This window comes from Gossypium hirsutum, chromosome A09 (genome assembly GCF_007990345.1).
Source record: "Gossypium hirsutum isolate 1008001.06 chromosome A09, Gossypium_hirsutum_v2.1, whole genome shotgun sequence".
Classification (NCBI taxonomy): Eukaryota; Viridiplantae; Streptophyta; class Magnoliopsida; order Malvales; family Malvaceae; genus Gossypium; species Gossypium hirsutum.
Window position 1 is genome coordinate 73279933 of NC_053432.1, and position 65917 is coordinate 73345849.

The following is a 65917-nucleotide window of genomic DNA, read 5'->3' on the forward strand; positions in this document are numbered from 1 at the left end:
GTATGAAAAGTAAGCGTATGTTTTAAACAATATAGGTGTTCACATAAATAGTATTTGATACATTCAAATTTATAGTTTCCCCTATATATGTACTTGAATACGAAGAAGAAGAACAAATATAAACATGTTTTCTTTTTATTGTTGTCTTGGGAAAAGACATGGAATTTTTAGTTGGGGGGTGGCTTGATGGGGGGTGTAAATGCAGGGTAATCTTCAAGTTAAGTTAAAGCATATCTGCAGAATAAGACACATCTTGACTGGAAAGACAAACCAGAAAAGCCTGAGGTCGGCCTCTGTCGGCTCCATCAAAATCCTAAAATATATATATCCACTCATTTTAATATTCAAACCGTCCCTGGTTTAAGAATGTAATTACGCTTAAAATAGAAAAAGTTAAGACAAGATTAAATTAAACCGAAATTTACCTCTGTCAGTCAGACTAATAATATCTCAGCAGCTATTGCTGTTTGTGTTTTGATGTGATTGTGTGTGTGTTGAAATGAGTTCCACCGCACTATCTTAAATGGATGGAGTCTTCCTTCTCCACTGGTCTCTCAAAGAGGAGCTTAAAGAAAAAGTGGTATTTCCAATGCAATGTGCAGACGCGGAAAAGACTGAAGGTTAATAAGCTTCTCTCCTTTCTCTCTCAATAGGATTTATTATTATAGATATTTTAATAAATTTTTTGAGGGTTTCTTTACTTTTTCGGGTTCTCAACTGTCTTGTCTGACAGTCTTTTATTTTTTCTTCTCAAGTGTCCCAGGGGTTCTCCACTGGGTCATTAGCAAACTTTGCAGGTTTCATGTCAGAACATAGTTTCTCTTTTTTTTTTTTCCCTATTCTATATCACTCTCTTTCCTAAGGATGCTATGCTATCTGCCAAAGTTTTATATATAAAAGAAGGAACCTACACTGCCTGCAAAAGCTTAACCCAAACTTTCTCTTCACAGATACCCCAACACCAGATAAACAAAGTTGTCTATTAAGAACCCTAAACCCAAACCCAAACCAAAAAAGCAACTAAACTGCAACTCTTTTATCTTTATCTCTCAGTCACTCTCTCTCCATGGACTTGCATCTGAAGCAATGGAGAAACCAGCATGAGTCAGAGCAACAACCTTCTGCAAAGATACCAAAACTTCTACTTGACCTTGACGCCCATCACCACCACCACCACCACCACCACCCACAACAGCAACAGCAACACGCATCCTCTGAACCATCTGCTCTCCCCTTGTTTGTATCTGAATCCAACAGCAAAATCAGCGGCAGCCTGTCAGCACCACTTCCTGATTCCAACAGCAGTAAGATTTTTATTCCTTGGCACCCTTTTGTTGGCAGAAAATTTCAACCTCCCCGGTTTGGAAACTTTATAACTTAGTGGCTTGGTTTCATCCAGCTCCTTGATGTTGTGAGTTTCCTTTTTAGTAGGAATGGGAAGCTATTTCAGCTTGGCTCAGTGGCAAGAACTGGAGTTACAAGCATTGATCTACAGATACATGTTGGCAGGCGCTGCTGTTCCTCCCGAACTCCTCCACCCAATCAAGAAAAGCCTTCTTTACTCTTCCTCCTATTTCCTCCACCATTACCAGCCAGCTTGTATGTCACTCTTTCATCTTTCTTGCTTCTGTTACATCATTAATTATTTCCATTTCTCTAAATGCACATTAACTCCATGGGTTCTCCTTATTAATGTTTTGATTTTCTCTGCCTTCCAAATATTTGATTGTCAAGTTTGAACTCCCCCTTAGGGTTTGTTCACCTTTACGTTTTAAAATATTGCATTTTCGTTAAGATCTCATCTCATTCGTGATCTATCCTTGCTTTGAATATTGATTAAATCTGTACTTGCCCACTTTTTCATTAATTTATTATAATTGCTATGACATAGAATAACGGGTAAAAAAATTGGTCCACAAAATAATTTTGTATTATGTCTATGCAAGTGTTCTGATGAATAGTATGTACACGTGCGATCAGTGTTGCAATCAGGGTACTGGGGAAGAGCAGCAATGGATCCGGAGCCTGGCCGTTGCCGGAGAACTGACGGCAAGAAATGGAGGTGCTCCAGGGACGTGGTGCCCGGACAGAAGTATTGCGAGCGGCACGTGCACCGTGGCCGCAACCGTTCAAGAAAGCCTGTGGAAATGCCCACATCTAGCAGCACCGCCGCTGAAGCTAATAATAGCCATGTCAGTGTAACTGCTCGTTTCGGCGGTGGTGGTAGTGGATGTGGCGCCGTAAAAGCCAGTTCCCCAATGACCGCTTCAACCTTGGCAGCGGTGGCTAACGGTCCCAACAATTTTGGCCTTTCTAGGCCTTCCCCTCCCGTTGATCTTCTTCAGCTTAATCATGGGTAAATCTTGCTGCCTTGTCTTCTGAATTTGAATGGCTTTTAGGTGGTATTATTGTCAAGGGAAACTATATTCATTTGTGTTTTAGTGGATCGTGATGAGGGATGTACAAATTTATCCATAATTGATACTTTTTTTAAACTGGATTTGAAAAAAAAAAGGACTTATTTTTGAAAATGGTGAATAAAGAAAAATTGTGTTGTGGTAGGGTGGGATATTTCTATGTTCCTTTTGACTGTTGAAGTTACGCGCATGTTGGACGTATGGGTTTACCGTTAAACTTTTCAAGCACTTTCCAAATAAGCTATATCTGAATTTGAATTGATATGGATTCTTTTACATATTTAATGAAACTGGTGGAACTTTGGATTCCAAAGTATCTTTGGTAGGGGCCGTGTTGATATTTTTTTGGTAGTGATATGTCCAAGGTAGGACCCTGATCAAAATCTGACCAATTTTGTTTAAGTTCTGCACAAGCTGACCCCAACTACCTTTTTTTACTTTATATTGCTTTGTTCTTTTTGCTTGATTTTTGCACTAAAACGTTCTTTGATGTCTGGCAGTTCCTCAGAGTCCAAAACTGAACCTAAGGGTCTTTTTGAAGCCCAAAATGAGGTCGATGACAGATCTGATGGTCACATTTTGAGACATTTTTTTGATGATTGGCCCAGAACACTACAAGACCCTGACAATAATGGAACTAATGCAAGCCCCATGAATTCTGCCACATGCCTCACGATTTCTATGCCTGGGAATTCATCCTCGGATGTGTCGTTGAAGCTGTCTACAGGCAATGGCGACAGCAGAAGGGAGCATCATCAGCAGCCACCGTTGAACTGGGCCATGGGAGGATGGGCAGCATCGAACCAGGTGGCTTCCATGGGAGGACCTCTTGCCGAGGCTTTACGATCATCATCCACATCTAATTCATCACCCACTAGTGTTCTGCATCAGTTGCCCAAGGGTTCTACTTCTGAAATTAGCTATATTAGCACTTGAATTTAGTCACTGTTAATGTTATTTTTTTCTCTTCCCCTTTCAACTCTTTTAACTAATTTAGACACTGAAAACACGTTCCTATTTAAGTTGCTTGCACTTTCTGTATGTTGGCTTTATCTCTTAGTGTTCTTTGACTGTCATATTAACAAACATATATATGTTACGGTGTTGCTTCGAAGGTTTTTCCTTAAAAATAAGTTTTGAAGCAATGGTGGAATGGGGGATAATTAAGAAAAGCTACTTTTCACTTCGATGAAATGGAGATGCTTCCATTTCTGATTCTGAAGCAGTTCTTTTAGCCTTTCATTTCTGTCTTACAGCAGCAAAATCTTGTCGCTGCATTTATGTAAAAAGAATATAGAACTATCGTTTCCACCGACCAACTACAAGTTGTTTTCAATGGAGTTAGTCAATGTAATGGTTTGGTGAATTTGAAATTCTAAGCTTATCTATCTCCTTTGGTAGTTGAGGAACCTGATACCATAGGCAAATACGAAGAAGAAAAGGAGACACCATCCAACATGAGCCACGGCAACTGCTGGAAGAAAGCTGTATTCGAAACCCAAATCTTCTTTAAGGAAGCCCTCTACGGTCATATTTTGCCGTCCAGGGACCTCAAGAGGACCGTCCTTGTCACCCACTTGAGACGTCACAAGGCCATATAGTGTCCAAGCCACTGGAGATGCCCAATAATACCACCTCCACCATATAGGGATTTGCTGCAATGCGATGAATAATAAGCAATTTTTAGCACATCTTTCCCCCTCAAGCGGAGAAGGGTAGTTAGTTAATGGCTTTTAAATGACTTACAGTCCTAGGAATGAGAAAACCAGAGAACAAGTTCCAAAAACTTAGGAAGAATGACATGACAATGGCGGCAATTTGATGACCAGGAGTTAGAGCGACGACCATCATTCCATACAAGGTGAAGTAGATAAAGCATGTTAATATGTAGTAGTAGAACCATAAGAATTTCACTGGCGTCCACTCAAATCCTATCATCGAGTAAATAAGTAATGTATAAATGAGAGTTTGAATTGCAGTATAGATTATCTCTATTGCCACCTGCAGGAAATAAAGGATAGTTCTTAAGTCCACCATTCAATGGTAATGTCCTGAAAACCAATCAATTTCGTTTGTACAAAACTGAACAATGTTTACCTGAGCGAATGCATAAGGCAATTCAGAATACATTCCAGCTGCTCTTTCCCGGTAGAAGACTGTTCTCTCTATTGCAACAACAGATTGAACAGCAGCAGCATTGGTTGCTCCGAGGAAAAGCACGGCTGAATACATTGCTCCGAGAAGATTCATCAGATCTTGTTGTCTTGATCTAGTTATCATAATAGTTTTGGTTAATCCCTAAATTTTCCATCACCCTTTGCAGAAATACATTGTTTCCATGATAAAAAATAATGCTTACATCCGTTGTCCTTTGTTCCAGAAGATAATACCAAATAAGATGCCGATAACTGTTGTCATAAAAAACCTGATGGCATTGTATTGAGGGTTCCTCCAGTAAGACCAGTGTTGTTTCCAAAAGCAAGCCTTGCATTGGGTGAGGAATGGCTGAGAATATTGTGTTGGGAAGAAGAGATCCTTGGTGCCAGGTGCTGGTGCACTGAGCTCTTTGATAAGTTCTTGGTTCATCCTGAATGTTTGTAAAATGAAGAAATTGAGCTCAATGATCGGCCAGTCTAAGGGGAGAAAAATTGCCTGGTCTTTGGCATTGCATTTGAACATACCGATAAAGTGATGAATTGGCGTAAATATCAGCAAAATCCACATCCAATTGAGCCTCGACAGATGGAGCACTGACTTCAAGCATCCATGTCGCCGGATTGTATCCATCTCTGATCTTCGGAACCCCTTGGACAGCCTGCACTCGAAGATGCAATTTTAGAACTAGCTTATGTTGCTCAACTTTGTCATTGAGTTACCTAATAATAAGTTTCACCTCAAAATATTCTATAAGCTTGTGAGAATGGTGACCAAGAGGTCCAGAATAAATGACTTGCCCTCCTCTTTTCATTAACAACAACTGCAACAAGCATAATACTAAGTTCAATGAAAAGCAGGCAATAGAAATAAAAAAAACAACAGAAAAGTGGCGAAGTTCCCGAAAAAGAAATGAGTGCATCAAGTTCTTCACCTCATCACATGCTTCAAATATGTCAATACTAGGCTGATGAATTGTGCAGACAACAGTCCTCCCTGTGTCCACAGTGTTTCTCACTGTTCGCATAACGATGGCTGCAGCCCGGGCATCAAGCCCTGAAGTTGGCTCATCCATGAAGATGATAGAAGGATTAGCAACCAACTCTACGGCTATTGTCAACCTTTTCCTTTGTTCAGTTGAAAGGCCTTCAATTCCAGGAAGACCAACTAAAGCATTCCTTAGTGGTTTGAGCTCGACCAACTCCATAACTTCCTCAACAAACATCTATTCAACGATAAATTCCAAACATAGTTTTACAATAGGAACTCTGTATATGATTCCAGAACAAGTGATCTTTGCAGATGTTTTTACAAACCTTTCTAGTGCTGGTATCTGTGTCGGAAGCAAGACGGAGCCAAGCTGAGTACAAGAGTGATTCGTAAACTGTGACATGTGGGGAGTGAATGTCATTTTGTTCACAGTAACCGCTGACACGAGCAAAGGTTGCTTGGTTCTTGGTGTAACCTGAGATACTGATATGTCCCTTAATGTATCCGCCTGTTTTCCTCCCTGCTAAAACATCCATCAGGGTTGTCTTTCCAGCACCACTCACACCCACTAACGCTGTCAATATTCCTGGTCTGAAAGCACCACTAACATCTCGAAGCAGCTGAAGGCGATCTACTTCTATGCCTTGAGTCTTCATTTCCTGGTAAAGAAACCATGATTAAACCAAAAATATCATGAACAAAATGTCAGCTTATAAAGTTTTCAATGTCTCTCTCAGATAACATGTAAGTAACTCACAGCAGGCATATCAACATAGTAGTTAACATGGTTGAACGCAAGCGAAAGGGGTTGGAAAGGCAAAACCATGCCTTTTCTAGGATTGTTCGAAGAGTTTCTTGCTTTCATATGAATACCTGTAAATCATTCTGAAAAGTTATACACTTCTAAACAGATGGGGAAAAAAGAACTCAAAGCTCAAAAGCATTTCAATCACCTTCCGGTATTCTTCCACCCGAGTATGGGTTTTTAGTCTTCTTTTCATCTTCATTGACAACTACTGCTTTGGAACCACCCAGAGCTGAAAACCCACATTGAAAATTTATTCAAACCCACTCAAATGTAAGTTGTAAATGTAGTCAAAATGAAATTAAGAATGTCACTTACGATTCAGGAAAGTCAAAGCTCCAATAAATAAAATGTTGAAGACAAGGGAGAATGCGAAGAGTGCTCCAACACAAATCCAAAACCAATATTCTTCGGTGAAGAAGCCTCTGGTCTTAAGAAGAACTTTACCCACTGTTGGTGCATCAATTCTGGGGTCTGTATTGTTCTGGCATTGCATCCATTATGTGTAAGACAATGATTTATGAATGGCTAACCCAGGTTTATATAACTAAATGCATAAGATTTTGAAGATCTTACCGCACTCCATCTTTCATCAAGGAATTCATTCATGACGATGGCATTTTGTCCATACATCATAGGAGAAACATAGTAGCCCCAGATCATCCATGGCTCAATGTCATCTGCAAGTAATAACTCTTAGGATGTTTGAACTGAAGCTAAATGTTAATAGCGACAAAGAGAGGTCAACGACCACTTACTTTTGGCAATGATAAAACCTCCAAGTACAAAAACCAATAACAAGGTGAAGGTACCCAAGGTGTTTGCCACCACTTCTGTTCTTCCTATTGCAGCAATGAACCTAAAGAGCGACAAAGCCATCTGATGGATGCCAAAGAATGCCAAGAACTGTCGGAAAAACCTGGAGATTATACCCAAAAATGGTGTTTAGTCAAAGGCTGAATAACAAGATGATGATCAATAGAAACAAAAGAATTGCTTTCAATGTAACTTACCTGCTAGCAGCTGGAGCAAAGCCAATTGTATAGTATGTTAGAGCAATCCAAATCCCTGATTCCATTAGTGACAGTGGGATTCTAAGCACCCAAATTGGCAAACCAAAAGCCCACGCGGGATAAAACAAGAAGTCCCTTTGTTTATAGAACACTGGTAGCCTGAAAACCGTCATTGCAAGTTCCGCCGTTCCATTGAACATCACATTGATTAGACTGAAAAACAAGGCCCCAAAGAATTTTTGACCATTTTCGAAGGATCCAACTGGCATTTCAGTTCTTAGAAACACAGTCAAGGCAATCAATGACATGATTGTTATTTGGACAGTCTTAAAAATGTACACGAACGAGTTTCGCTTCATTAGCAGCCATTCCCTTGCAAAGCACGCCTTGAACAGTTCCCAATTGGAAATTCCATATTTTTTAGTAACTAAAGCAGCAGGGTGGGTACTAGTTTTGTCATAAGGAACCTTAAGATCCATTGAAAGTTGCTGACCAATGCGGAAGCAACTGAAGCCATTAACAAAGTCAGAAACTGAAACATATCCGTAAGGTAGGCTCTTTTGGAACCAGTATTGTTGTTGGTCTTTCTTGGATGTTACTTCTTGCAGAAAGTCTGCAATTCCTTTTCTTTCAGGACATTTGAAGCCCATGAATTCGAAGAAATCCAGGACACTCTCACGTGGACCCTGGTAGACAATTTGACCCTCTGAGAGTACGATAACGTCATCGAATAGATCGAATGTCTCCGGCGCTGGTTGTAGAAGAGAAATGATCATGGTTACATCCATGATATGAACCATTTGTCTCATGAACTTGCAAATCTGGAAAGTAGTTGAACTATCCAATCCTGTTGATATTTCATCCATAAATAAAGCCTTTGCTGGTCCGACCAACATTTCTCCTATAGTAGAAGTTGAATTGAAAACAACCATTAGACTAAAAATGCCACGGTGATAGACAAAAAGGCTGTTGGAGAAAATATACCTGTGGTGACACGCTTCTTTTGCCCACCGGAAATACCCCGACGCATATCATCTCCGACCATGATATCCGCACAAATATCCAATCCAAGTATCTGTTACAAATTCTTGCAAGAGTCAAATACTACTTTTTAATTTGTCTGTCTAAGCGATAAACTAAGAGGAATAATAACCTTTAGAATATAATCGGTGACCAAGCTTGTTTCTTGGCCCGCAACTGCTGTGGCTTTCATGAAAGCATCAATCTCAGGATCAGGCTTAATTCCAACTTCCTTCTCTCTCCTGCACAACTCCGAAAGCATTTCATATCGGGTACCCACACCCAAACAACGTCCCGAAAAATCCAATGTCTCCCTCACTGTCATTTCGCCATAGTGAAGATCGTGTTGACTAATATAAGCGCATGTTCTTTGAGGAACAAATTCATTCAATTCGTGACCGCAATAAGTGACTTTCCCAGATGACTGTTTAAGCCAAGTTGAAATTTTTAGGAGATCATATGATATTTCAGATGAAACCATTTATAAAAAGTAGGATTACGAAAGTCACCCTTAGATCACGATCAAGCTTTCCAGCGAGTGCCATCAACAACGTTGTTTTTCCAGCTCCTGGAGGACCTAGAAGCAGAGTCATCCTGTAAATTTTCATTCAAATATTAATTGATAATTCATACAAAGTTATATAAACTACGACAGCATGATAAATTTTCATGGGAAAAAATAACCTCGAAGGTTTGATTATGCCGCTAACGTCTCTAAGTATCTGATTTTTTCTCTTCTTAGATGGTGCAAGCCGAAGCAATCCGAGAATGCTCTGTTTTTTAAACAAAAGTTAAAAACACAGAAATCGAAATAAACCAAATAAAAATATCAAATTCTAGTGCAATAGATTCAAATTCGATTAAGGTATGAGCTGATAATTTTTTTTTTTTTGAAAAAACAGATACCTCTATGGTGTTCAAGGTAACATTGAGAAGAGTAGGCAGAGCTCTGCTTCCAACATATGTATCTCCTTCAACTTCCAAATGCTGAAACCGAACTTCAATGGTTGGAATCTCGATCCCCACTCTAAACCAAACAAAACCCAATCAATCAAATCAAATAAGATCAATATCCCAAAACGACATATGTATATTGGTTAACTTACCTATCGGTTCTGTCCCTTAATCTTCTCAAGAAGTTTTCATTATCTTCTTCAACAGCTTTCAACATACTAGCCATTAACTGCTTCTTAGCTTGCATTCCAAGCTTAGCTACATCAACTTCATGGTGAGCCACTTTGTCGTTATCAAGAATCTGTGTCAACATCCCTTTTCTCAACCGATCATACGTGGGTAACCTCTCTATAGCCGCCCAACGTAGTTCCTCCTCCTCCTCATCTTGACGTCCACTCCTGCCAAACGCTTCCGGCGGAGCTTGCCAAACCTCCCTGAAGCTGGCTGAGGTCCAGCTCGGATAGCTCCTTCCGCTGCTCATCGACCTTGCTAGTAGATCATCTCCAGCAAGAGCTGAAGCCATTGTTTTGTTCCACTTACTTCTTGATTCGGGCTACTAAGACAATAAAAATCTTAATAAAGATCAACAACATGAATGAATTCTCCTTGGTTTCTGGCAGAAAAAAGAAATGAAAACTGAGAGACAAAGAATTGAAGATGAAAATAATGGAGTCAAATCTGTTTGAAGTATGAATTACATAGACGCCATGTACAAGTAGGAAAGTCAAGTAATCACTTTTTTGAAGCTTTGTTTTTGCTTACGATTGACTATAGAGTGCATGGTTGAAGAAAAACTGTTTTTTTCTATTACAATAGAAATACAAAATCTGATTTTGTGATTATTTTCTCTGCTTTTAAATTAAAATTAAGTCAGGAAGTGTAAATAAGCCAGACGCACGTTGAACTAAAAAAACGAACACTTTGCGGCTAGTGGAAAAGATTGCGCTCATAACAGATTTTTTTGTTTAAATTCAATTCACGTGGACACCGTAGTATAATTCTGTACATAATCATGCGACCTGTAAGTGATGCCATTAACGTGGCAATCTGACGCATAAACCATGCCATGCGGCACTGATTTCAACTTAAATTTATAAATAAATAAAATAGTAAAAAAACCTAAAAATAAATTGTATTTTTGAAAAAAAAAAATATTCAGGTTCCAACTTCAACAACTCCTAAAATATACATTGGTCATATTTCATAGTATACACAACCTAACTTATCATATATGGCTGAACCATGGAAATATGCCGAAAATTAAAAATATTTAGCTAAATAGATTTTAAAATTTTTTTTTAAAGAAATAGGTTCCTTTAAGTTGTATTTTTTTTCCTTTTTAATATAATTATTTTTTTTGGTCAGATAGTTAAATGTGAGTGATTTTGTCTTTTTCCACTTATATTTGTATTTTTTTTCATGTTGTTTTAAGCTCTTTTTTATTTTTAATTAATATTTTTAACATATTAGCTTCTTTGGATAAATTCTTAAGTTCATTTCTTTTCTAAACACATTTGTAATTTTATTTCATGTTATTTCAAGCTTTTTTTTAATTAATAAATATATTGTTCTAAAATTTTTTATTTTTAATTCATTTTTAATTAGTAAATTTTTTATTTATAAAATCAAATAATTATTAAAAATATCATTATTTTTAGTAAATATAATTTTTATATGTGCAATAATTATTTTTCAATCCATATCATGAGTGTAGTAAATTTTAGTATTATATATTTGTGTATGTGTATTTGAAATATTTCAAATATAAACAATAATGATAATTGAAATATTTTACATATAAATACAATAATTGTATCTTAAATAATTATTTTATTTTATAATATTAGAAAGCATCATACTCACAATATATGTGGAGAAAATAAATGCTTGACATATAAATATTTAAAACAATATGAAATAAAAAATACAAATGTGAGTGGATGAGGAATCAAACTTGATACTTAATAAGAAAACCACTAATATTTAATCATTAATTTGACCAAAGAAACTAATTATATTTAAAAAGTCAGAAAATACAACTTGAAGGAAAAATACAACACGCTTTCACACACTCTCTCCAAAATCAACATATTTTCTTAGGTTTTTTAAAAATGAATTATTTTACCAAATAATTTTTTTCAGCATATATACCTAATTGCATACACCACATTTACTACAAATGGCACATTTACAATTTTTATTTAATATTTTTTATTTTGAAATTTAAAAATTCAAAAATGTATAAAAATTATTTTTAAAAACTAAAAATAAATATAAAAAATATTTTTTTAAAATTGTAAGAAAATTAATTAATTGTTGATGTGTCATCCACATGACAATCCTCATATATGCCATGTTAGAAAAACAACATAACTTGAACTCTGAATGTTAACTTGATACATTTCAAAGCACGGTAGAAAGTTAAGAGATAGTCATTTGAGCTTATGCCAATCAAACAACACGGATATGCCAAAATCTCATTCAAAAAATCATCCAAAGTTGACTATGAATATGCCTTTAATAATAACAATGCTTAAATCACAAAATCATACCTAAACTATATCCATTCTCTCAAGTTTGTATCTTTTTTTTTTAGTCAGAAGTGGCACCTAAATCATACTCTGTTGCTCAAAGTGGTAAGCTATATTCTGTTATCCAAATTACCCAGTTGTTCAAAAAATATCTTAGCCAATCATTTTGTGATGCTTGGCAATTTTTAACTAAACCCCCACCAAAAAAATATATTTCCTTAAGCATTTTAAAAAGCAAACAAACTTATAAACATATGCATTTCTTTTGTTCTTCACCAAAGAATTTCGGTAATGAAAAATTCAAGAACTTGTAGAAAAACTTATTTGAACCCAGTTTTCGATGACAAAATCTAGATCCAAAAGAAATTTTACTTCCTTTTTAAAATTTTTAAATATAACCTACAGGAAATATGTAAACCTTCAACTCGCTTGTGGAATCTAAAAAACGTTATAAGTGGTGTACAAAATAATTTTTCTTTAATTAAATTAAAACTTTTCAACTTTTTTTAAATTCTCCACCTCTCCATGATTCTTTCTTCTCTTTTAAAGATTTTTTTTAGGGTGAGTGTTTGGTACACTAATAGTGTACTTTTTATTCCACAAACAATTTTAAAAAATTGACATGTGTCTTTTTTATATATTTTTTAAATATTTTACTATACTCTTATAATACACTTGTCAAACTTCTTACTTTACTTGTGGAGCCTAAAATATCTACTGACAATGTATCAAATAATTTTCCTTTTTCTTAACTGTTAGGGAATTTTTTTCAATCCTCTTACATTTCTTACGTGGTTTCTACTTTGTATTTAGATTTTATGATTTATTTGGGGTTTTTCATTATAGAAGCTCATTAAACATTAACTATTTTATCCAAAGTATATAAAAAATGGAAAAAAGTTGTTTTTAAGAAAAATAATAAATATTGTTTTTAAGAAAAATAATAAATAGATTTTGAATTGAGTGGGAAAAGAATCGAAATTCAGGTTTAAAAAGGAAAAGAAAGCTCGCTGGAATTTGGGCTTCGTCCAAGGAAAATTGAGTTTGGATGAGTTTTCGAGTTCTTAAATTTTTCGTCACTCAAGTTCTTGGGTGAAGAATAAAATAGATAAATATGTTTATAAGTGTTTTTTAAAGCTTAAGGAAAAATATTTAATTTTTTTAATTTCTTTTAGTTATAATTTTTTTTCTATTGGCTAAGAAATTTTTTTAATAACCGAAATAATTTAGATAATGATGTATAATTTAAGTACCCTTGTTAAAAAAAAATAAACTAATTTAAAAAATTAGTATAATATATGTATGTATCAATTTAGACACAAATTAATGGAATAATGTGATAGAAGGCTCATGCATCCATGCATATCAGAAGCAAAAAGGCCAGGATGCATGCATGCATATTATATGAGAAAAAACATAAAACTTAAAAAAAGCTGGTGTTTCCCATTTCTTTTTCCTCTTATAGAAGCCTAGAACTAGATGGTGAAGGGGAGACCAAAAGGTGATGGGATTATGTCATTTTAAATTTCCTTTTTATTAATAAAATAAACAAACATATTATTATATCATAAAATATGGGTTAAAAGGGTGACTTTGACTTAACATCCAAGCTTTGATAATATTTTAATTTTTTAGAGGTGCAAGTGGGAAATATTAGGTACTTGAAATTTAGCTGTCAGATATGATTGCCACATGTGTAAATGGGTATTATTTTGTATGAGGATGTGTGCAACCACAAATTCAATTTTACCACCCTTTTGACTTAACATCCTAAAAATTTTATCATTCGCTTGAAATTAATTAATAAATAATATATGAAATATTTATAATATTAAAATAAAAAATATTAGATTAAATTATTTATTAAAGTGTTATGAATCGGTGTCAATTTAACTTATAACATTAATTTAATCAAATACATTATTAATATATGTAATTGATAGAAGTAATAAAGTGTGTATAATAAAATTGAAATGTATAAAAATATTGAAATAAGACTTTAGTTTAGTGGTAAATTAAAAGTCTTATAAATACAATTGACTTTGGTTCAAATCTCCTTATTTTAATTACGAAATGACATTTCTATAATATTTCTAACCGAGTTGATATCCGATTGACTCGTTAAACTAATTTAGTTAAAAGCTTATATAACAGTATAAATAAACTATGTTCAAATAAATTAATTTTTTAATTTAGTTATTAAATTTTGTGTTAATAGTAATTAATCATGATAATAATTGTTGATTGTTTGTTGTAACTTAAAAGAAAAGGGTTATGCAGTCCTTAAGAAAAAATAAAAATTCAATTATGTTCTTTAACTTAATTTGCACCCAAGTAAACCCTTGCTATTAATTTTTTTATTTTTGACTATGTTTGACCATTAAAATCAACTAACAAACCAATCAAATGATGTTATGTGATAGTCACTTTTCTTTTTTTTTAATAAAAATTATAAAATATTAAAAAATATATACGAACTAATAAAATTTATAAAACATTATAAAGATTCATGAAAAAAATATAAAGTTTATATATTTGATAAAAAATCACAAAAACTTATAAAAATAAAAAAAATCTAATAAATTATTAAAAGTCATAAAAAATATTCATCAAAATATTTTATGCTTACATATACTAATATTTGCAATAGTTGAACAAGGAAATTTCAGCTTTAAAGTATCTAAGTATACGAAAAATACTTTATAGCATGTAATACTTATCAAATAATTTTCAAAATTTCAAGGTCCAAATTACTATATTGTATGTAAAAAAAAATAAAAAAATAAAAAAATAAAAAGGAGAAGGTCATGTATTTATTGTTTTATCTTTGGAAGGTCGAGAATATTTGATTCAACATGTAATAACCTCAACCAATCTTATAACTATTCTCATTATTCAATAGTTGGTTCAATGTAACATATTTATTCTAAATTTAGAGGTTTAATTTCTAAAATGATAATGCAATAAATGCTTTTTTATATAATTTTTATTAGTTTTAAACAAATTTTAAGTTTTTTTTAAATAATTTTGTTAATGTTTTTAAAAAAAATTTCACAATTTTTTAAGATTATTTTAGATTTTTATAATTTTTTTATCATTAAAAATTAAAATATTAAATCAAGGGTTGTCACATGTCATAATCTAATTAGTCAATTAATTGATTTTAATAATAAACATAGTCGAAAATGAAAATCGTTAAAGAAGGATGTTAATTAAATTTTTTATTAACGACAAAAATTGAATTAGATGTGCAACTTAATTGATTTTTTTAAAAGGGTTTTTATACTTGCATTAAAAAGAATCAACTGATTAATTGTGGAGAATTGTCCAAAATCCAAAAACAGAAAAGAAAGATCTTCCTTTGAAAACTTAGATTAATTGCGTTTGTATTTATTTTATTTTCATAAAAAGAAAAGAAAATTTAATTATTCAATAATTTGTAAATATAATAATTTAATGTGATTGTAAGTTTTATATGATTAGAAATATCAATATTATAATTAGTTAGTTTTATAAAATAATAATAATAATATATCCCTTTTAACTTTGCCGCTAACATTTCAAGAACAGTTTTTGTTTACTAGATTTTAGAAATTATACCAATGGCCTTTGAAATGCCAATTTCCTTTTAAATATAATTCCATTTAATTAATTATAATTTTATATTTGATACACTAACAGTAAATTAAAATATATATTAAGTTGCTAACTAATCACTCATTTCCATGGTTAATAAAGGTAGTCGACAGTAGGAATAAAAATGGGTCAATAAAGCTAGTAATTATGCACAAGCTAGATTGTAATATTAATTGGTTAGAAATGTTGGCCGATTATTAAAACCCTCAGAATATAGTTAACTAATGTCAAACTAGAGAAAAATTGGCAATCTATCTCCCCAAATAAGATGCGGTTGGTGATTTATAATGAGAAAAAAAAAAGTGAATTATAATTATTTTTTGATGTTTAAATTAATAAAAAAAATAAAATTAACTTGCATATAAAATGATTGTTGACAGTTCCAATTCTCTAAATATAATTTGTATAATTAATTTCTAACAATATTGACATTTTTCATAAATTTATAAATCGTATCTATATTAATTAAGACACTTTACCAATTAAAAAAATTGAACTAAATTAAGTGGATTAGGGTATAACCTATTATTTTCGTACATTAATTATCGTCATTTGAATATGTGCAATCTATCTTTTAAATATGAAATTTAATGGATAAATTAATATTATAGAAAATGAAGAAAGGGTAGGCAAAGTGTAAACCCGAATTAATAGACCTAGATTTTAGTTTAGAAAAAAAAAGAGATGAGAATATAATTGATGATTAAAATAGATTGAAGAGAGGCTCCAAATTGTGGGTTAATTAGAATAAAAGCGGTGGAAAAGCATGAATGGGGGGCAGGTGAGAAAGCACTAGGGACGCCGATATTGAGGAATATCCCGTGAATACGTGCATTGGTTTGTCATTTGTGAATCAGAAATAGGAAATGATGCCAACCCATCCCAACCCCCTTCTTACAAGTCAAAGCTAATGTAAGTTACATATCAACTCATCTACATCCAACAACGTAGAGGGCAGTGGCTAAACATCTTATTAGCCATCCTAAATGTCAGAGATGAAATTATATAAAATAGATTAAGGAGTGGTTTGATGCTTTCATCATGATGAGCTGAGGAGGATGGCTGAAAACTTGAACTCCCCGGAGGATGGGTGCATAATTACGCTCTCTACATGTATGCACAGTGCACTACTTCCGCCACCCAATCTTGTTTAATCAAATCATGTTCCAAACAGACCTAAGCACTGCATTTGGAGTCAGCTACTACACTATTCGGTACCAATACAACTCACTGGGCACCAATAAAGCAAGCTTCGTCTACACCATCAAAAGCCTCCCAAATAGAGGTGTAATAACACTTACATTTCCCGACTTAAAAGTCTATTAAAAAATAAAAATATTTGAGTAAAAATATAGGTCAAAAAAATAAAGACCTATTTTTTAAATGGGCCGAGTCTTGAGTAAGCTTTTTCGGCCTGACCCAAATTTATAAAAAAAAATTGTTGTTTTTTTTACCATTTTGTCACAATTTTTCAATTATTTTACTATTATTTTGTTACAATTTTGTTATTATTGTTTGAATATTATATTATTCTTGTTTTATTATTAATTTTGCTATTATTTTAGAGATATTTACTTACTAAGTTGCCCTTATCTTAATGCTATTTAAGTATTTTTCTCCATTTGTTGAGAAATATTTATTTTAATGTTTTTAGTGTATTTGATGTATTATGTTTTTTTAAATTTATTTTTATATAAAAATACATAAAAAAAATTAATACAAGTAGACTGGGTCAAACTCAGGTTTTAGCATTTTTATTCGGGTCGAGTTTGAACAAAATTTTAGGCCCATTTTTCGAGTCGGATCGGACCCAAGCCTAGAAAAATGGGCCTAAGTTTTTACTTCATCCAGCCTAACCCGACCCATGGACAACTCTAGATGTAATCAAGTCGAGCTCAAATTCGGAGCTCAATACTCCATTCGAGTTCGATTGAACATATATTTTTATACTTAAACTCAACTCAAGATATAATCAATCTGAACTCAATCAAGGTGAATTATGAGTTTTCTTACTCATACTTGGTTAAACTTGTTCATTTTCAAACTCAATTATAAATGTAATAATGATTTTTATAAGATAACAATATGACTTTTCAATAACTAACTCAACATACTTCTAAATATAAAAGCAAAAGTCTAATTGATACAACAGTAGACATTACTCCAATAGAAAAATTCAATCAAATACAACATCAGCCCATTAAATTACTTAAAACTAAAACACAAAAACATAACAATATTACTCCAATACTTCAAAAGTGTTGGTATGCTCATTTCAATTGGCTTTTTCAATAATTTCAAGTAGAAAATATTTGTACTTTTGAAAACGTTGAAGATCATTTGTAACGATCCAATTTTTAGTGGTATCAAAATTATAATTTCGGGATCTTATTTCCGTAAATCGAGTCCAAAAATATTAAATAAGGATATTTATGAAGTCATTATAGAGATGAATTAAAATTTAGATGATCAATTTAGTCAAAATTGTGGTTAATTAGGACCCAGGGACTAAATTATAAATTTTAATCGTTGTAGATTTATTTATTAGAAAATGACTTGAGGACTTAAATTGCAATTAAACAAAGATCTAAAGTAGGAATTAGACCATATTTAATTAAGACTTAATGGACGGTATGATTTTATTAAACTAAATAAGTGAAATTAAGGTTAATTATAAATAAAACATAATCAACCAAAACTAATCAAACATTAAGCCATGTATAAAAGGATGATTTCGGTGGAAAGAAAGAGAAAACATAACACCTTTATTCATCATTTAAACTGACCACCATTGTTAAACTAAGAAACCTCCCAGGCTTGAAACATTTGGCCATTCTTGAAATTTTTGTAGATTTGAAGTCATGAGAGCTTATTTAGCTAGCCCATGTACTAATTTGTGAAACTATTAAAGTTTCATAAAGTTACTATTGTTAAGAGTTAGATGAAATTGGTGTGAAATTGCTAGAAATTAAGCTTAGATTAAGAAAAAAAGACTAAATTGTAAAGCTTAATTGTTAGTTTCGTACATTAGGGGCCAAATTGAATAAAATGCAAAATTATCATGAAATTTCAATAGGAATAGGAAATAGAAAGTCCCTAATAAGTATTTGTGAAATCAGATTTCAATCTGAAGCTTTAGATTGAAATTTATGTTTGTCCCAAATTTAGGGACTAATTTGAATAAATTGTAAAGTATGTTCAAATTTGTGATTGGTTCTAATTTGAATATAATTTGATAATATTATATGTTTTATGATTTTATTTAGCTAATGTTGACATGGAACTGTCGAGAAGGAACGAAAAATTGAAAGTCGTCGACGAATAGCTCAAAAATTCGGTTTGTATTTTTACGATTTGGGAACCACTCTTTTTTTGCATGTACATGTCATTTAGCATTATATGGTGTACATATGAGTTATTATTGGATTATTGAATTGAACTACTACGGTTTAGATTGAATATCGAGACAGAGACTAAATTGATAGAACATAAAGTTGTATGAATTGATTAATATGTGATAATTGATATGAAATTGAGTTGAAATATGTTGTTTATATGATGATTTGATGGATTATTTAGATATGATTAAATATGATTTGAAATTTATATAATGAATCGAAAATTTGGTTACCCTATTAGCTGTTCGGACTGAGTTGGATATAGTTGGCATGTTATAGGGTCAGATTATTAATTGAAAACCATCGTTGTCGGGCAACTTGAGGTGGTAGATTGTTCACATTAAGTCATCATTTTTGGGGAAATCGGGGTGACAGATTAACCAAATTGAGAAAACCATCATTGTCGGATAATTCGGAATGGTAATATGTACATGTATAGCGTCACCGTTGTCGAGCAACCCAGGGTGACAGATCCACGTGTCCATTTTGAATTTGTGTCTGGTTAATAGGGTTATAAACACATGAAGTGATTAAATGATATATGAAATGTTAAATGAAATTGAGATACAATATGTGATAATATGTGAAATGAATCGAAAACAAGCCCTAGGGGCCAAATGCTAACAAGAGATACAATAGGCTTGGAAATAGTTAAAGAGCTTGTATGAATTTGAATATATATAAATGTTGATGTTATACTATTAATTGGTAGAAATGGTATCCTAATTGATGAATAGCATATTTGGTATATTTTGGATGCTTATGTGATGTTATGAAGCATGAATGAATTTAGGTATGTTATGAGATAATGGTAGCTATGACAACAATAGATACAAAATTTGTCTAATGAAAAATTATATGGAAATGATAGCACATGACTTGAATGATATGATTATAGGTTTAAATGAAAGGGATGCATATGTTTAAGCTTTCATTATGTGCCTTAAATCATAGAATTACCGCTAAGCGTATTTGATTGGCATACGATTTGTTTTCTTCGTGCTCAAGTATAGCATATTCCCTGTATTCGAGCAGTTGATCCATCATCTCAGAAGCGATCCCTGACTCAACAAAGGTTGTATAAGTTTCATTTTGGTGTCAAGTATGACATGTACTTAGGTTGAGTCAAATCTGGTACAAAACTATGTTTATATACACTTTTGGTTAAGAAAGTTAATGTATGAACTTGGTTAATAGAATACAATGTGTAATTGAATTCAAATATGGTTTGAAATGGCATGAAATGTTGTAATTGCCAATGACCTTGTTAAATAAGTATGTATGTTAATGGTTTGGAAAGAATTATACTAGTTAGTTAGCTTATAGATAACATGGCATTGGTACATCATTGTCAAAGGTGTTTTGTTATGTTGGAGGCATAGAGATTACATGTTTTGACTGGATTGGTGGTTTAATTTTGCGTAATGTAATTTTTTGATAAGTGCATGCTAAAGTTTAATTTGAAAATTATAGAAATAGGATGTCACGTCATGACGTCGAGTGTCTGTCGTCGCAATGAGATTAGGCCGCCATGCCACGATGCGACATTGAGCATGGGTCGTTCGGATCAGACTAGTTAGTATGTCACGTCGCAACGAAAAACCCCTAACATCGCGACGTCAATCTGAAATTTTAAAAACATTACAATTTAGTCCTAATTTGATCTTGGGTTTGTAATAGCCTGAATTTCAACGATGTCGAAAATAGTGGTTCGAGACCATCAAATCCGACAAATGAACTCATAGATTATATTATTTAATATTTACGAGCCAAATGTAGTTTTTAAAAGATTTTTAGAATAGTAAATTGTGTTTTATAAAGATTTATTTGGTCAAGAAATTGAGAAAAAGAGGTATCGAGATATCGATGTTATAAACCGAGCCATAAATATTTTTATAAATATTTACGGAATGTCAATAAGGTAGAATTAAAATTTCGTTAGAAAATTTTGACGTTTGGGTGGTCAATTAAATAAAAAGGATAAATTGGAAAATGTGTAAAAGTTGCTAAAAGGATTAAATAGCTCAATTGTCAAATGAGGAATGACCTAAAGTGAAAATAAGCCCAAAGGAGATATTTTGGGCGGCAATAGCTGAGAAAAATCAGGAAATGGGTGAAATAAGGGTAAAATTGGAAAATTGCCAAAATTAGCTAAATAAAAATGGGACTAAATTGGAATATCTAGAATTCTCTTCATTTCTCTTCATATTCATCAGCTGAAAAACAGCCATGGAAGGGGGTTCAAGCTGGTTTTCATGCTCTAGCTTCATGTAAGTTTAATTCTTGCTTTCTCCTTGAAATTTCTATGTTTTTGGAATTTTACAATTGGGTCCAACTTACTATTTCATTAGTTTTTGATTCCATGGCTAAGTTTTAAAGTTTTTATGGATGAGTGCTGAAATAATATGATGAATAATCATAGAATTTAAGCTTTACTTTTGGTATATGATGATTTTATCAAGTAAAATTGATGGAGATTCATTTTAGGACCTAATTAAGAAAGAGTTTGGAATTAATGTCTAATGCTAAAGTTTTGATTTTTAGGGGTTATGAAGAATTTTAAAATGATAGACTAAAGTATTAATTGAGAAAAATTATCTCAATTGAGGGGTTAATTGAGCAAGGAATGAATTGTATAAACTGTGAAATTTGGGGCAAAATGGAAATCAATATTTTTTGCTAAAACTGTTTTGGACAGCAGCAGTAGTGTAACTTTGAAAAATCACCAAAAATTTTATAAATCGAATTAGAGGATGAATAAAATATGAAATTAAATCTTATTGAGTCTAGTTTCTTATAAAAAAAATTATTGTATGCAATGGAATTGTGAATCATGAGATATAATAAATTTTATAAGACAAGGTCAGAATGATTTCGGGTTCCCCTGTTTTGACTTTGGAAAATCATAAAAAATTGGAGAAAAATAATTAGGGGCTTAAATTTATATGTATAGAATCCTTAATGAGCCTATTTTCCATATAAACAAACAAAAACATCATTTGAAACTTGTACGAGGATATAATTAATTTTTAGTGAAGAAGAGTCGGAACTGTTAGACAGCAAAACAGGGGTAACTTTAAAGAATAAACTGTACTTATTGGCTAAACCAAAAATTCTTAAAATTTTATGGTAAGAAGATATATGAGTCTAGTTTCAGGGAACATTATTGGATCTTAATTTGGAGTTATATAGCTCCAGACATAAATAATTTAGTGACTATGACACAGATGGACAACTTGAATATTCATAAAAGTAAATAATAAAGATTATAGATAATGTTACTTACAAGTGCGTTATATACATTAAGGATGTGGAATGGAGAGGAGGAGGAGGAAAATATATATGAATATCCAGCTAGCATGGCTAATTTGCATGTTTTAGGCTTAAGGACTGAATTGAATAAAAGTAAAACTTCAGGGGTAATTTTGTAAAAATGTCAAAAATGACCAAATTGAAGGGAATGAATTTTTTTATTATCTAAATTAATAAATTGAATGAAATTTTCAATTTAAGATCGGGTGAAAATTGGGAAAATGGTAAATTACCAAAATGCCCCTTAATCTTGATATTTTTACAATTTCGCCAAGTAAGTTCGTGTAACTTGAATTATATTCTTAAATGCTTAAAATGCATGTTTTTTTTATATGAATATGATTTGAATGTTCATTATATGGAAATTTATGAAACACTGATATATTTAAAAAAAAGGGGGGGAAAATCTCGGTTGAATGGAAGGAAAATTTGATGGATCTCAGAAAAGGAATTGACGGTAAAAAGGATCTAGCCCGGACGGGTGATCCTATCCTGATATAGCCCTCCCGAAGAATATGTGGAAAATGGATTTAGCCCGGACGGGTAATCCGAATTAGGGTCTAAATTTAGCTTGAACTGGTAATTCAGATCCAAGCTCATTAGAGTAATTGTCGTTGCAGGGGATTTAGCCTGGACTGGTAATCCCACTGTAAGGATGAGGTTCGCGAGAGTGTGCTCTCTGATATGGAATGTGTAAGACCATGGTTGAAAGATACCATGGCAACCTGATATGAAATGAATAAGACCATGGTTGAAAGATACCATGGCAACCTGACATGAAATGAGTAAGACCATGGTTGAAAGATACAATGGCAACATGACAGGAAAATGAATAAGAACATGGTTGAAAGATACCATGGCAACATGACAGAAAACGAGTAAAACTATAGTTGAAAGATACTATGACATCATGTCGAAGATAAATAAGATCGAGGAAGAGAAACGCCAAGATATTTATTGAACAATCAATATTCAGGTAATATGTATCAGATGGAATGGTTATATGAAATGGTTGTGTGAAATGTTTACAGGAATTGGTTATATGGAAATATATGTACAAAATAGTTGTATGAAATAATTAAGAAGATAGATAAATGAAATAAGTATAGGTACATGGAATTTAATTTATGTTAAGTTTAATACGAACTATTACTGAAATAAATATATACAAGATATAAGGAAATGATGGTGCATGAAATATTGATATAACGAAATGAATGATATATGCTTTTGAAGAAACAGTAAGAGAATAATATATTTTGTGACATGTACATATATAATTATCTTTGATATATTGATACAAGGAAATTATGTAAGTTGAGACTATTATTAAACTCAAGTGTGATATGTTGAGAAAATAGGTATATCAATGTTGAATTTATATGAAATATGTGCAAGTATATTAACAATGTTGTTGTTTGACGCTTAGACAAGTGCCAAGCTATTGATTGAATGGTAACATGTTTAATTATAAAGAGCATTGAAATGGTAAGTACTTAGATGAAAATATAATTTAAGATTTTGCGAAATTTTTTATGATCTCGATTTTATTCCAGTTGGTTTCTAATGTATGTTTTGGGCTTCGATGGCCCAATAGAGAGACGTTATGATTATTTCAAAATATGAATAATAAATGACTCAAAATTATCTGAAAATGTTCAGTAAACTCCGGTAATGCCTCGTACCCTATTCCGGCAATGAATACGGGTAGGGGGTGTTACAGGGTTAGTATTAGAGCTTTTGTAAGCTCATATAAGACCCGGAAATGAATAAAAATCTTTTAATATACCTGTTTAACTTATATTGGAATGTTTGTGATATAAATTGAACTATGATTTGATCGTAGTTACTCCGACAACAAATGTAACGCCCCTAACCCGAATCCGTCACCGGAATAGAGTTACGGAGCATTACCGGAGTTACCGATTCATTTATCAGATATTTCATTAATCCGATATCTTTTCTTTTTCACGTCCAAGTCTAGTATTCAAGTCATTCGGATCTTTATAAAGAAATTTGATCGTCGTTTTCATTTATTTCATGTTATAATACATTCAACTAATGCTCTAAACAAAATTATCATTTTACCCCTAAACTTTTAATTAATGATGATTTCATCCTTAGGTTAAAATAAAATAAAATTATTGCAATTTAATCCTTATTTCCAGCCGTTATTCTCTCACAAATTGATAACAACCTATGAATTCTATAAAATGTCAGAATTTTCCATAATTTTAACACTTTTTAATTTAATCCTTAAAACATGTTTTTCCCTGATCTTGAGCTAAATTAATAATTTCATTCAATTTTGTAATTTAAATAATAAAATAATCCATTTCATGCAAATTGGTCATTTTTAACATTTTTTTTACAAAATTGCCCATAAAATTTTACTTTTATTCAATTTAGTCCATGAGCCTAAAACATACAAATTAGCCATGCTAGCTGAATATTCATACATATTTTCCTCCTCCTCCTCTCCATTCCACATCCTTAATTTATATAACATGCAACAAGTAACATTATCAATAATTTCACTATTTACTTATGTATATTCAAAACTGTCCATTTGCATCATAGTCACTAAATTATTTATATATTAAGCTACAGAACTTGAAATTAATATCTGCTAATTTTCCCTGAAACTAGACTTACTTATCTTTTTACCATAAAATTTTCAGAATTTTTGGTTTAGCCAATAAGTACAGTTTATTCTTTAAAGTTGCCCCTGTTCTGCTGTCTGACAGTTCCGACCCTTCTTCACTTAGAATTAATTATCTCATCGTATGAGATTCGGATGATGTTCCCGCTTATTTCTATTGAAAATAGACTCTTTAAGGATTTTAAACATATAAATTTAATCCATTAATTATTTTTATCCAATTTTTTATGATTTTTTAAAGTCAAAACAGGGGAACCCGAAATCATTCTGACATTTTCTCACAAAACTTATTATATCTCATGATTTACAATTCCATTGCTTACATCGTTTCTTCTATAAGAAACTAGACTCAATAAGCTTTAATTTTATATTTTATTCATTCTCTAATTAGATTTATACAATTTTTTGAGATTTTTCAAATTTAGACTATTGCTGCTGTCCAAAACTGTTTTAGTGCAAAATGTTGATTTTCATTTTGCCCCAAATTTCACAGTTCATGCAATTCAGTCCTTACTTAATTAACCCCTCAATTAAACTAATTTTCTCAATTAATACTTTTCCAAGACATTATAAGTTATTTCATAACTATTGAAATTCAGAATTTCCACATAAAACTCTAACTTCAAACTCTTTTACAATTTAGGTCCCAAACATTCACTTTCTATTCAATTCTTTCAATAAAATCAGTATATAAACAATTTAAAGCTCTAATTCTATGTCAAATCATCATATACTTCCAGCACATATTCATAGAAACTTTCAATTTCTTTCATAGAATTAAGAACTAATGAATTCAACAAATGGACCTAGTTGTAAAAGTCACAAAAACACAAAAATTTCAAGAAATAATCAAGAATTGAACTTACTTGCAGTAAAAATATGAAAAATCAGCTTAAGGGAACTCTTCCATGGTGTTTTTGCTGATGAGAATGCAGAAAAATAAAGAGAAATCTAGATAATTCCACTTTAGTCCTAGCTTTATTAAGTAAATTTTGCAATTTTCCAATTTTTCCCTTATTTCCTTGGTGATTTCATGCTCTTGCCGTCCAGCCCAAATAGACCTTGGGTTTATTTTCCTTTTAAACCCTCTTTCTTTTATCATTTAAGCTATTTAATCATTTCCCACAATTTTGCATTTGATACAATTTAGTCCTTTCTGTTCAATTAGCTATCAGTACTTTAAAATTTCTTGACGAAACTTTAATACTAACTTATTAACACTCCATAAATATTTATAAAAATATTTACGGCTCGATTTAAAATTTTCGAGGTCTCGATACCTTGTTTTCAATTCTAATTATTTTAATATATATATATATATTTTTGTACATTTCACTAATTCAAAATTTTTCCTAACTTCACATTTAACTTATATTCACTAAATTAATAATATTTCCTACTCATTTGTCGGATTTAGTGATCTCGAATCACTGTTCCAACACCACTGAAAATTAGGCTGTTACAACAAATGTGACACCTTGTAACTAGGACTTGGCAATCGGGCCGGGTATGGAGTGTTGCATCATCACTCTATAGAAATTTAAGCTCAATTTCAATTGGATTTTTAGAAAGTAAAAGAAAAATAATTAAAGCAATGGCAACACCAATCTCTTTGGCAAAGTAAAGCTTGCACTACCTCAAGTGTTAAAGAGGCACAATACGTATGAATATATTACTCTACTTCTTAAACTAAAAGTATCTTCTAAAGTCACATTGTAGTTGTAATAGGCCTATTTTGCCCAGCCTAGGCCCAAATTAGATAAACAAAACCAAATAAATAATTAAACAAGTTCAAGTCCAATTGTTACAAGCCCGGAATAATAAAAAAGCCTAATGGCCCACATGGCCCAACATCTCAAGCTAGCAGGAAACCCTAGCTTCACCATGTACGCCATCGGCGCGCACATCGCCCGAGGGTCGATTCCCCTGGCCACCTTGCACCAGAATGGTAAAATCCACCGTTGACCTCGCAAAACCTGCAAAAGAAACATAGAAACAGCAAAGGAATGGCGAAGAAATAGTAACAAAAAAGAAGAACACGCAAACGAAAAGAAAATATTGTGTTTATTCAGCTATAAAAGCCACAAACTGGAATGTAAATTTTTTACGAAATATTAATTAAAAACGAGACCAAGAATTTTAGAAGGTGATTTTTTTTAAGCATAAAACAAACAAATAAATAAAGCTTACCGTTGGTTCGCTTACTTTCGTCGCCGGAGGGGAGTTTCACTGACGTTGAAGGTTTCAGAACCTTTAGGAGTTGGGCTAAGCTTCGACGACGGCGAAAAACATACGGGCTAGGGCTAAAAATTGCCTTTTTTTACCCTTTTTCTCTCTCTACTTCGCTAATGAAAGGCCTTGCCTTCAGATCTTTTTGAAAAAGAGGTTGAGAGGGCTAGTTTTGTGCATCCCCGACCACCGACCACTGTGGACCACCGGCGGTCTTGTGGCCAAAAAGGGAAGGGGTGCGAGAGAGGGGGAAACTGAGAGAGTTCTCAGTATTTTTGAAAAATGAAAGCTGATATTTCATTTTTTTTCTATTTTTTGCTATTTATATAGGGTGCAATACGACGCCGTTTTGGGCTTAAGCACCCATGGCCAAAACGACGTCGTTTAGGCCATGACCCGAAATCCGACCCGAATATCCTCTAAGATCCTCGTGTTTTTGCACGGAGGGGAAATTTACTATTTCGGTCCCTCCACTTTCTAAAGGCTGTTCAATCTGATCCCATTTTCATTTTTTCTTTCTTTTAAATTTGGCCATGCGATATCATTGTATTTCTAATTTGGTCCTTCGATTTGCCAAAGAATACAACGCATTCAATAGGGTTTGGGGTATTTCCCCAGTTAATCCCCAACCTTTTTTGCGAAATTCATTTTAGTCCTTGAGCCAGTTTTAATTATTTTATTATTTATATTTTGACCCTTTCTATTATTTATTTATTCCAATTTGTCCTTTTGATTTTATTTAAGTTATATGTGAGTCCTTTTTATTTTAATTCATTTATTTACTTGTTTAGTTATTCAGTATTCTTTTTATTTATTTGTTATTTCATTTACCTTCTTGTTTATATATTATTCATTCATACATTTACTTATTTTTATCCTTGTATTCACTTATTATTCTTTCATTTTTTATTAGTCGTTCATTTTATCTATGTCTTCATTATCATTGGTATTTTATTATCTATTATTATCATTATTATTATTTATTCATCTATTTATTTATTACCCATTTTGTACTTATATATTATTCTGATTTCTATTATTATTATTATTATTATTATTATTATTATTATTATTATTTGTTTATACATTTTATTACAAATTGTACTCCTAATTTCATTTATATCTTAATTCGGTCCTTTTATTTTTGATATTCTTTAATCATTTTCCTTAATATTTATTTATTGTATCTATTTATTTATCCCTTCACTCACATATTTTATTGTTATTATTATTATTATTATATTTTATCTCGTTTTTGCTTTTTTATTTTTTTTACATTTGACATTATGTATATCTATTTTACCTACTTATTTATTTATTATTTCATTCATTTTTAAACATTTCTATATTATGATCACTTGTTTTTATATCATGCATTTCCGTTTTATTACTTTACTTATTCATCAAGACTAGTCTACTAATATTGTATTCATCTTTGTAATTACATCATCATATTTATTATTATGCATATTTATACTTGATTCATGATTGCCATCTTATATTTGTGTTGTGTCATTATCATCATAAATCCAAGTTGCATCATCATTTATTAAATACAAGTTTATATTTTAGCCATACTCAAATGAATTAAGTGTATATCATTTTTAATATTTCATTAATTTTTACTCAAATTCATAAAAGAGGAATTTTTTAGGCAATGTTCTACATTTGGAAATTCGAGAAAGTCATGCCCTAACGTACTGGGCTTCGATTTTTCTTCGTTTAACCTAAATAGTGGAATATCCTTTTAAATCAAATACATGAGTTTTAAATATAAAAGCTTATTCTCGAAGGTAAAATGTCGTGCCCTAACTTACTGGATGTGTCATTACTTCGAGAGAAGAAGGTCTTTAACATCTATTTTGATTTATCTAAGCATTTTGATTTATCTAAGCATTTTTTGTAAAATTAACATTAACACAAAGGGGAACCATATTTTAAAACTCTTTTCAAGTTTTCTACTCTCGACACTAAGACACCAATTAATCAACTAGGTACCAATTTTGGGTGTTACGAAGGTGCTAGCCCTTCCTCGTATGTAACTGACTCCCGAATCTGTTTTCTAAACTTCGTAGACCAAAAATTGTCGTTTTAATAAACCAAATATTTTATTAAAATGATCATGAGACGATCCGATCACATCTAATAAAAAGGATCGATGGTGACTCCTATTTTTCATTTTTAAAACCATGTCGACCGTTTTAAAAAAAAATAGTTTCGATAGTAGTGATGCGAATGACAATATATCACGAGTTATTTTAGACAAAATATGGTAGTTTGAAGTATTTTCCTCCCACCATTCTAAAGCATCAAATTTACCAGAATCACCCAAATAGATAAAACAACCGTTAGTTAGATAGACATCTAAGGGTGAGTTTGGATGGGTGGTGCGTTTAGCTGCGGTTAGTGTAAAAACAGCAGTGGCGGTGAGATTAATATTTATTTAATATTAAGCTTTCTTAGTTTTATTCATATGCTTCATCGTTACATCTTTTATATTGTTTGTCTCATCTAATTCTTTACATGGTTAATGGTTTAGTGATCAAAATAAGAGTAAAATTTGATTTAGGATAAGATTTGTAATATAATTTTTTAATTTGTTCTTCTGTGTTAATTCTAAAAATTTGTCAAAAGAAAATCTACAAATATCATAAAATTCTAATAAAAATCTAAAAACTTATAATTTATTATTTAAAAATATGAAAATTTTAAATTATAATTATGCAAAAAGATTTAAAATGCAATCAAATCTCTATACTTCCAAATGCTTAAAAAGGAAAAGATATTGTTATCCCGAGCTCATTAAATTATGTAGACTTAAAAATTCTTCTACTCAAGTTACATATATTAGAAACCCTATCAGATGCTTATACATGTGGATACCACGAGTTTAGAATACAAATGTGTGTTTAAGAATAACATACAATAAATAGTGAAACATATAGTTTGAAACTAATTAATCATAATAACACATGAAATATGTACGATATTTAAAATAAAGAATATATTAAATTGTGAGTATAATAAAATTTAAACACATAAATACATTAGGTTGACAACACTATAATTGTTTATCATAATGTTGTCATCAATTATGAGTTAGTATCAAGTTGACTTGTGACACCAGCTCAATCAGTGACATTATCTATATTCACAAATTTTGTGAGAGAAGACATTTTATGTTAAAAGTTATTTTTTTAAAAAAAAATTCTAATCAAGAATTATTATTGACGTAGTGATAAAGAATTTGTTTTTAAATCTATTAAACATGGGTTCAATCTCTAGATATATTAATTTTAGTATTTTTATTTAAAAACTATATAAAAGTATGAAAAAACATAAAAACCATAAAAATAATAATAGTAGTTATTTAATAGTATAAATATTTATCATAATCAAGGTTAAATTATTTTATGATTAAATCTAAATTAAAAATAATAGTTTAAAATTGATTAAATTAAATCTTTGACTATTTGTATTTTCAGATTTATCATTCAACTTTTATTTATTTTTTTGATAATTGAGATAAGGTTTTCAAGGTTGAATCCAAATTTTCATGGCATGCTATACAAGCATCTTGCCATGAGGAGAATAACTTTCTTTTTTCTTTTTCTTTTTTTTCTTTTTTACTATATTTCATATTCGTTTTAGGATCTATAACAATTAATTTTTTCGAGAATTTGTGGTTGTCTAATAATGTTGTCTCTAAATTTTTATTTTTTTAGAGCTAAAAATAACAATTTATCTTTTTGGTTTTGACAAAAATAAAAATAACTACTTATCAAATAAAGTTAAAAGGAACATTAAATATAAATAATGATAATAATAATCATAAATATATATATAACACTATAATAACAACCAAAACAAATCTTAGTACAAAAATTAAGAATTTTAACAATGGCGAAAAGTAAATATATATATATAAATCCCTCTTTGAAGTCAATATTTCATCAATAAAAGAATAATGACCCAAAAGACGGCGACGACATTCGGAGAAGATAGAGACGAATCTGGTATTTTGGTTATGGAGTAACTGCGCTGCAAGCAGTAGTAGGAGTGATCAAAACTAACTATAGTTCATGTCACAACACAAATAATTTTGTCATATAATATTAAGTAACCGAAATTATGGTAGAATATATGAACATAACCCACCAGTTGAAGTAGATGAATTTAAACATAAACACATTTAAATGCACTTTTCTTTCGATCTAAAAGTCATAAAAGCATGCATCGCGATAAACAGGAGTAGAAAGTGGTGATCAACTAGCGGGAAAAATGAAAGAACATGTACAACTTACACTAACTAAACATTAATTGTTGAAATATAAGATTTTGGTGTCTGATAATATGACAAAATCTGGCGACAGCTTTACCAAGTATTCTCAATTAAATATACATCATGGGCTACATTATTAATTACAACAAGGGAAGCATGGCTCATGGCCAGCCATGGAGAAGGGTATCCTATGGAAATCCATCTCCTAAAGTACATGTTTACATCAAAACAGCTCAAATTCAAGGTGGTCTCCTGTACCTTTACATTCCAAATAATTGCTCTCTGCTTCCGGGGACATCATGCTCAGAATCCCAAATTCATACAACTCTGGCAGTTCCGGTGGAACAGCACATCGTATCAAAGCCCAATTCAAGCCTTCAAAGAAAGGATGTTGCTTGATTTCCGCAGCCCCTTTTTCTGTTCCCAGCCGATTCTCTGGCTCCTTCACCAGCAGCCCTCTGATGAGATCCCTTGCCTGGAAACTCACAAGAGGGCTGTCTGGGAACTTAAGGCTCTCTAGCACAACATTAGTTAACGTTTCTTCATTACCTGCACCTTTAAAAGGTGTCCTACCACAGAGAAGCTCGTAAAGGAAGATACCGAAGGTCCACCAATCAACAGCAGCTCCATGACCCTCTCCTTTAATGATCTCAGGAGCCAAGTACTCGTGCGTCCCAACAAAGGAATTGGATCTTGCATCGGTAGGCTCAGCCACAAGCTGTGGCAGTGATCTGACTTGGGCAACAAGGTCAGATTTTACCTTCCTCTTGGCTTTTGCAGCAGCAGGCAAGAACCTGGGACTGAAGCATGCGACTTGACAAGATGGTTCAATGCAGAAGGGTTCTATGCAGCTAGATCCTGTGCCCGGACCAGACATCCTAGCAGGATCCAAATTTGATGAAGTTTTCAGGAGAGTTGGACTAACTGTGCATCTAAGTGAAAGGTCAAAATCTGTGAGCATTATGTGGCCATCTTCTCGAACCAGAATGTTTTCTGGTTTCAAATCACGGTAAACAACTCCAAGCATGTGCAAGTACTCCAAAGCAAGCAGGACTTCAGCTACGTAAAACCTGCATTTAGAATAACATATATAACCAATTCAGATAATATTGATGTCAGATTGTCAGAAAAAAGAAAATGAACTAGAGCATAGAAAGACTCTCATTCAACTCACACATTGTCTTTATATCATACCGCACCACCATCACCACAACAAAGAAAACTAGTCAAAACAGCAGAGCTAGAGCCTAGCATAAACAACTAAAAACCGATGTTAAACAAGTCACTCTGAGACAAGCTTAACACTTCCAATCCTTCACTCGGATTTCAGGGGAGTTCCAAGAGAATTAGGTGGAAGCATCTATGACCTATCATGGCCACATCTGAACCATTTCATAACTTTAACTGGATATGCTAGTAATATAATGCTAAACTTATTGTGCTTTAGATGTTCAAACCGAGTGAATGACCAACATGCAAAATCAAAAGTTCTGCCTGCTAGCGTGACATACCCAGCCATGTATGAACGCAAACTGAATGAATGACTTATCACCTAAGCATCTTACCTAGCTGCTGGCTCAGGAAAATATCTCCCAGGCTGCCTTTGCCGAAGGACATGCAGGTCCCCACCAGGACAGTACTCCATAACTAAACATGATAAGTTATCTGAAGTGAATTGGGTATATAAAGTAGGGAGAAAAGGGTGATCAAGCATCCGTAATATTTCTTTCTCTGTCTGGGCCCTTGGCAATTTCTTCCTTCTTGCCAAAAATTCGTTGTCCATGACTTTTATAGCAAACAAGCAGTTTGTACCAATAAGCTCAGCAAGATATACCGTCCCAATATCTCCACATCCAAGCTTCTTCAAAAGATTGAAATGCCGCAACCCCAAGACCCCTTCCTGCATCTTAATGTGGCGGATGGCTGCCCACCTCACATCCTTTGACATGTGAGGTTTGTTGCTACAGCTATACCTACTTAAATTGCTGTCATCACTGATGCTTGTGTTAGTACTATCACCAAGGCTACTGGAACTTTGGGAGAAGTGTCCCTTTTCTCTTGATTTTGGGCTCTTTTTAGCCCTTGGAACAGCAGCAACGCTGCTGTTAGAGTTATTTACCATCAATGTTGGTCTGCGCACATCAGAATTCACATGACTTGAGCTCACTTCAGTACTAATCCCAGCTGACTGCAACTTCACAGATTCTTGATTAGATTCGTTATTTGAACTCTTCAAAGAACAGTGGCACCTCTGACAAACTGACCGACCTGCAGTGGAATCCAAGCTGCTAGTTACTTCACTGAAAGTATTAGCAGCAGAAGAGGAGCCCTGCTTTATTTTCTTCTTGCCAGAACTACTTTTGTTCCTAACAACTATTTTGGCCACCCGTGGTACATTTCTTGTCATCCTGCTTACTCGTTTGCCACTAATTGAGCTAGAAGAAGAAACAATTTGCGACCTGCCTTTTCGTACCGACTTTGGCGTTGATGCTCTTTCTGGCAACTTGTTTGAACCAGGCAGAGTATTTTCAGGTTCTAACATATCATCATCACCATAAGAACAAGATGGAAAAGATGCAGATGAATGCTTCTCTTTCTGATGCAACTCTGCCTTTGGTGCTTGACTTTCAACTTCTAGTGGTGCAGAAACATCAGTTGGAGTTGATACAGAAGTGTCAGTGCTAATTTCTGGTCTTGCACGAGCAAATCGAGGAGAAGAATTAGCACTTTGACTCAATGACTTATTCTGGGAAGCTTCATGTGACACAGCAGTCATTCTAGAAGTTGATTTGCTTTCTTCAGGCACCAAAGATACTTCAACCATGTCCCTCTTGTTTTCATCTCTGTGAAGACCAGATCCACCAGCAGGTTCAACTACAACTGAATTGAACCAATTTTTTATCCTTCCAGCTTCAGACGCCACAGGAGAACTAGTTGACATTGATAACCGTTTCATAGCAGCCATTTCCGATGCCTTAGAAATGCAAAGATCCCTAAGTGCCTGCTTCAGAGACAACGAATCTGAACCACCAATTCTAGGAGAGCGGGGCATCCCCACTGCAATTGGCTTCTTCATTGCATTTTTCTTTAAAGAGCTTGAGCTTGCACCTCCTTGGTATGAAACACTTAAACCTTTGGGACCTTTCAGATTGATAGCCTCAAAAAGCTGATTAATATCATCTTCTAGAGATTCCTTATACCCTATTTTCAGCGCATTAGGCTTTCTATCTTTGTCACGTGCACCCAATCCTGAATTTGGTCGGTACTGCCATCGAGATTGTTGTACTGGTTCCGACTCTTCGCTTGCTTCAACTATTTCGCAAGTACCAGAATATGAACCCATCTAACTGTCACACAGGATAAATTATTCTCAGCAGTATCCTAAAAGAAAAGGTACGGATATCACCCTCAAAATTTATACTAATTCATGTTTCTGTATCAACCAACTTCAAGGACCCAAATTCATAGCTACTTGTCACTTTAATTTCATCAAATCAATTCTAAAGCTCATACATCCCAACAACCTAAAAAGACATCCAATTAGAAAACCATTAAAACAAGAAGTATATAGAAAGGCCACAAAAATAACAGTTAAGAAATATATATATATAAATATATACTATATCTAATATGTTTATATGACTACATTGACCTATAAGCACAAAAAATCACATAAGAATCTCGTGATGTTTAAATTTAAAATTTCACAATGAAAGAAGCCAAATTAGCTAGAATAATTAAAGACTACTGCCGTTTTCACAGCTTTAATGTATCATGACTAGTTACAGGACCACATGCTATATTTAAACTAACATTAAATGGTTAACAAAAAGGGATTCAGACTAAAAGTCAAGCACAAATGTTAGCTCTATTTTTCATGTTCTTTTACATTAGTTTTTTTTTTTCTTCCAGGAATTTTTTCTAAGAAACAAGTGAAGCTAAATCCAAGTGCAACTAAACTTTGGTCCATTCCCAGCTTAATAAAAAATAAAATAAAATCACTGATCCAACAAGGATACCACGAATAAAAACACTATTAACTGTCAATCAAAGCCGAACACGAAAAAGAAAAACGAAAAACACAAACAAAATTAAAAATCAAACCCAAACACTCTAAGAGCTCCAACACACTTCAAAACGTGTTGCAATTTATCAAATCCAACCCCAAAACTTGAATTAAGAGAAGAAAAACAGTACCTTGAGGAAGATGAAGAGAAATGAAAGCACTTCAGAACGGATTCCACGAGTAAAAGGGTGAAATGAGAACGTTTTTAGGGATCGGAAACCCTAAAACCAAAGACGATTTGAAGACACAGGAACAGAGAGAGAGAAAGTAAAATGGAACTTTTGTTTTATTTTTCTTTTTTTTTTTTTTTAGATTTTACTGTTTGGGCTCTGATTATTTTGAAGGACGAAAATGGGGCCACCATATATTGAAGTGGGTCCCCCGTAGCAGATTAGATGTGATACTGTTATATAGATTTAACAACCGAATATTTTATTATTATTTTTACTTTACACAACGTGTATATTAAATGAAGTCTCCTGTTAATAATTACAATTAGGTGGTGTTGTAAATATTTTCATTACAGTTTTAAACATTCAATATCTAAAATTACTTACATCCCCTGCCCCTTGAAAATCAACTATAAATAGAATTAAATGAGATGAAGAAAATAGATCCACTTGAAAAGCGGCATTATAGTTTTCATTTTAGAATACATTTTTTTTGTTGAATCAACTTCATATTCAGATTTAAAATACAATAATTAAATATATATATATAAAGAGATGGTAACCTTAAAAAAAAATAAACCACACTAAAATTGATTCTAACCTTAAGAAATCAAAAGACACTAAAATGTAAAATCATTTACTTAACAATAAAACAAAAACGTAACTCTCAAGAATTAAAAAATATTAATTTGATATAAATAAAAATCAATTTCTTAATAATAAAATAACATTAATTAAAATATATAATATAATTGTACCTAAAGTTAAAATTTTAAAGTTTAATCATATTTAAAAAAAATAAAACTAATAATTTTTTTATTGTAAACCATTTTGACATTTTAACATTTGTTAATTTCATTTATATTTTTGTATGAGCCTTAAATTGATAAATACTTTTTTTATGAATTAATTTTAAAGAATGTTAATTTAGATATCTGTAATGTCTTTATTAACTCCTAACGGCTCATTTAAGAGTTGAAAATATATATTTCATATAAGTATTTAGAATAAATATTTATAATTACCTTAAAAAATTATAATTAAAGCATTATAAAATCTAGTTAAGAAAAATACTAAATTAATATGTTCAACAATAAATTTTGAAAACTATTCATATTTCAACCTTAAAAAAATTTCAATTTAACTTTTGCATGCACAAACTTTGTATAAAAATTAATTTTTTTTAAAAAATAAAATAGAAAAGCTAATAAAAATAATTTAATAATAAATGTGATATTTAAAATACAATTAATTCTAATAAATACTATAAAAGTAACTTCCAGCAAATTAAAAAAAATCAAAAACACAAATAATTAAAATAATTAACTAGCTTTTTCAAAATATCTAAATTGTCATTAACTTTTAATACCTAAATTACCCATATTTATCCCCAATAACTCTCAAAAGAGTTGGTTTTATATTATATATAGATTTATTTGAAAAAAATTGACTTAAATAATTTTATAAATACATTTAAAAAATAATGTTATAAACTTTTGATATTTTTTCTACTTAAATCATTGTTATTAATGTCACATTTGGTATTTTAAAAGTAAAATATGAATGTTGTGCTAAATTTATATACTTTTTTTCATTCTTTAATTATAAAATTATAAAAATATTATTTTTTTAAACTATAATTAATGTTATTACCACACTTCAATCTTTTTACAACTCCATCAACTATTTTAATATGATCTCCATTACCAAATGGGGACTTTAACTAGTTATTCTCCTCATCCATTGTCATCTCAACATTTTTAGTTCCACTTAAGTTGACTTCTCTTACACTGATACCATTTTCATTATTTTTAATTCCACCATTATTATCATTAGATCTGTCCAAAAGTTGACTAGCCCGCCCATCCTGATAGGTTGGGTCTAAATTTAATTTAAATAATAAAAATATTTTTTAATTTAATTTAAATTTAATTATAAAATATATAATATCATTTCTAAAAAATATTTTTTTTTATTTTTTTAATAGTGAAATACACTTTTTGGACAGGCTAAGCTAGCCCGAAAATGGATATAGGCTTGAAAAAAAAAATGGAATCGAGCCTCGACCTAACCCAACTCTTTAATATCCTCCCCTAACTCTTTAATAATGTCAACGGATCTTTGGGCATCCTTCCCGTTGACACAATCTTTCTCATATCTCATACTAAAATCTTCAAAATATGACATTGTCATGTTCTTCAATGAGATTGCATTCTTATGGCTATGTATACAAATTAAATTAATCAATAAATACGATCAAATATAAAGACAAAAAATTCACTTAAATCAGGTACACCTTTATTGAAAGATTCTTGCAACTAATTTAGTTTAGTTGATTCCATTATTTCACCTCCCTAATTAAGTAGCCTTTTCGCTCATTAAACATATCAATAGCAAGTTATTGTCGCCACATGATCCACTCATTACAAAACTCAATTCCAGAAATTAATATGTCATTCGTATCATCTCTAACTTTCGCACTACTTGAAACTTCATTATTCTATTCCAATGAATCATAAAACATTTCTTTGCAAATATAATTATGAAGCAAGCATCATACAAGGATAATTTAGTTTTGTGTCCTAGTTCAATAAAAAGATGGGCTTCTAAATACATACTTCCTTATCTTTAAGAGATCACTCCTTTCAACTACAATTCTTATAAAATGAATTGATTCATGCTGAGAAACTCTTCAGCGTTAATGGGTTGATTGCCATGTCTCTACTTGTTTAAGTGATATCGTTGCCCCATAAAAAGGATGAATCTAGCATCAGTAAGATAACAACAACCAATAAGCTTTCAAGTTATTTCCTTTACTCAAAACATTTCGAAGAACTCTCCCATCAGTATTTGGTCATTCCCAACCAAATCGTGCATATGTAAATTGCATGTCAAGGGTACATGTTGCTAAAACATTAGTGGCTACATCATTTTTTTATATGATACTTAATTCTTTCTTCAAGTACCGCTTGGACTTTGATATGAGTTTTGACTAATGACCTAAGACAATTCTAAGAATTTATAAGAAAAATTATTTTCAAATTAACCTAATTGATTTCAGTAATATGTATAACAAATAGACAATATTATTTTCAAATAATTACCTTGAACTATTTCTACCTGTCATTGGTTGAAGCACTGAGAATACGCTCGAGCTTCCCAAATAGTAGGTCTTGAATTTTTATGACACTAGTAAAGATTTTATTGAAGTACAAACTAAATATTTTGTCTGACCTTAAAACGTATCACTACAAGTTTTATTTTAATCTTATAAGAAAGCATGAAAAGAAAATTTTCTACTTATTAACAAGATTTTTGCATTCCTTAACTCTTTTTTTTTCCATACTAATTGGAACAATTTTTTTTTTAAAAAAAAGCAATTTTAAATATTCTTTAACTTATCAATACAAATTTGTTCACCATGGACAAAAGCTATAATCTTATATTGTTTAGTAAAAAAAAAAATCCAAAGTATATAGGACTTTATTTTCGGCTTATAAAAAGATACGCTTTTTTAACAATTAGGTGTAGACAATATCAATTTATTAATGTCATCATCTTAATCCAATGATTTGACACACCTAAAAGCTTGGTGACTAATTTTAGTGTTTTGTTTCAGGTTGAAAGTTTTCAAGTCTTTTTTGAACTCCTTTCTTATGTTGTTTTTTTTTTTGGGGGGGGGGGTAGTTAAGTTTGCTCTTTCATAGTGAATGCTAACATAATGAAAAATAAAACATGAATAGTTGTCGGCACCATTAAAACCATTTCCTCAATAATTGCAATATCTTTTGATAAAACTATCTGTCAAACCTTTCTCTCCCTCACAAAGAGAAAATCAAACTAGTCATTGTTTAATTTGCTGCAACAGAACCCTCAATGAATCAAATTTATTTATAATTAAAATACTTTATAAATGCTAATATTTATGAACAAGGAAATAAAAATATTTATATGTGAAAGAATAAATGACGATGATTGAAAATTTATCTTGTTTATGACGGAGCAAAGAGCCATTTGATAAGGCGGTTGAAGCTACAGGAGAGATCTTATAAGAGAAAAACGTGGAGTAGAATAGGATGGGTTGACTCTAGTTCCAAGCTTTAAGCCCTGCATATCTTTAGCCCCTTTTTTCAAGTTATCACATGTTAAGTCATACTTGATGCATCAAGGAAAGTGGTCTATTATTATAGGTCTAGATAGAGTTGCATCTTTAGTTGAAGCCTGGTGTGATAAGTAATGCGTATGACCTACTTAATCATCAAGTTGAGGGGTTTCTATAAAGGATTTAACTCGAAAGGTTTGCTCGCACTATTTATAGAGATGATTCTTTTAAGTTGTTCACACTATCTATAAAGCTTACACTCAGGCTAACTTCACGGGTGTGTTATCTATTTTTTAATATTGACGATAAATCAACACAAATAAAAGATCGAAAATAAAAATTTTGATTGCCACAATCCTACATGTATACACAAATGCTGGCCATGTTATCTATCCATGGACGATGCCGAGCAACCAAGGAATACAAGGAAGATTAAAAAAAGTGTTAATTTTTTCAGTATAAAGAATGATCTGCTTTAGCATATTTTTAGTTGAATTAATTATATTATTTTAAGATGTATCACCTCGTTTTAGACCCTCTTCCAATGATACCTTCTATTATTTATGCAAACGTAGTTTCTTTTCGTTTTCTCTATTTTGTTTTTTTATTTGTAAGTCAGTCATTTCAAACAATGTTCCAAGAACTAAAGATATTTTAGTAGCATTTAGGCATTTATTAAGGTAATGCATGTGAATTATTATTATTTTATAGGTTTAAGTTTTCATTTATGATATTAAATTTTCAAAATACATGTGGCAATTCTTTAATTTTGTAAGCGAATTTTATTTCGTTAAAAATGTGTTAAATCGATTTATATAAATAATTTAAGTATAGTTCTTTTATTTAAATTTAGAAAATGTTTAAATAAAAAAACTCAAGAATGAAATTAATAATTTAAGTATAGTTTTTTTTTATTAAAAGAAGTTCAAATATCATCCTAACAAAAAGTATATAATTTAAGTTCAACTTACATGTCAATTTTAAAAAAATAAATAAATAAAGTAATTAAATATATATAATAATTGGACCACAAATAAATCTAAGTAATAAACAAAATATTAAATAAAGTAGCAGAGCCATCGTTCTCAAATTGTATCAGCAGCTCCCAAGAAAAGGATTGTTTGGGTGTTTTGTCTTTGCCTCAAAGCGGAAGGTATGTACATCACTTTTTCACACCAAATTCATTTAAAAATATCCCTTAAAAAACGGTGCCACACTATGTCCCTAAATGATAAAAAATATTTAATAAATAAGCACATAGGATCCTGTTCTTTTCCATGGATTTATAGCTTTGTTTTCTTCTTTCCCTCGGACAAATTTGCCCCACTTAACCAATATACCTTTAATCAACTTACTCTATGTTTTGTTTGGTAGGAAGGCTCATTATATTATTTGCTCAATAATAGCTTGTAATCCAAAATTGTTAAATATGGACTTTGTCTATTGAATTTGTTTAAAAGTATATAATTAATACTTAAATTTTTTTTGGACCTAATTAGTATCTGAACTTATATTTCATCACTTAAATTAGTGGTACCTTTACATTAACACCATTAATTTAGGCTGATGTGGCATTAATAGCTAATTTAGTGGTGACACGTAGTAGCTTTTCAATATGCCATGTAACGAGCATAAATTAAAAAAATAAAAATATCTTTAAAAATAAATAAATTTATAAAAAGTATAAATTTTGTCTAAGTTCATTCTCAATGTGAGAAAATTATACTTTTTTTTATTAATTTATATTTTTGAAATTTATATTTGTCACATGGCATGCTGAGAGGTTGACACGCATCATTAATGAATTGGCTAGCAATGCCACGTCGACATAAACTAACGGTGTTAAAGTGAAGGTACCAACCTAGGTGAGGAATACAAGTTCTGTTGGATTTGATGCCCTAAGTGTAGTATTTTAGTCTATGTACACTTGTATTTTTTTCAAACAGATTGGTCAATTAAACTATTCATGAATTATATTAATACTTTTTGTATATTGTCATCACGTGGTTTTTGCATGTAAAGCAAAATAGAAACAAATATTGGCTCACTAGTTGTCTAATGTTTAAACTAATACTATATGGTATTACGTGGTTAGATCATAATACAGAAATATAACTTATATTAGTAGACAAACCTAAATATGTCCTTAGTCTAATCGGAAATGAGCAAACTAATTGAAAGACTAATATGTCGTTTATCAAGTCTAATTGGGGAGATGTCTTATCTTGAGCATCGGAATGGATGACTCCCAGAAGATAAAAACATAGAGGTGATTGACTGGACTGACAATACATGGGACTGAACCCAAGAAGAATAGATCTTGAATCTGTTTACGGATTTATTCACTTGTGACGTTCAAAGTGTGATACCTTAATCCTGAATGGATGATGGACTATGTATGCGTAACTCGTATACTTTGATGTAAGTAAAAGCCTGAGTTCAAATAAATAATAAACTAAAAGCTGGTGCATTAGGTATACAACTTCTGCAGTATGTAGCGTCATTCACAACAGTAGAATTCATAGCCCAAGATTTGTAAGATTCGTAAATGATATCCTCTCATTGGCATTACATGGTAGATGAAAAGTAAACGTGGTCACCAGTCGTTCGTCTTTGTAATGGATGACTTGATTACTATTTGATAGTAATTGACTTTTCATGAAGGAAGATGTATTGGTTACTGTGAGATAGGATAGGGTCATATCGGGAGAATGAGTTTATCCTAGATAGATTAATGATATCCTATGAGGGTAACATACTTATGACAAGATCATTGGACGAGCATTGATCAAGTTGCTTTCGTAATGGTATGTTATTTGGGAGAGCTCATTCACGATACTATAATGAATGACTTCGTGACTAAATAAGTTTAGAATTAATAGGTGAAAAGCTGAAACTTAATTTTAAGTCATTTGAACCCTATTTACATATGTCCAATCGATTTATTCGCTAGCTTGTCAAAACTAGAAATGAATTGTGCGTTGAATCAAATGAACAAAAATAGATAGAAATGGTAAAGTTAGAGAAATGAGAAACATTTGGAAAATGAACGTGATTTTCCCTAAATGGAAATGACCTAGAGAATAAATTTGTGGTTTTTCAAATTATTATTTAATTAAGCGATTAAATAATTGAAATTCAAAAATTGAAATAAATTTATTGGTCATGATAAATCCTTTGAATGTAAATATATTGAATATATTTTCTCAAAGATTCTTTTACAGTAAAATTGTCATGATTTTAATGAAATTAGAATTGAGTTGAGAAAATTATTTAATTAGAAAACTAATTTATTTAAGATGTTTATTTTGGGAAATAGAAAAATAAATATCAGGTTAGATTGAATTATAAAGTACTAGGCTAAAAGTCCAGGAAAAACTTGTAATTGGGCCCGATATGGGAGAGGCCCAAAAGCCTCTCATGTTTAATGATAGGGACGACAAACCTTAGTTTGTTTAACTAGGGTTGTGATCGTCTCTCTTCGTTCGCGCAAACGAAGAGAGAAATAAACATTAAAACAAATATAACTATAGTGACTTACTGCAAGTGTGATTGGTTAGTTGTAATATTTGTAGTGTTACAATGGAACACTAGAGTATTACAAGGATCGAACCCAAGAGAATTAGTGATTTAGTGATTTCCATTTAAGAATGCATGCAAGAAAGGAGTTTAACTAGCTACTCATTATTTTCTATATTACGGCGGAGCATAAATTGAAGTTGAATTAAACTAATTAATCAACTACAACAAAGAATGACTAAATTGTAAATAAAGAAAAATATAAAACTACCAAAATAACAGACCGTGGTTGGTTAATTTACATGTTGTTAATTAACTCTCAAATTAGGGATCTAAATCACTCGCACTCCTAAATTGGCTCCCTTTTACCTTCCGTTCTCAGCTTTACCAACTTAGACAAATTAGTCTATTTTATCTCTCGATCTCACTGGCTAACTCGAGACTAACGAATTAGTGCTCAACAAGATCTCCTCTCGGTCTCACTTGCCTAGATGTTCCCTTAGGGGCATCAATCCTAAGTTTTGAGATTTATTTGATTAATCTAGTTTATTACAATTTGGTCCTTAATCCAAAAATTAACTGAACAACATTTCCAACAACCACTCACTTAGGGTTTAGTTACTCATTGTCATATTAAAGCTAACAAACATGACAGAAACAACTCTTGAAGCCATCAACATAAAACTCAATAAAAAGATGAAAGATCGAATTTTTACTTGAGAAATGTAAATGCAAGTAAACTAACTGCAAGGTAAACAACAGAAAGCAATAAAGTTAAGATTTTTGGCAAATGAAAATAAAGAAAACTGATGTAACGATTAAAGAGTGATTACAACTAAGTTTAAGGTCCTTAACATGTAAATAAAACTAAGCAATAGTAAAATTTAACTTAACTAGCTAAGAAAATACAAAGGAAATAAAGAAACAAACAAAGGATTAAAACCCAAGAAGAAAACCACCCTAAACCTAAACTAAAAGATGGAGAGAATCCTTAAACTACAACTCCCTTTTTTTCTTTATCCAATAGTGGCTTTTAATAATTGATTTCTGACCCAAATGTTGCCTAAAGTGCCTTTGAACATTCGCTTTTGGTTGGTGTTTCGAATGGACAAACCCTACCCTGATGTCATTTTTTGTCCTTACACGACAGTGATATGCGATACCCAGGGTAGAATATCGTAATATTTTTAGTAGTCTCCAAAACGGGACGCTTCAAGTGGATGTTGCAATACCCAGGGTTGGGAATCATGACATCACTATAGATGGTCCCTTTTCTTCTTCAATTTGAGCCTGTTGAAGGTGTTGTGACTTCCATGAATCGATGTTGCAATACCCCCCTTCTAGTGTTTTTGCTCATGTTGGGCTTCTGATGGCTTTCTACAACACTCAATCAACCGTTAAGTTCTCGATGACACATTTGGCCATATTGAGTCTCAAAAATAGCGTAAAACACACAAAAACCATTTATTAATATGAAATCTGAAAATAACTAAAAAGTAAATAAATGACATTTAAATTGCTTGAGAGTAAACTCATTAAGTATAATGGAGAGCCTAATTTGACATATCAAATTACAACAGATCAGGTTGTCACCCCACCTAATCCTAGTTAGACTAGGAGTTCGTTTTTCTATTGAAATAAACTTCTACAATTAAATAAGGGTTTCACCATTTCTCCCTATAAATAGATGGCACCGGTAAGGCTAAATATAAAACTTTAAGATATTGTTATTCTACTTGAAAATAATGAGAGTTTATTCTTTAAGTATTAACTATAATTTCCTGAATAACAATTTTATTGGTTTCTATTCAAAGAGAGTTTTGTTTTCTCACTGAAAGTAAAGTAAACTATTTCATGTTTTGTGTTTGATTCGAATCGTTCAAGCCCACGCTCGAAGTAATTCATGGTATGAGAATAGCAGAGAAGGTCATTCGGTTGAAAGCCAAGAACAATAAGGATTTGTCTAGCCGAGAACACATGTGTGATTTCAGTAAATGGTTTATTACTATAAATATCACAAGTAGGCTTGATTTTCAATTTTTTATTTTTCGCTGTGTAATAACACCATTTTCGAATTGAATTTTTTTCCAACAAGTTCAGGGATCAATTAGGACTAAAGAAATTCAGGTACCAACTATATACGTTTGGACAAGTTTAGGGGACAAACTACATATTAACCCTAATATCTAATGTTTCAACTTAAATTTATTCAACACAAACTGCTATATGATTTTATAAATTAATTAAATTAGATTTCAAAATTTTATTTTAATAAGCTTTGTGATTAAATATTAATTTCAATATACACTTGTATCAGTTAAAGTACATGGCAAAACTTTGTATTATAGAAACTGGATCAAATTAGTCGCCCTATTATTAAATGGATCAATTTAGTCACTATACTATTAAAAAGAATCATATAAGTCCGAAATGTATCAAAACTAACATTTACTATATAAAAAATAAAGATTGATTTTATTTTTTAATTATATCTTAATTAGTGTTAGAGTTAATCAATTTAAATTTAAATTTAGCTCTATTAATAATATCCATTAGCAGCATTAAAGAAAATCATCAGTAAAAAGAATGATGGTTGGTAGTATTAGTACCTTAGAAGTATCATTTTAATTGATGATGAAGTAATGTGGTAAGTTGCTTATATAATGCAAAATAAACATTGTTTTATTCTTTCTTCTTTTTATTGTTATTGTTATTTCACGCCAAGTTGTTAACCAATGAGAGAAAAAAACAAAATAGATTTACCTTATAAGATTTTAATAATTTTTTAATAATTACTATTTAATGTGTTTACTAATTTTATGTAAATATTTTTCGTATTTATTATGAATCATCGTTATAATTGTTGGATGTTGTTTTATCTAAATTTTTTTATTTTTAATTTAATATTATAATTTATTCTCTAATATAATTCTAAAATTTTATATTATTTTCAATAATTTTATATACTAATTCAATGTTTAATTAATTTTTTTGATAAATATTGATTTTACAATGACATTCAATGGTGTTGTGATAAAATTCAAAGTTAAATTATTTTGAAAGAGCATATGGATAAGTAAATAGGTATAAATTTATCATTAACTACAATATATTGTTTTTTTTTTACTTTCTATATTATATAATATTGTATTCTTTTACTTGGTATTTTATTTTGGAATTAACTTGAATAATGATTCCAATTTTTATTTATAAAACATTATTTACATTTTATATTATTAAATTTTAATTTATAATAGATAATTGTGTATATTTATCTGCCACCTGAGAAAGAAAATTAATATAAAAGAAATAAAATACATGACAATTTTTAAATTTTGCTTGTGGAGTTAAAAAACACACTACTAGTGTACTAAATAAAGAAAAAACATATTTGCATATCTAGGGTTTTGTTATAGATCAAAATTTTCTATTAGATCTTGTACCTTGCGTAAGTTGTGAATTTAGTACTTGTACTTTAATTTGGTCATTTTTAGTTCTTGTATTTCTAGAATTTGAAAATTTTAGTCCTAATGAAATGATAACTATTAAATTCATTAAGCTAAGTTCTGTTATTTTTAAATTTTGATGTGTCAAACATATTATTATATGTGTAATATTATGTCTGTCTGTTATTTTCACATATTACTCATAAAAAAATCATTTAATAGATTCAATGATTGTTATTTGCATTAAGACAAATTTTGAAATTAAAAAAAAAATATATATATATATAGTCACTAAGAATGATCCAATTGGTAAACGTAGTCTAAATCTATAACTTTACGCATAATATATGACTAATGACATAATTTAACCAAACAGATTTAACTGTTATCGTTGGGCTAGATTTAAAATTTAAAATTTCGATTAAAAATGATCAAATTAAATTATAAATACTAAATCCACAATTTACACAAAGTACAAGGTCTAATAAAAAAATTGACCTTTTTTTATATATACTAAAAAAAAGAAGAAGAAAGAATACTATAAATTATGCAAAATGGAAATAATAATCAGTTTTCTAGATAGGGATCAAACATGTCATTCACATAATATTGATAATACAAGCATATCAGCCCAAAAGCCCAATACCCCCACACAGAAACCCTAGCCACCCTAACTTTTCATCTGCCGCCTCGGAGGGAGGAGAGTGACCGGAGAGTCAAAATCCGCCATGACTGACTAAACAACAACCAGCAAATCCAGTGCCGAGGGTGAAATAATAATCTAAAATATTGGATGGATGGGAAAAGGGCGAGCATTTATCATAGTTACCTCGATTCACCCCGTGCATGCTAACTTGAACTGAAAAAATTCCTATCAAAGGCTGGCCCAAATCTGTCTGTGGGACGTGAAAACAATATACTCTTTGGACCCAACTCAAAGTAGGAAAATAATTTTGGGTTTAAGCCCATGTGACCATGTCTCGCGTGAGGGCTGTTTTGTTGGAGCACGTTGACGTGTATGAACATAAAAAGATCCCTTGCCACATCATCAATGACGTCAACTTCAACTCCCTGCAATTAAAGATCCTGAAAGCAAAAGAAAACACATAGGATTAAATTTAAAATTTCTTTTGATATGAATATGAATTTAAAAGGAGTCTACGTTCATAGGAAGACGAAGTACGACAAGATTCTGTACATATTTCACCATTCACACTTGTGTTTTGGAAGAAAATTCTAAAGATGTATTTCTTTATACATAAAAATAAATTTCATTTTCATTTTAAAATTCATAATGATGGAAGTTTCTTTATACATTAAAGTTTTCATTATCTATTAAAAAATTAAGCTTCAGAAATAAAACTGTTATATGCGTATGTCTTTCTTTAATTTAAACATTTACTAGTTTTGTAGAATTAAGGTTTTTTTTTTTTACCATTTATTTAAGATTCATAATTTTCAAAATTTGGAAAAAATAGTAGGGATTCTTAGTGTAGAGATGCCCATCCATTGGATTGAGTTTAAATTCTGTTTTAAAATATTTCTAAGTTTAAGCTCGTTTTTGGGTAAAATCGCCCAAAAATACTTGTTTTATTATTTAAAAGTTAATAAAATATTAAAAATTATTTTAATTAAATTTTAATTTAAAAATATTTTTTTTATTCTTTAAATTGAATTAGAATGGGGTTAGTGGTGGAAGAAGCATTGCCAGCAGTGATGAACGGCAGCCTTGATGCCACGTGGCTAAATCACGTTTACTTCTAAAGATCAGCCAATGAGAAGGGCAGCCTAGCCCTTTCCTATAAATTAATCTGACCAACCCACTTTCACGAACCTACTTTACAAAAACTTGTTTAATTACCAAAAAGTTAAGAGCAAAAGAAAGAGCAGAGTAAGCTAAGCTTTGATCATCAATGGCGGAGAAGAGTTTCAAGTACGTGATCCTTGGCGGTGGTGTAGCTGCTGTAAGTTCCGTCGATCACTTCTCGCTCTTTGATTCTCCTTTCTTTTCTTTTCTTTTTTTGTTATTTTCTTGAATTTTGTTTGACTTTTTCTCTTGTTTATCGATGCCTTTGCTTTTTTATTTTCACAATCTTGTCCTCAATGTGTATCATCTATCGCTTAATTTTATAATAATACAGATCCAGTTTTCCTGTATTTCCTGCTAAGATGATAAGTGAAAGAAAAAGTGAAAACGAATTGAAAGCAAATCTGAAGCTTTAGATCGGTTGCTATTCGTTTAGTCATTGAATTTTCATTGTTATGGTTTTTGAGAATGGATTTATACCGAGGCATTTAAACATGGTTACGACTTTTTACATCATGTAATGCATCTTTTGCTGTTTTAATCGTATGGAGCGTCGTGTGTGTATCGGAACGATGGCTAGATTTTATTTTGCAATGATTTGAAGTTTTGAACCCTTTAATGTGGAAAGTTAAAGCTTCTTTCATTTTATGTAGCATTCACACTATTAAAAGGCTTATGTTGTACTTTTTTTTGACTGATTTATTTTATTTTTTTACGTCTTTTTCCTGAAAACTCTTCTCTTCTGACTTTATAGGGATATGCGGCGAGAGAGTTTGCCAAGCAGGGAGTGCATCCTGGTGAGCTAGCAATTATTTCCAAGGAGGCGGTATGATTTTCAATTATATATAACTTTATGAAACCTAAACTGATTACATCAGTGATGGACATTTAGCTTTTCCTTCGATTGAACTTTTCTTAAAAATAGTTAGTTTCTTAAAATGAAGCTTGTGGGGGGAAAAAATAAACAAAAAAAATCTATTTGAAGTTGTTTGGTAAACACTACTAAGTTTTTCTTTTATAGGGTTGTCGTCTTGTGATTTTTTAATACTATGTAATTGCCATTAAAAAAAATGTAAGTAAATTATTTCAAGTTGTTGAAGAACTCTTCTCTCATTTTAGTATAATATTTGCTCCTGCAGCAATGCGAGGGCAAATTCATAATATTCAATCAACACTTTAAGCATCGCGTCCGAATGGAATTTGTTGTTGTATTAAGCAGAATGTATCTTGCATTTTTACATTTTAGATCACTATATGCATTATTTTATTCGTATCACTTACAATTGTTTTGTTCTAATTATCAGTTCTGCTTAGAAAAAGCAAAATAGTCCATCAAATAATTTCAGCGTGCAGTTTAGCATTATTTTGTTCTCTCGTTCTGCTGTCTTCATGGGGACTCCCTCCTCTGGATGCTCCCTATTTCTGATTTTGTTAAAGTTAAATTCTACTGTAATAGTGGCCAGTTCCAGTGGCATTTACATCACATAACTCATCATAGCTGCTATTGTTGTCATTTATTGATGCCTTAATAGGTAAATTTGTATTGCATATGACCTGATTTTTGCTTTCTTATACATGTAGGTGGCTCCATATGAACGACCTGCCCTGAGCAAAGCATATCTCTTCCCTGAGGGTAAGCTATAACCCTAATACGTTTTTATGTACTTATTTGAAAATTTTAAATAAACTCTAAACTCGCATAAGTGCAATAATAACTACGCTTCTGTTTGCCACATCAACATTGGTTGCTTTGTTTCCTGTATCAATTTGTTGATTTGTTCTTCACAGGAGCTGCAAGACTTCCTGGTTTCCATGTCTGTGTTGGAAGTGGCGGAGAGAGATTGCTTCCTGAGTGGTACAAGGAAAAAGGTTAGCGACATGTTTGTGTGAATTTGTTTAATGTGAAATTTAATTGCTGTAGTAATAGATGATGATATGCGAAAAGGGAATTTAACTATTTGTCTTTGTTTATTCAATAATTTGTACTATTCTCATCAATATGCTTTTCGTGTACGCATGCTTCAGGAATTGAATTGATCCTTAGCACAGAAATAGTGAAAGCAGATCTTCCTGCCAATACTCTAGTAAGCGCCACTGGAGAAACATTCAAGTATCAAATCTTGATCATTGCAACTGGTTCAACGGTGAGTTGCAGTTTCTAGGGATCTCAACTTAAACATTCCTTGTATTGCCTACCATACATGGTTTAACACATCTTTCCTGCAGGTTATCAAATTGACAGATTTTGGAGTGCAAGGAGCTGATGCTAAAAACATCTTCTATTTGAGAGAAATTGATGATGCTGATAAGTTGGTAGAAGCAATCAAAGCAAAGAAGAATGGAAAGGCTGTTATCGTTGGTGGAGGTTATATTGGTCTTGAGCTTGGTGCAGCCTTGAAAATTAACAATCTTGATGTCAGCATGGTGTACCCGGAACCATGGTGCAGTAAGTAGATGCCTACTGTTGAAATATGGGCATGAGGACATATGATAAACTAACTAAATTAATTTCTGGTGGATTCTTGTTTTCTAATTTTATGATTGTTCTTGTAGTGCCCCGGCTTTTCACCTCTGGCATAGCTGCTTTTTATGAGGGTTATTATGCTAATAAAGGGATCAAAATTATAAAGGGGACAGTTGCGGTTGGATTCACCTCTAACTCCAATGGAGAGGTAAGTGGTCATCTTTCAGAAGGCTGATAATTTAGTATTCTTTTGGAGGGTTCAAATCATTTTAATGCTTTGATACCTTCATCCTCTGTTCAGGTGAAGGAAGTTCAACTTAAGGATGGCAGAGTTCTGGAAGCTGACATTGTTGTGGTTGGTGTTGGTGGAAGGCCTCTTACAGCACTATTTAAAGGGCAGGTTGAAGAGGAGAAGGGCGGAATAAAGGTTGGTTTGATCTATATAACATAATCTAAAATGCCTTTTTCATCTACAAATGTCACCTTGAAATGCTTATTGAACTTTATTAAAGAAATGATCACTCAATCATTCTGTTGATATTGCATAAATCTGCAGTCTAAATGGGCAGGACCTAATTCTGAATAATATTCATTAAGAATAAACTCTAATCAAGACTGATATTTTAGTTGTATAAAAAACACAATTGTTTGACTGCAGACTGATGCTTTTTTCAAAACAAGTGTTCCCACGGTATATGCTGTGGGTGATGTAGCCACTTTCCCTCTGAAGTTATACAATGAGTTGAGAAGGGTTGAACATGTTGACCATGCCCGGAAATCTGCCGAACAGGCTGTAAAGGTGTGTTACCTGACTTACGTATCTTTATACTTGGATGTTGTCTAAACGTTACTTTCCAATAGACGAATATAAACTGTTGAACCATTCATACAATTTTTGCAGGCCATCAAGGGGCTCGAGAAGGGGCAATCAGTCGACGAATATGACTACTTACCGTACTTCTATTCCCGTTCCTTTGACCTAGCATGGCAATTCTATGGTGACAATGTTGGGGATACAGTGCTTTTTGGAGACAACAACCCACAATCACCGAAGCCAAAGTTCGGATCTTATTGGATCAAAGATGGCAAGGTGGTAGGGGCATTCCTAGAAGGTGGTAGTGCCGAAGAAAACCAGGCAATTGCTAAAGTTGCTAAGCTTCAGCCTAAAGCTGAGAATTTGGATGCGCTGACAAAAGAAGGTCTTGCCTTTGCCTGTAAGATATGAAGAGTAGTAACAGCTGCCATGCCTTACAAAAAAGGAAGAACACTGTTGCAAGAGGACTGCGTAGGGGAAGGGTTGGATCTGTGTTTTTTCATTGGGTTGTTATTTCTCTTTGCATTTAGTACATAGATTCTGGAGTTTGCTTTGTTTATCTTGCTTTTCTTTTGAATGATGAATAATAACAAACAATATTCAACTGTATGTTGTGCAGTACGAAAAATAAAACCTATGATCTTGCTGGTACTGAAATCAACTAATTATTCCATCCAATATGTAGATTAGATTATTAGAACTCGAAATTCAAGGAAACGATTGACATCAAATTAATGGTTATTCCATGCAACTATAGGAAGATTTTGGCTGTGCACATGATTACGGGGAAATAATCTCCTTCACGTTCAATCTTCGGCATTGGGAATGAAATTTGAGAAGATAATTAAAATTAAGTCGGAAGAAAATTCCATTGCAACAAAAGGGTTCAGCAAAACAAATATATGAATCCACAAAGAAAGAACTAAATGGCACTGGATAACTAACTTCAAAAACCTAGGGCAGCCTTAAATTCAAAAGAAATCCTCTGTAGAAACCAAAAACCATCCGTATTTCATTCATAGGTTGCTGGCGGTGCGCGGAAAGCGGTGCGCGGTGCTTTTAGTCGAAGAGACTGAAGCCCATATCCTGCAAAATGGTGAAAAAAGAATTAAGATAAAAATGCATTTGTGAATTGTGATAGTAACAGCACGCCAGGCCAAGATTGCAACAAAAACAAATGAAAAAAAAAAAGAAGAAATAATGTTTCAGAGTTAGTACATCATCGGATTCCTCTTTCTCCTCAACTTTCTCTTCCTTCTTAGTCTCAGCTGCAGCAGGAGCGGCGGCGGCGGCTCCTCCGGGTGCAGATGCCACCACAGCAACACCACCACCGCTGGGAACAGAGGCAAGCTTTTCCCTCCCAGATGCAATAAGCTCGGTTATATCTTTGCCCTTCACTTCAGATAAAAGAAGCTGGAGCCTTTCCTCTTCAGCGTCAGCTCCAACTATATAAGACCATTATTTGAAACCAACAATCAACATTTCTTCCTCAATCCCACGATTATGCAAAAAAGGACAACATATTTATGCACATAACTAGAAGCAAGCTAAACATTCATATTCATGTAAATCTCAAACTAAAAATACGATCTTACTACTACCAAGTAAGATAGATAAAAAGAAACAATCATTGTAATCCTGATTTGGAAAAGAAAAAGCGTACCGCTGGCAAGAATGTTCTTAAGATCATCAGCTGAAGGAGAGGCATTGCCTCCAAGTACAGCCAACAAATAAGCAGCAACAACCTTCATTTTCTCTCTTTTTTGATTACAGGAAACTGAGATAAAAAGAGAAAAAAAGAGGAATGTCAAAAACCCAAAGAGAGAAGCAGGTGTAAATATAGAGAATAAGAGTGGGAGAGAGAAGGAACCAGGGAAGCAATGGATCCGCAGCTGTTGTGGATGCAAATGGAGGTAACAGGTCGGACATCAGTAGGCAGCTGTTATATATATTTTGCAAAACTAGGGTTTTAGTTAGAGAAATGGATCAAAATGTGTTGGGCTTGGGTTTTTGAAGCCCAATGTTATGTTAGTTATACAGTTAACTGCCGGTAAGTAACTTATCTATTTATCATATATTCATTTTGTTGGTACAATTTTGCCAGAATTTGGTCACTAAAATTTTCTTTTATAAATTATATAATAAATAGTAAAAATTAGATAATTCATGTATAGCTATATATATTTATTGAAAGTGGTATAAATACATGCTTGAAGAATCGTAAATATCAAATAATTATAAAATAAAATCAAACCATTACAGCATGAGACTGAAGTCAAAAAATAGATAATTAAATTTAAAATCACATGTGACAGTCGCACATAGTGGCACTTCGGGACTCACACATATAATTACAAATGGTGAATCTCAACCTTAAGTACTCAAGACCCAAGGTCTCCACCCACGTATATATTACTCGTCATAATTGTACTTATATTGGTTTAATATTTTTTAACAAAAATTATCTATTTATGCTATTAATAAAATTATTGATTGAGTTGGTGTCATGAGTCAGTCAGGTCAATGTTACTTTAGTCTTTTTAATTTAAAAAAAGAATAAAAAGTATACAAAAGATGATATTTAGATTACATTAAAAATAATATTAAATTTACCATTTAACTAAAATTTTATTTTAATATATTTATACATTATAATTTTATTATGTACATTTTATAACTTCTGTTAATTTTATATATATTAATAATGTTATTGATTGAGTTAAAATTGAGAAATCTATGAGAGTTGCACTGCGACTAGTTAGCAGCTCAGGAAGTGAGGCAGTAGCTGTAAGTCCATTAGAGGAGGTGTTAAGTGGTTCAGCCTTTATCACAAGGGAGCTACATAACCAGGCTTTTGATGCTGGGGTGCCAAACCCAACAGAGCTCAAACAGCCTAGCAAAACCTATATTGCAAAGGGATAGCACAAAGAGAGGGCGTTGACAAACGTACTAATAGTAATACTGCCACTCAAACAGATTGTCAACTCAAATACCAATTATCTAGTGGAGAAAAGAGAGCTCCGTTTTGTGAAAGAAAAGAAATATTCTAAAATAATTAAACCCAATATAGCTTTCAAAGCCAAGGATTGGGTGCGTTGTTGACTAGTGACTACCCACCTTCTATAAGCACTAAAGTTCCTTAACCTGTCTTACATCAACTACAGCTTAGCCGACATCAAATGACTCGACCAATCTCACAACCCATGCTTGCCTGCCTGCCTCTTCAAAACATATGGATTTTTTTTTCCTTTTTCCCTTTTCCAATTCAGCTTCTTTACTGGTGGCTTGTATTTAAAGCCTATATGCTTAGAGATAAGAAGGTTTTTGGATGTTCCTCGCCCTCAAAATTCTACTTTTGCTTGGTCAAAAATTGCTGAGCTGATGTTTGATGGTTCATGTAATTACAAAGATGCAAACAAACCATCAATAAAAAAGAAGACCAATTTTTTTTATCGTCTATCTTCATGAAATGCAGACATTCTTGTCTTATATAACCATAACCATACTTTGAGCTTAAGTTTTGATTTCTTTACAATAATTAAACAGAAAAAAAGAAGAAGCACTAATTTATTCCTTAATGGCTTATTGTAAAATGAAGATTAACTCAATATCATAGCGCCATTGATGAAGTTGAAGCAAAATGAAGAAACAAATGTCCATCCAACTGTTCCTCCAAATGCACACTCCATTTTATTCATTTTTGGTTGGTCTCAAGCTCAACAATACTCCTCTCTAACTGCATCATCAGAAATGGGGAAATATATTAGAAACAAGAAAATATCACGTTCAATTTTGCCAAAAATTAGAATAAGAGTGCAGTAAAACAGAGTTTGAAGAGAAGAAGCGGTACATGCAACAGGGCCTGAAATTTTCTGCGTAAAAGACAGTATTCGCATGTGATTAATTGTAAAGCTTGCAAACACCTGACATAGACCACGGATTTATATGTTATATAAGAGGTGAGCAGTTTAGTTATTAATGGGGAAAGAAGCAGTGTTAGCAGTTTCTACATGGGTGTACATATGCCAACGATTGCATCTACATGAATGTAAGTATTTGTATGGTATCTTTAATATTGAAGAATGAATAGGAAAAGAGGATTCCCAAACTCTCACCCTTCCTTATTCCGCTCATCGGAAGCTTGACGGAGGTTAGCACAAGCAAGTTTCAAGCGATTGGCACCAATGCTGGGAGACCAAATACAGGGACAAAAAAAGTTTTGAAGGGTCATTAACCTCAAAAGTAACATAAATCTGTTCTTCCCCTGGTATAGCTTAATCGCAGAAAATCTCATAATAAGCATCAATATTCACATATAGACACCAGGATTTGATGAAAGGTTAGAAAAAGAAGAAAGAAGAGAAGCAAAAAAGGTGAAGAGGTATATGACCTAGAGCTACTTCCTTTAAGTTGATGAACATAAGAATCCAGGTTGCTAAAATCAACATTCTGATAACCCCTGCAGTGTAGAGACATAAATTAGTGTTAGGATCAGGAAAAGAAAGATGAAGTCAGAAACTAAGGTTAAATAGTAACATCATACAGTAGCATCTGAGGTTTGAGATTACAAATTTCTGTTGATTTCATTTATGATCCTCTCTGCATCATTGCAAAACAAAGTGATGACTTCCTCCACGAAGTTGGGATTAGTTGAATCCTGCAAAGCTTGAATTTGACTGAACTGGTTGTCAAGCACTCCCTACGAATAACATCCAAACAAATGAAAACTTCCATATCTCCAATGGAATGGCATCATAAGTTGGTAGAATTGAAATCATGAAAACTAAAAAAAGGGAAGGGAACTAAGAAGGTACCTCTTCAAACATGGATTGAACAAAATTCTTGAGCTGTGTTTTGAGTGCGGCTAAATCCATAAAATAAGGGTAGAAGATTGAAGACCAAAACCCTACTTAAATTGCTCAAAGAGAAACCAGGCAAGTTGATTTATATAGTGAAAAATAACAAAGAGGCCTACAAAGAAGGGGTGGAATTGGATTCATCTGTTTTCTTTACTTAATAAATTTGCTCAATAGAAGTCAAAGTCAAATAGTTTAGTTTCTCCAAATAAAGATTTGGTGCGTGCAGTTGCCCACCTTCCCTCCCTCGTGTGCTTCATCATTGTTTGGCAATTTGTCATATCACTTTTAATTCCTATTTCATTAAAATAATTTTACACCAGAGTTGACATTTCCCTTACTTTTTTCATTCAGCATTTATTTTTGATTTGAAATCATTAATACATTGAATTCTTTCTATTTAATTTAGGTTTTGGAATTTTTTTTTTAAATAACCAGACTGAAAAACTTTTTTTTTTATTTTACCTTTTATATGTATTTTACATAATATCTCTCCCTTTTTTTAAAAAAAAATTATGGCCAAAGGAAAGTGGATTATTGATTAAAAATTATAGGCTTGAGGACTCAAACTTAAAAAAAAAAGTTTTTTTTTTACTCAATTGAGCACTTAAATTGTCAAAATGCATAAAAAAGGCCTTCAAACTTCTTCAATAAAAACAATTAAGCCTATGCTCTTATTAAAAATTATAAATAAATTTATAATAAATAATAAATTTTAGAAAAATTATTAAATTTTAATAAAAATATAAAAAATTAAGTTTTATTAAATTTTTTATAAAAATCGTAAAAAAATTCGAAAATTTTATGAAAATAAAAAAAATTAACGACCTCTAGTTTTTTAATTAAAGTAATCACATGTAGCAACACAACGTGACATGTGGCGAAAATGATAAAAAAAATCAATAAAAATTATAGAAAAATTATAAAATGCTTCTTTTGGTACTATAATTTTTATAAATTCTTTTTACGAAATTTATATTTCTTTACATTTTGTATAATTTTCTTATGACTTTATAAAATTTTATATTTCTATATATTTTATATTTTTTTTACAACTTTTAAAATTTTAAAATTTTAAAATTTTTTAACAATTTTTATATTTTTCTAATTTTTAATATTTAAATTTTTATTAAAATTTTAATAATATTTATAACTTTTATTGATTTTTATTTTCTATAATTTTTAATAAAAGCGGGGGCTTAATTGTTTTTCTGTTTTAAAAGTTTGAGAGTCTTTTTGATGCATTTTGAAAGTTTATGTACCCAATTGAATGCAAAAAAAGAAAAAAGAAAAAAAGAAGTAGGGACTTAATTGCTTTTTTAAAAAAGTTTAAAGACTTTTTCTACCATTAAGCCAAAATTATATGGTTGTGAATAGTTTTAGAGCAGTAAATTATTGTTTTTAAGAAATAGATTTTTTAACTAAAATATTATATAAAAATAAATTACATTACAACTCATGTTCTTTTTTATTTAATAATTTTGTTATTTTATATATATGTATAGATTCCTCTCTGAGTCTAGTTTCCATAGAAACAAACGGCATCAGTATTGAAGCTCTGTGCAGGGAGATATCCAAGTCGTAATGCGCAAAGGTCAATGTAGTCGATCCCTGTAACATGGGGGACTTTGACTAATAAACTGTACTAATTGGCCTGACCAAAAATTCTAGAAAAAATATGTAGATGGGCATATGAGTCTAGTTTCAGGGAAAAATCACGAAACTGATTTTCGAGTTGTGAAACTCAAGATATGATTTTTAAAGCGACTAGTATGCAGATTGGGCAGCGTCTGGGAAATATTTTTATAAGGGGTTTAAAGTCTGTTAACACCTCGTACCTCGTGTTCGACTCCGGTGTCGGTCTCGGGTTCGGGGTGTTACATTTGATTGGTTAATTAAGTTGGTATTAATTACCAACAAATGTTTGGAAGAAGTAATAGTGGACATCCTTTCTAGGCATTTGGATCAAGTTTGAATCTTGAAGTCATTGTTGGGATAGCTTTACTCAAATACCAACCTCGACTCGAATAAGATTATAGTCAGATCATAACATAGATAAAGACACCTATAGTTATATAAAAAAAAGTTAATATTAATTGACACGTGTACACTATAAAGCTAAATAACGCAAGTTTAGATTTTTAAATCAATTAACTTAATTCATTTTATTTTTTCCCATTAATCAATTCAATTTGTTTTATAAACTAATTAGTATGTGACTCATAAGATGCATGGATTAATCTTATTTATTTAATTTATATGATGTGATTTTTAATTTAATTTAATAAATATATGATAATTTTACATATTGTAACACCTAAAAATTGCTACAGTAAGAAAGTGAGATATTGCCTTTCATATAGTAAAATAAGGAAATAAAGTGACAAAAAAGGAAATTTTGAGTTATGTCAACAAAATCTATTTGGGAAGTATATTATAATATATATTCAAGAAAGGACTAAATCAAAAAGTGAGAAAAATTTTGTGGCCTAAGAGTAAATATTTAAATTTTGAGGGGTTACAGTGTAAATATGAAAAAGATGAAGGACCAATAGTAAAAGTATTTTAAGGGTGGAAGGATCTAGAAACTAAGGAGAATGGATGATTACAACCAAATTGAATAAGTGGAAAAATTATGAGGGGTTAAATCACAATTTTACTAAAATGAGTAATGATTCAATGGAGAAATTTTAAAAGATCATGAGGGGCAAAATGCTCATTTAGAAAGGAAGATAATTTTGAAGAGTAATGAAGATGTTGGTGATATTTTAGATTAATTAAATAAATATTAGTTTATTGATATTTTGATTTGACATTTAATTATATTTAATTATTATTTTATTTAGTATATAAGGAAAGAAAGATGAAGAATTCTCTTCATCTTTCCCAACGTGAGAAGAAGAAGAAAGAAAGAAAGAAAATTTTCTTTTCTTTACAATTTGATCTTTTTATAAAAAAATTTACCATTTTCACTTAGAAATTAAAAGAATTTCCATAGCCATCAAGAGAGAAAAATAATATGGAGACTTTGGAGAGCTAGAATATCAAGTTAGATTCAAGATAATAGAAGTTGGAGGAGAGAGAAAGTCAAGTTAAAGTTTGGTTTGAAGATAATAAAGGATGAATGTTAAGTTTTTATGTTATTTTTAAGTTTAGTAGTGATAGAAAAGCATAAAACTAGTGTTAAAGTAAAGATTTCTCGTGAGGAAAATATTGTGTTTTGACATGTTGATTGTAGAAGCCCAAATTGCCCGAGCCCGATTACATCAAAACCCAACAAAACCTCTAAACCCACTAAAACCCTTAACCCATGACCCATTTACATCTATCCAAACCCATTACAAAACCCAAATATTAAACCCAATTCAAAAGCCATTAAGCCCCCCCAAAAAAACCTAACCCCCCAAAAAAAACCTAACCCCCAAAAAAAACCAAGAAACCCTAGTCACCTAGCCACTTTCCTACTTGCCCCATTTTTCCTCCCATTTTTGATATCCATTGTCTGCCACCATCACCTACAAAATAGAAAAAAGATAATAGAAAATCATGTAAAAGATGGCTATAAAAAGCCATTCAAAAATCATGTAAATGGGGGAATTTTGATCAATACAAAGAATTTATCTTCATTTTTGTATCAATATTAGCAAATTAAAACCAAGAAAGAAAGTGGATAGCGTAGAATAAGAACCAAAAATCTCAGAAATCGAAAGCTAAAAAATACCTAAAGGTGATTTTATCTTCTTTATTATTTTACTCTTATTTTTATTTTTATTTTTTTTCCTTTTTCGAATCTATTAATCTATATATATACATCATAATAAAAAATATAATAAAAATATATATATACAAAACAAATATTAAAAAAATTTTACGGTGGCCGGCGCCGGCGACGGACGGCAGCCGACGGTCGGCCGGTGACCGGCCCCTGGCCGGATTCTCCTTCCCCCCTCCCTTCTCTCTCCTTCTCTCTTTCCTCTCTCTTTTTTTTTTCTTTCCCTCTCACCCAATGAATTTTTTTGGTTATTTTAGGCCTTATATAGCCCTCCAAAACGACGTCGTTTTGGGGGCTACACTTAAGCCTCAAAACGACGTCGTTTTGAGCCTGTCCGACCCGACCCGATCCAAACCCGCTCAAGATCAACGTGTTTTTGATGGAGGGGTTATTTGCGCGTTTGACCCCTCCGTCTTTTAATACGTTGTAATTAAATCTTTCATGGTTCTTTTAATTTGGCCCCAAAGTATGTAGCGCTTTGCGATTTAGTCCCTCTTGCCATGTTATGTTTTGAGGGGAGGATTAATTGTGTTTTTGGTCCCCCACAGTTTTATGCGCGTTCTAATAGGTCCTTTCTCCTTTATATTTTTTAAAAAATTAGCCCCAAAGTTTTGATTTTAATCCAATTTTGGTCCTTTTTCATTTATTTTTCGTATTTACCTTGGATTTCATATTATTTTGCTATTTAATTTAGCTTTAAATATTAATCATGTTATATATGTAATATTGTTATCACTATTATTTTTATATATTGTTATTATTATATTATATTTAGCTATATATATATTTTCTTTATGTTCCGTTTCTTACTATTATATGCATATATATCTATTTTTATTTTTATTATTAATATTGTTAGTATTAGTACTTTTACTTAATGTGTATGTAGATATACATGTACATATTGATAGTTTTTTATCATATGTGTATATTGTATATATTATATTTATATTGTATATATATTCTTAATGTTATTAGTTGTATACTTCTTGTATATTTCCATGTATATATTTTATATTGTCTCATGTACATACTCCGAAATACTATTATACATATAAGTATTTTAAATACCATATTGAGTATATATTATTGTATTTATTATTAATATTAGTACATATATTTCACCATAAGTGTTTATATACATTTTTGTGTATATAATATTATTTTCGTATATTTAATTATTATTCTAAAAAAGGGTTATAATATGTATATATTTGTGAATATCATACTATTCATATATTTTTATGTTATTTCATACATATATCTTTATGTTATTTGTTATGTATTTCTTTTACTATTTCATGTATATGTTTTTTTAATCCCATAATATTTATATATTTTTGTACTATCTTATGTTTGTATTTTATCCTTGTTATTATAATTACTAATATATGTTTTATTATTTATGTATATAGCTTCTTATTATTACAATTATTACTATTATTATTAGTGGGTGTCTATTATATATGTATGTTGTATATGTTCATTTTAAATATGTTATATATATGTGTATATATTATTATTACAAATTATTACTATTTCTAGTATTATTATAACTATTATTATATTAGTGTATATTTTATGTACATATGTATATATTTTTTTTGTACATATCATTATTTTATATTATTGTTGTAAATTTTTTATGTATATATTTTTTATGTACGTTTCCTAATATTTTCTTTTATTGTAGATATTATTATTATTATTACATACTTTTATTATATGCATATATATATGTATTTTTTTGTACATATTATTATTTTATATTATTATTACCAAATATATCATTTTTCCTATTTTATTATTAGTACATGATTTGTTTTTATTTTTATTTTTTTTGTAAATATCATTATTATTGTTATTCTAATATTCTAGTATTCCATGTTAATATTTTTCATTAATGATATCATTTTTTTTGCGTCCTTTATCTATTTTTAATTTCTCACTTTAGGAATATTTTTTCTCATGTTTTAATTAATTTCAAAAATAAGGCAATGTACCGATTTAATATTAAGCCATTGATTTCATCGCTATGTTGGGTGAAATCTGTCGGCTTGTGTTAAAAAACGGGACACCCTTTCTAATAAAAAAATCGAAAACTAAAAATTCTCATTTTTCAATTGGATCACGAGTAAATGTCAAATTGAATTCGTATTTTTGAAAATCAAGTCAACACATGTTTATGAGATACCAATTTTGGGCGTCGCGAGGGTGCTAATACCTTCCTCGCGCGTAACTGACTCCCGAACCCCAATTTTTCTCTGGACTTTTACGTAGACCTAAATTTGGCCTTCTTTTTGTTTTAAAATAATTTCATTAGGTGTCCGATCACACCTACAAAAAAGGATCGGTGGCGACTCCCTTTGTTAATAAAATCGAAAGTTGGTCTTCAAATGTTTAATAAATCGCCCCAATTAGCGACCAACTGAAAGAGAATTTTTTTTACGTCGCTACATTGATGAAGAGAGAAGTTGAGTAAGTGAATCAAGTGGTAGGAGAAGAGTAAAACAAGAGATTTTGATAGAAAATAAGTAAGTACCCATGAACTTCCTTGTCATTTAAGGATTAAAATGTGATCTTTGTAAAGTAAGTGATAATTAAGTAAAAGATATATATAGTGTGAAATAATTTCTTAAGTGAAGGAGGAAATTATAATAAAAGCATAATAGTTGGGTTATGTGTTAGCGAAAAATATAAAAAATATTAGATAAGTGAAATTATGAAAAATGTGAAATTTTATGGAAACAAGGACTAAATTGAAAGACTTGAGAAATATATGTGGTGGAAATAATACAAGTGAAATACATAGAAATTCGATGTGGAAAGTCAGATAGTGGAATTAATTATGTGAATTAAGTAAGATGTCAAAGAAAAATTGTGTAATAATGAATAAAGAACTTTTATGAAAAATGGTGATTAAATTGGAAAGTTATAAAAGTTTACAAGGAAATATTGATAATAAAGCACATAGCGGAAAATAAAAGAATATATGAATTTTGTAATCCAAACTACAATTATTTCTTAAGTTGTGGAAATTAATGGTTAAATCGAAAATTTGGGAAATTTTATATTAGAAATAAAAAAGTGAAGTGCATAATACTTAGAATGAGAAAAATTGATGTTGTAGTGAATTTTGGAATATTAATAAGTATTGAATAATTTTAGAATATTAATAAGTATTGAATTATGTTATATATGTTATTAAAAGTAAAATAAATTGCTACACGAAATATTGTGCTAATAACTAAATTACAAAAAGTGATATGTGAAATACATTATAAGGATTATTAGTGAATTATGAATGAATAATGAATTTAGAAATATATTACACGTATTAAAGATAGTGAAGATATAAGTATACAGATTATTGGTATAAGGATTAAATTGTAAAGTATGTAAAAGCATTATGCGAAAAGTGTAAAAGTGATATGTGTGCATGATATAATTCGCCCAAGTAGACGAGATTAGAACTATTAGGATATTAGTGACATGCCATTAAGGAACCTTAGCGCGCTCTCTGATTATTAGCACGTTAGTGCTATCTGATTATTAGCACATTAGTGCTCTCCTTTAGCACATTTGTGCTCTCTGTATAGCACATTAGTGCTCTCTGGTTAATAGTGCATAATAATGCACCTCTGTATCAGTTCCGTATATCTTAAGTATTCTATTTAGTCTACTGGGCCTCTGCAAAAAAGGCAAATAATTTTCGTTACAAGGTAAAGGTTTATCTCTAATTAATGTTCCAAATATTGAATTAGTAAAGTGAAAACGTAAGTGATTTGAATGTATTTGAGGACGTATAAGAAAGACAATGACTAGTAAGTTAAATATGTAAAAATAAATTGTGAAAGAAATAGTGAGGAAATCATGAAAATTTACACTAAATGGTGAAATATGATACATGTATAAAAAGATTAGTAATTTTTGTAAGTTGATTTGAGGACTTAAGGACTAAATTATGAAATAAGTAAAAAGTTACAAATGAATATGATAAATAAACAAAGAAACAAGATATTGGGAATTAAGAAATTTACTAGAATTTAAATATCATGGGTCCTTACTAAGTTTTCACTGACTTAACGCGTTTAGTTTCAATGCGTAGGTAAAGTGATTTTGAAGAGTTGTAGTTGAGGTCGTGACATCCATCTCATCACATCTCCAAGTGCCAAGAGGGTATGTTTCAAAATTCTGAATAGAATGACATGTTCTTAGGAAGATCAAGTGTGTTCCAAGTAATAGGAACTAATATATAAGTTAATTTAGTGATTTTTTTTAATGTTCAAATATATTAGTGATTAGCCAAAATCACTTTGGCACCAAATGTAATATTCCTATATCAGGTTCCTTAGGTTGAACGGATATAGGGGTGTTACACATATATATATTTTAAAAATCATCTTTAAAAGCTACCCTCTTTGAAAAAAATTATCCTTACTTCCTTCTTAAAAAAAGAAACAATCATTTATACTATTGACATGGATGTTTTTGATGAGGAAATCTGGAAGACTCTCTTCGATATGGCACTTCTTAAAGCCCTGGGTGGGATGAGCTTCATGTTATGTTCTTTTAGAATCAATGGCATAACATTGGACCATCAATGTGTAATTGGGTCAAGAGAGTGTTCTTGAGATACCTAATGGATCCGTCACTCAATCATGCTCTTTTGGTATTAATTCCTAAAATTTTGAGTCTAGAAAAGCTTTTACAATTCTAATCCAATAGTCTTTGTACAGTTCTCTACAAGTTGGTGATGAAGATCACTAATCGCTTCAAGCTTGTTTTTTCAAATGGTAATGTAAATGATAATATTGTGATAGCCTAGGAGGTTATTCACTCTATGCACTTAGCCTGTAGGAAGACATGTTGGATGGTGATTAAGGTAGACCTTAAGAAAGCTTATGATTGGGTAAGATGGACTTTGTTAAGGACTTTGTGGAAGATGTTGTGATTCTGATTAAACTATTGCGACCTATTATGTCTTCCATCTCATTTTCATCTATGCGAAACCTTTGGAACGGGGGGCTTGTGGACCATTTTAAACCTATGAGAGGCATACGCCAGGGATGCCCCTTGTCTCGTTATCATTTTGTGCTCTATATAGAAAGGCTTGGTCACAATATTCAAAATGCATGGAGGAAGACAATTGGCTCCCTATAAGATTAGTGAAGAATGGATCGCTTTTGTTGCACTTATTTTTTGCAAACAATCTTGTTTTACTATGTGAGGCCTTTTTGGAATAAGCATTTATGGTGAAAATAGTTTTGGATCATTTCAGTGAGTTTGCAAGGCACTGAGTTAACCCAGATAAGACTACGATTTATTTCTCAGCTAATATTGATAGTGTTGTAGCTGAAGCTATTAGTCTCAATGCAGGGTTCCAAAAAGCTTAAGACCTGGGTAAATATCTTGGTATACCGTTTTTTCACAAACAAGTAACAACGAGCACATTCATATTTATTCTCAAGAAGGTCCAAAGTAGGCTTAATAGTTGG

General features: G+C 31.3%; 6 protein-coding genes across 12 annotated transcripts; 2 read left to right on the forward strand and 4 right to left on the reverse strand.

Annotated features, from left to right (window-relative positions):
• The first annotated feature begins 553 nt into the window (after positions 1-553).
• LOC107889558 (growth-regulating factor 3) lies at positions 554-3458 on the forward strand. 3 transcript variants are annotated; one of them, XM_016814029.2, is made up of 5 exons: positions 554-620; positions 756-1304; positions 1432-1599; positions 1981-2356; positions 2918-3458. In XM_016814029.2, the coding sequence occupies exons 2-5, from the start codon at positions 1067-1069 to the stop codon at positions 3351-3353; spliced, it is 1218 nt and encodes a 405-aa protein (XP_016669518.2). In that variant the 5' UTR covers positions 554-620; positions 756-1066; the 3' UTR covers positions 3354-3458. The 3 variants fall into 3 exon arrangements, with proteins under 3 accessions (XP_016669518.2, XP_016669517.2, XP_040932613.1); XM_016814028.2 differs by lacking the exon at positions 554-620 and having other exon boundaries at positions 778-1304; positions 1429-1599; XM_041076679.1 differs by lacking the exon at positions 554-620 and having other exon boundaries at positions 1179-1304; positions 1400-1599.
• A 143-nt stretch (positions 3459-3601) lies between these two features.
• LOC107889556 (pleiotropic drug resistance protein 2) lies at positions 3602-10197 on the reverse strand. 2 transcript variants are annotated; one of them, XM_041076678.1, is made up of 21 exons: positions 10090-10197; positions 9506-9966; positions 9306-9426; positions 9084-9172; positions 8909-8993; positions 8533-8823; positions 8364-8454; positions 7380-8280; positions 7125-7285; positions 6943-7046; positions 6685-6850; positions 6515-6598; positions 6319-6434; positions 5888-6220; positions 5506-5796; positions 5311-5394; positions 5099-5232; positions 4777-5004; positions 4515-4686; positions 4164-4418; positions 3602-4072 (listed from the first exon to the last, which is right to left on the reverse strand). In XM_041076678.1, exons 2-21 carry the CDS (start codon positions 9874-9876, stop codon positions 3803-3805), a joined length of 4347 nt encoding a protein of 1448 aa, XP_040932612.1. In that variant the 5' UTR covers positions 9877-9966; positions 10090-10197; the 3' UTR covers positions 3602-3802. The 2 variants fall into 2 exon arrangements, with proteins under 2 accessions (XP_040932612.1, XP_016669516.2); XM_016814027.2 differs by having other exon boundaries at positions 9506-10177.
• A 21230-nt stretch (positions 10198-31427) lies between these two features.
• On the reverse strand, positions 31428-35788 carry LOC107889555 (serine/threonine-protein kinase D6PKL1). 3 transcript variants are annotated; one of them, XM_016814025.2, is made up of 3 exons: positions 35601-35788; positions 32969-34750; positions 31428-32473 (listed from the first exon to the last, which is right to left on the reverse strand). In XM_016814025.2, the coding sequence occupies exons 2-3, from the start codon at positions 34744-34746 to the stop codon at positions 31627-31629; spliced, it is 2625 nt and encodes an 874-aa protein (XP_016669514.2). In that variant the 5' UTR covers positions 34747-34750; positions 35601-35788; the 3' UTR covers positions 31428-31626. The 3 variants fall into 3 exon arrangements, with proteins under 3 accessions (XP_016669514.2, XP_016669515.2, XP_016669513.2); XM_016814026.2 differs by having other exon boundaries at positions 32969-34784; XM_016814024.2 differs by having other exon boundaries at positions 32969-34927.
• Positions 35789-48515: 12727 nt separating this feature from the next.
• Positions 48516-52442, forward strand: LOC107889553 (monodehydroascorbate reductase). The gene is made up of 10 exons (XM_016814022.2): positions 48516-48670; positions 49268-49339; positions 50095-50146; positions 50302-50382; positions 50539-50657; positions 50740-50959; positions 51067-51185; positions 51279-51404; positions 51636-51776; positions 51879-52442. The coding sequence occupies exons 1-10, from the start codon at positions 48620-48622 to the stop codon at positions 52200-52202; spliced, it is 1305 nt and encodes a 434-aa protein (XP_016669511.1). The 5' UTR covers positions 48516-48619; the 3' UTR covers positions 52203-52442.
• Positions 52443-52635: 193 nt separating this feature from the next.
• Positions 52636-53804, reverse strand: LOC107889554 (60S acidic ribosomal protein P2A). The gene is made up of 4 exons (XM_016814023.2): positions 53662-53804; positions 53455-53568; positions 53010-53236; positions 52636-52877 (listed from the first exon to the last, which is right to left on the reverse strand). Exons 2-4 carry the CDS (start codon positions 53540-53542, stop codon positions 52851-52853), a joined length of 342 nt encoding a protein of 113 aa, XP_016669512.1. The 5' UTR covers positions 53543-53568; positions 53662-53804; the 3' UTR covers positions 52636-52850.
• A 1448-nt stretch (positions 53805-55252) lies between these two features.
• On the reverse strand, positions 55253-56776 carry LOC107890343 (histidine-containing phosphotransfer protein 1). 2 transcript variants are annotated; one of them, XM_016814800.2, is made up of 6 exons: positions 56606-56770; positions 56360-56490; positions 56182-56250; positions 55907-55978; positions 55642-55714; positions 55253-55527 (listed from the first exon to the last, which is right to left on the reverse strand). In XM_016814800.2, the coding sequence occupies exons 1-6, from the start codon at positions 56663-56665 to the stop codon at positions 55486-55488; spliced, it is 447 nt and encodes a 148-aa protein (XP_016670289.1). In that variant the 5' UTR covers positions 56666-56770; the 3' UTR covers positions 55253-55485. The 2 variants fall into 2 exon arrangements, with proteins under 2 accessions (XP_016670289.1, XP_016670290.1); XM_016814801.2 differs by lacking the exon at positions 55642-55714 and having other exon boundaries at positions 55387-55527; positions 56606-56776.
• Positions 56777-65917: the final 9141 nt, after the last annotated feature.

What these genes read in the sequence shown, in the direction of transcription:
- LOC107889556 (XM_041076678.1), bottom strand. Translation starts at nt 9,876, where the DNA reads ATGGCTTCAGCTCTTGCTGGAGATGATCTACTAGCAAGGTCGATGAGC. An exon ending in AGCTTATAGAATATTTTGAG is followed by an intron (nt 5,233 to 5,310) that starts GTGAAACTTATT and finishes CTTCGAGTGCAG; the next exon opens with GCTGTCCAAGGGGTTCCGAA. An exon ending in GTTTTCTCATTCCTAGGACT is followed by an intron (nt 4,073 to 4,163) that starts GTAAGTCATTTA and finishes ATCGCATTGCAG; the next exon opens with CAAATCCCTATATGGTGGAG.
- LOC107889553 (XM_016814022.2), top strand. Translation starts at nt 48,620, where the DNA reads ATGGCGGAGAAGAGTTTCAAGTACGTGATCCTTGGCGGTGGTGTAGCT. An exon ending in AGCATATCTCTTCCCTGAGG is followed by an intron (nt 50,147 to 50,301) that starts GTAAGCTATAAC and finishes TGTTCTTCACAG; the next exon opens with GAGCTGCAAGACTTCCTGGT. An exon ending in AGGAGAAGGGCGGAATAAAG is followed by an intron (nt 51,405 to 51,635) that starts GTTGGTTTGATC and finishes GTTTGACTGCAG; the next exon opens with ACTGATGCTTTTTTCAAAAC.
- LOC107889558 (XM_016814028.2), top strand. Translation starts at nt 1,067, where the DNA reads ATGGACTTGCATCTGAAGCAATGGAGAAACCAGCATGAGTCAGAGCAA. An exon ending in ACTTCCTGATTCCAACAGCA is followed by an intron (nt 1,305 to 1,428) that starts GTAAGATTTTTA and finishes TTTCCTTTTTAG; the next exon opens with TAGGAATGGGAAGCTATTTC. An exon ending in CTTCTTCAGCTTAATCATGG is followed by an intron (nt 2,357 to 2,917) that starts GTAAATCTTGCT and finishes GATGTCTGGCAG; the next exon opens with TTCCTCAGAGTCCAAAACTG.
- LOC107890343 (XM_016814800.2), bottom strand. Translation starts at nt 56,665, where the DNA reads ATGGATTTAGCCGCACTCAAAACACAGCTCAAGAATTTTGTTCAATCC. An exon ending in CTTAAAGGAAGTAGCTCTAG is followed by an intron (nt 55,979 to 56,181) that starts GTCATATACCTC and finishes TTGGTCTCCCAG; the next exon opens with CATTGGTGCCAATCGCTTGA. An exon ending in GATGAGCGGAATAAGGAAGG is followed by an intron (nt 55,715 to 55,906) that starts GTGAGAGTTTGG and finishes GGTCTATGTCAG; the next exon opens with GTGTTTGCAAGCTTTACAAT.
- LOC107889555 (XM_016814025.2), bottom strand. Translation starts at nt 34,746, where the DNA reads ATGGGTTCATATTCTGGTACTTGCGAAATAGTTGAAGCAAGCGAAGAG. An exon ending in TTTCCTGAGCCAGCAGCTAG is followed by an intron (nt 32,474 to 32,968) that starts GTAAGATGCTTA and finishes TTCTAAATGCAG; the next exon opens with GTTTTACGTAGCTGAAGTCC.
- LOC107889554 (XM_016814023.2), bottom strand. Translation starts at nt 53,542, where the DNA reads ATGAAGGTTGTTGCTGCTTATTTGTTGGCTGTACTTGGAGGCAATGCC. An exon ending in TAAGAACATTCTTGCCAGCG is followed by an intron (nt 53,237 to 53,454) that starts GTACGCTTTTTC and finishes GGTCTTATATAG; the next exon opens with TTGGAGCTGACGCTGAAGAG. An exon ending in AGAAAGAGGAATCCGATGAT is followed by an intron (nt 52,878 to 53,009) that starts GTACTAACTCTG and finishes ACCATTTTGCAG; the next exon opens with GATATGGGCTTCAGTCTCTT.